A 72,089-nucleotide genomic window follows, 5' to 3' on the forward strand; every position below is an offset into this window, starting at 1 on the left:
TATATTTAACGAGTTTCGAGAAAAAACCATAATCTAAGGTGATTGCGCTTATACGGTATACCTAAAATAGTATTGAGTTTCATGGATGATCATGTGGGATTTTTTTTGGAGCTACTATGACGTAATATACGTATAATATTGTATATTTATGTAGATATAAATTTCGTTATCTAGCGTTAAAAACTCCTATTTTATTAAATTGTAATTTTAGTGTGTTGATTAACATTTTAAATTTTCTTTTAAAGAAAAACTGTGCACTATAGTCACTAAAATTTAAATAGAGAACATTTAGATGTAACCTGCACTCAAGATAAACCTATAGAACGGTTTTGCGAAAGAACCATACTGACCCTAAATAATGAGAACAAAAAGCGGTATGGAGCGCTACTTTAAGCATTTGAAGGAAAAGAAATTATTTAGAGTTCGACAGATTCTGTAGTTAATAAAAATAACGATGTTATTATCATTATCCAATGGAATTATTGAACACTTTAAATCAATTTGATTTAATCAACATGGTTTTTCGTACCATTGTCAATTGCTGTGCGTGAGCGCACCCGTGCTTAAATGTAACTTAAAAATTTTAAACCACCTAAACTTTGTAATGGTAGTGGACTGGTATATAGACACAAGTTGATTGATGACAACTTTCATCCTGGCGTTCTGACATTTTTCAAATCTTATTTTCATTCATATTACTTAGCCTCTACAAACTAAACCCTGGCAATGCCAGATAACAAAAGCTAATGTTAAATATGATCAAGCCCAACAGTAAAATCGATACATGTACTTCATTGCAGTTATTCTGTTATTAATTTTTTGTACTTCACACGAAAAATAAAATCACTCACCCCTCGTGGTAATTTTTGATTACAGGAGTGAAACTGTATTTTGATATTTAATTAATAAAGACTTTCACAGATGACGTTGAACTTTAATTTTTATATTCTAAAAGCTGTAATTAGTGTAGTTTCAAATATTGATGATTCGAAATATCAATTTTGACATTGTTCAAAACTTAATCAAAAATCTAAGCCCAATTTAACCCGTATAAAAATCTTATTCTTTTGAATAACAGAAAATGAATGAAGTCATCCGATCATTCCACAAGGACCGTAATGGTTTTTCTTGTTTTTTCATTTGTTAATGGTAATTTATTATAATCAGTGCCAACGAATAAAATATGTTTGCATCACATTATATTCCAAATTTTAATTTTAAATTTATACATTGGTATAAGTACTGATATATATACTGATAAATAATAACTGTTTTTATATTTTAAAATAGTGAAATATTTTCATTTTAAAGCGGTAGAAGTTAAGTTTTTACTTATTTTCTACGTTGAATCATGTAGGTTAGGTATATACAGTATAATGATTTAAATCATCAGGGTTCGTATTAAAAAAAAAAAACCAATATTTTAGACTTAAAATTCGTTTATTCCTTTTTATTATTATACATTATATTTGGTTATCTAGATAAGAAGTAAACCTATAAATTTCAACAGAATCAAATTCACACAAATATTTATTAGATAGAAAAATGATTTTATATAAATGATAAAAACAATTTTCGTCAATATAGGTATTTAAATTATCACAAATTTTGATTGTCGAAAGTTGAAGATATTTTGTGTATATAAATTAAAAAAAAATAATAATATGACTTTATTTAAAAATTATTAATTCATATTTTAAAGTTTATGTTCAGTAATATTTAAAAAATTATATATTTTCTGATTTTTAGTGCTACGTAAAATGGTATATTGCAGGGGTGGCCATTCGGTCGATCGCGACATCCTTTCGTATTTTCTTGAATTTTTATACTTTTTTCAGAAAACAAATAAAATATTTTTTTTTTTTGTAAATTTGTGTATATTTATATATCCCACAAATATAAAAATAAAATTATCAAATCAAATGCAAGCACTAATATCTCATTGAATGATTAAATTAATATGATAATAGTAGTAATAATAAAAGTAGTATTATAGTTATATAGTGGTAAATATTTTTAAGTTAAAAATAATAATTTGTAATCAAATATATTAAAATATGTATAGTGTGAAACTGTGAATTTATACTGCAAATAAAAAGTAATAATAGAAGTGTAACATGCATGTACATATAATGTATTTTTTTTTTTTTTTCAAATTTTTTTTTTTTTTTTGGTCGATCGCGACAACCTAGAAAAATTCGGAGGTCGATCGCAAGTCTATTAAAGTTCGCCACCTCTGGTATTTTGTATGATCAATACAATATGTGATAAAACACAACATTTCTTGTTTACCGTTAGAAATGCAAACGTATGAAAGTTGAAATCGGATTTTTTGTTTTCCTATTTCAAAGGAAATTGTTTATTTGTCCAGAATATATTAGGTTAGATAATTAAATATAATTACTGGGAGATTTTTTATCGCAATTTTCTTTCCTAAAACATATATTTTCAAGTCACCTGTCACTAAATCTGTCCAGACACAAATATTAATTATAATCGGTACACGATAAAGAAAGCATAATTAATTATATTATCTTTCATAAACATGCAATTTATGTACCAACAAGGTGACTCAATATTTACCCAACCGTGGCGCACATCGATCTTGTCATGTTTATTGTAAATTCGTATTTACCATTGTACTCGATGTATTGTTTGAATATAGGTGATTTCTTCTCGTACTATTATAACACTACCTGATTTGAACGTCATCTCAGATCCGAACTCATTTTTCTCACTACCGTGGATATTTGAATTTTCATGTTTGAATCCGGTACGATAATTGTTCTGGATAGGAACGTATTGTTAGTTGAATTTAATAATCCAATCCGAACAGACCAAATTACATCGTCATAATATTATGCTATACAATGCACATATATATGTGCTATAAATATTTATAGCTATATCATAATAATGTAATATGTGAACGATATTCAAGATTTAAATCGTAGTCTACGGGCAAATAATATTCAACCGTTATTAATACTACTTTCAACTACTTATTCATTGTTACAAAATACACATTATAATTATCAAAATACATATGGTCGGAATGTTTTTGTTCGAAACGCATAAATACATTCTACCGGGATTATGGGATCGCCAAACATATATTCATACGTACATATATATACATATAAATTTTGTGTCTTATTTGCTTTTTACGATAAGCATTCGATGTATTTACAGGCATTGCTGCGTGACAGAGATAACTAGTGTTACGTTGTTTTATAATAAGATTTTCGCGAACAAAAATTAGTCCTTTAGCTAATTCATTCTCAGCACAACCAGGAAATTATTCTATCAAAACGTGTACAATCAATTTCAAATGGTCGGTAGTAATTTACGTCACATAATGACTAAGATTATTCCTCGATTCCACTGAACCTTTAAATACGTATTATTACAGTCCCGTGCAGGATTTAAATCGGAAATAATGTTACTTGGTTAAAAAAAAATTTATATTAGACTCATAAAACAAGTTTAAGAATATTACATGTATATATATATTAATTCAAATATCCAACGTGATTAGCCTTGGACTACAGATCATTGACCGGCCGACTACAACGGATACGATCATTCGCCGCGATATTCGGTGTGCCTATGGACTCTCAAAATTCCCATAGGCTTCCGAAGCCCTATATGGGTCCGACGTGGCCTAAAATAGAAAACGATCTTTTCCAGGACCACAAACTTCCCACCCGTCTCTGATTATTTGATCTACGAGAACCTGGGTCGGTCGGCATATACATGAAAACTTATTTGAGTTATCCCTTGTATTCTAAAGAACCCTTTTCAACCCTGATTGACTGATTACATAGATGCAAAAATCTTAATATAAACTATAAATTTAACTATCATTAACAATTTATATATACTTTAATTTATTGAAACTTAAGAAGTAAGAAATTTTATTAATCTGAAAAAAAACAAATTACACAAAAACATTTTTTGAAAACTATAAAAATGTTTTTATTAAAAATTAAAATATTGAAACTTTTATTGCATTTGATTTAGGAACAATATAATATTTCCTAAAAAGATTTAGTATTTACTTTAAAAATGCATAAGAATCCTTTAAAAATAAAATAAAATGTAGTTTTCGTTTTTCATAATAAGCATATATAGAATTCTCAACTCTACGAATATCGTAGACTATTTTTTTCTTATAATGGGGTTGATACATATAATTTCACATACACATTTAAACTATAGATTTTATGAAGAATAAATAATGCAACATGTTTAAAAAAAAAACTGTATTAATATAATATTGATAAAAAAAGATTAGAAAAATCAAAAAATCATATTTTTCTTCCAATGTTTGTTTTGTACCTTTGATGATAATTTTTGTTAAATATTTGAGATGATGAAAACGTATTCATTGTATAACATATTTCCATCGGTCTTATTATGGGTCGGATAACTTGACATAAGTCTGTAATTGTAGTATTTTGCCATTGAACATCTGACTGAAATATTTTTGAACAGTTCATTGCACAGACCTATTTTAATGTATAGTCATGGGCGCGGATACAGAGTTGGGGAACTGCGGGTCAAGCCATTTCAAGAGGCCATTTATTAGGGATGAAACTGAATTAGAAATGAATACCTTGTAAAAAAAAAAAAAACAATATTCTCATAAAAATGTGTAAGTATATTTATATTACATTTTAGAATTAGTGATACCACCGTTAATGACTTATTTACGATTAATAAATATAATCTAATTTTATCAGCGCAACAAACGTACGGAATAAAATATGATTTACTTAACTTTCTACTAAAATGATATAATTTAAAATATAAATTATGAATTGAAAAATTTTAAATTTTGAATATACATGGCATTCATTTTTCAAGTAACTCCGATGGGTCAACTGTCCAAGAGTCCAAATCAAGGTCTAAAAAGAGAAAACAATTTTCAAGAGGCCAATTTTGTCAACAAATATTAACTGTGGGTCAGCTGACCCCCTGAACCCCCCTATATCCGCCCCTGTGTATAGTATACAAATAATAAAAATTATAAAATTCATTCATCCACAAATTGTTACTTTAGGTTCCATTTGAAAACAACAAAACATATTAGTTCCCTACGCTCATCAAATCTATAAATTTATCATGCTCTACACATTCCCTTATGTTTTGAATACATATGTATGTTACAGGTTAAAGACTGAGATTGTTGAAGTTTTTTCCTAAATTAAAACATGGCCATTTTAAAAATACTTTGTGGACATCCGACTTAAATAGTAATTATCATAAGACGTACCACACCTCCACAAAAATATAAAATAGGCATTAAACATAAACCCTATATAAATAAGCCCTTTCGTCAACTCTGGTTTGGAATAATGAAAACTAGAATTAACCACAAGCTTAAAAAGGTCAGTAAAAATGAGTTCTAACTAAAATGCATGTATTGGAATTCGTACTGCTTAAAATGCACATAACCACCGACGATCTATAAATATTTCTCAATAAATTTAACCGTACAATCATTAAATGAATTATGATAACTTCAACCACTTGTCTATCCAATTACTTAGATATGATATCATTGATTGAATATTCCTATATACCTAATAATCAAGGTCTAAATTTATATACAAAAAAAATTCATTAGAGAGAATCAAGTTTTAAACAATCGTATTTCTTTTCGTGTAGCCGGGGTCAGGGCAAGGATTTGTGCGATAGATATTAAAAAAACCTACGGAAGAAATCGCTGTTTATGTAGGAATGCAATTTTAAATTCTACGATAGTTTATCCTGTCAGAATAAATAATATAATAAATACATACAATAATTATCCTAATATATACTTATATTTTTAATTTTATCTAGTTAAAATTATTTTAACATATAAATATAAACATTACAGGTTTTCACTAGATAGTTTTAGTTTTTACCAATATATTTCAGACATAACTAATTCTAACTACACAAAAACAAGTTAAAACTAGTGTTAATGGTAAGGGTCTTAGTTAATTCTAGTTTTAACTAGTTAAAACCACAATTGACTAAAGGGATCTGTGGAAGAAAGTTTTGATGAATATTGGGTTTTAATAGTAACATAAACATATACATATATTTATAAATATATATATTTTATTTTATAATTAGTTTACATTTTATGCTTTGAAATAACTTAAAGTTAATTAATATAGAAATTGTCTCATAAATATTTAAAGTTACTATAAAAATATATATACATATCTGTACATTTTTAAACAGTATATTATTATATTTTTTGATGAAATATTAATCAATATTGAGCACTATGTTCAATATAAAAAAAAAAATTTAAAAATATTTATATTATAGAAAAATAATTGAGTTTCAACTCATCAAGGTTGATTCATGTCTGTCCCAAACTTATTTCCGAATTTGATTGAGTGGACATATTTTCATTGACGGGAAAGTTATGTCTTTTATATTTGACTAGGTATGTGTTTTCTATATAAATGATAGTTGGATTATACATCTAAACATTTATAAAAGTTTAGATATATAATCCAATTATCATTTATATAGAAAACACACTTATAAAAGTTAGTAATGTGGACACCGATGCCAATATCAAACAGAGAAACACCAAAACCCAAATGAATCTAAAATAATAATTTTGGATCATTATATTTATTTATAACAAGCTGAACCGTGCCCTGAGCATCAAACATTTTTACTTTTGATGAAATTATTTTGTTTGATTCTTAGTACTGAGTGTTTAGGATTTATTTTATTTCTTTTATATTATTTAGTTGACACGACAACGCTTTGCTATTGCTATATTTTCCATAGATATATATGATCCGGTGAACTTTGTATCACCTACAAATTATCCTTTTTTTCATATATATAGCTGTCCTCCGTGCACATCATTGTGCTTAAAAATCGTTGTACAGGTTAGATTGTTCTATTTTAATTATTTTTTTTTTAATTTTACTCTTTTTTTTTTAAAAAAAAAAAAAAATAACACAGTAATTTCGGAAGGTAATATAACCTACTTTGTGGGTCATTAGTGAATGTATATTATTAATGCAATCTTTTTTGAAATATTAACTTGATAAATTTGAATGTTTTATTTACGTATAATTATAATACAAATTATATAAAATAATTTTAAGCTAGTATATAATATACGTATATTCGTTAACTGATTAATATTTAATTAAATATGAATATAGTTCTATTCATCGAAGTACAGATAAAGAAAAATCATTATACAAATATAAATGTGATTTCATAGCTCCAAATTATATATATTTTATGTTAATAGTAAAGTTATTCTAATAAAGATCCAGGTGAGTCGTTTAAATGAAAATAATATTATTTAGATCAATAACTTTACTGACATTACTGTTGGTGATATATTTTTCATCACGAAGTACTGCATACATTGCGTAGTAATTTTTTCACAACATTTTCGGAACCATTTACTCTTAATATTTGTTAACGGTATTTGCTCTATATCTTGGATATGTTGTTTTTTTTAAATTTATATTTGACCGTAAGAAAAAGTTTTGTGACAATTTTTCAATTCGTATTTATGTAAATTGTCGAAGCGCACTATACTATGTGAATGCTCAAGAGAATTTTTATTTCTATAAAATATCTGTAGGTAATTGTCAATAAAACTGAAAAATTAATTAATTGCGATATGTCATGAAATATTTAAAAATATGGTTGATACAATCATTAGATATATCTGCGTTTTATATTTAATTGTACTCAACGTCTGTTTTTTTAATGCATTTGAAACAAGACCGAAATTTATGTACAACATTCGTTTACTATACCATATTTTCTGTAAAATATAATGATTACAATGAAATACGTGTAAATAAAATGTAAAATCTTTTTGTTAGTTCCTAGACACATAAATTATTTAAACTGCCAATTTTATTATTTACACAATCATAATCATTATTTATTTATTTATTTGCTTATTTACTACACAAAAGTGTAAAAATACTTTTAACTCTTTAACTAAGTTAGAGTCGAATGATTTAGATTAGATATCAATTAACGCATATTGGGTTAAAAAATTATATGCTATTTAACTAAAATAGCTTACAAACCTTCATGTACTCGTAAATGTTATGTTTATACTTAAGTATAGTGACAATCATACTTTATACACGTTATATATACCTATTAATACTCAAAAAGGTTATCATATTATAATATAAATATATTGATCGGGTACAAAATAAAATTATATACAATAAAAAATTAAATTTAGTATTTTTTTATTTTTGTTTAAATAGGAAAAGTGTTTTTTGTTCGCTGTTTACGTTAAAAATAAACATACATGGCCGACTTCTTTGCACACCGTAATGAGAAAATTTTTACCTACGTGATATTATAGTAATACCAGTGCCGTGCCTTAGGAGGGCGCGAGAGGCAGTGGTATTACTTGAGAAGCCACAAGAGGGGGGCATAAATATTTTGCATACATTTACAATTTGCATACATATCCCATTTATTGTTTCCTATTGCTTGATACATGAGAAGTAGTTTTAAGTTCTATAAATTTTATACCACAATAGCATAATATAAAAATATAGTTATCAATAAAAAAATTACAACAAAAATTATTTTTTATTCAAACTTAATTAACAGTTAAACTTCTATAGGAGCAACCATTTTTGTAAACAATAAATAGTTTTGACATAAAATTATCAACAAAACGATTTTTAGTAAACTATTTGCTCATCATATTTTTGGTTTTTACATGGCTCAGGGGAGGGGGTAAACTTATCCCTCCCCGCAAAATCGCCACTGGCGAGAGATGAGTGTACACCAGGCGCCAAAAGCTTATTCATAATCTAAATAACATTACTGAAAGTTAACCATATAATTTAATTCATAATATTCAATACGTTCAACGCCAGGGTCTCGACTCATAGACGACATCATTAATACTGTCCTGAAGCAGGACTCCTGATCGGCAGTGTTGGTAATTTATTTTTATTATCGCTATTTATTTTTCCCCCTAAATGACGTCTTCGATAATAAATAAACAATGATAAACCATTTATACTCTATTATCGTTGTTACTTGAAATTATTAATTTAATAACATTAATAATATAAACGAATTTCCACTTGAACGAGTTGTACGATTTTAATTTTAACCCATCTATAATAGTGTTCTCATCGGTGACGGCTCGAAGGAGGTATATATGAATCACGTGATTCACAGAAATATTAATGGATGGGTTAATTTGTCATATAAGTATAATTGGTTTAGGTTGTTATATATTTACTGTATATACCAATTAAATATCCATTAGTTATCCACTAAAAACCCATGAATTCACCTTTTGGAGAGCAGTGAACATTTTTTTAGAGTGGCTGTTGTAAAAATATTAAATGTGAGTCAAGAAAAAATTAAAGTTTAAGAATCCACTGGTTCAAATCATAGTTCATTAACGCAGAAGTTGCTAAGGTACGTCATTATTTTTCATCGGCTTTTATTTAAAGGTAGATAAGTTATTTTTTGGACAATCAAATACATTTGATTTATAAATAAATTATACCGATTTAGTATGATAGATTATTATCTATCATATTTATCTATATGTTTTGTTCTACCTTTAGAGTACGAGTTACATTACTTATATTGTTCTTTAGTTGATGATTATTTAATTTCTACACTTAATAAATATAAAATAAGGTATACAAAACCTACTATTCTTATGTAGTATCTTTATAGCCTATAGGTATAAAATTATTCGGTAGAGAAGTGGTGGCGCTAAAAGTTATTCTTGGCATCGGGCGCTAATTATGCTAGGCACGACATTGAGTGATACTACTACTGCGGGCCGATATATGATCACTGCCTATGAAAAATATTCGATTTCATTATGTTACGTGAATATATATATATAATATATACATATAATATTACGTATATACATTCTGTGAAAATAATCTGTACGTGAACTATATGCCTGTATGATTAAATTCCTGCTAATAAATTTAAAGTAATAAAAACTACCTAATAAGACGTCCCGGTGTCGATGTTAATAATTTATTTGAACTATATGCGTGATTCAATATTTGGATCAGGGCTTAAATCAAAATAATATATAATGTTTACCGTTATGGGACATTTAAACGTTATAAGCAATTGAACGTTTGATGTTATAAATAATTTAAACGTTTAAAAAAATTAATTAATCCCTTGTAACTACATGTTTATAACTTCTATTAAGGCTATAAATATAACATCACAAGATATACATTTGCAGCGCGTTATAAATTGTATGGTGTAGATTTAAGGTAGATTTAAGAACCATGGGCTGAATGTCCACTCCCCATACTATTTTATTCAATGTTATGCACTACAATTAACAAAATACATTAAACACAGCGAACATTGTAATCTTTAACAGATAACTTTTTCTATCAATTTCATAGTTCATAACAATTTTTTCCAATGAACTATTAAATTATTATTATTATTTTTTGTTTTGGAGTTATTTTAGAAGCATATACTTGTAAAATAATATTTTACATTAGGTAGACGCCGAAAATCGAAAATCTACTGATGGGTATACGTCATATAGCCTCGTACACGTACCAATACACTCCTGCCTTTAACGATATTTCCTTTTTGTAATTTTCATAACTCATAACTTATAAATAAAGCAATCATATTTGTTGTACAACAACAATAAAATGCACATACCACGTTAAATATGTATGTATTGTCAATTTATAACTTATGTATGGTGTACTCGTATTACTAATGTTTCATCGGTGGTGTTCACCAAAATTATTTACGACGAGGCATGCCATACGAGTTCCGCGCCAACAATATCCGACGTAATTTCAAAAAGCATATTTATAAATTATAATTGGTAATGCTTATTTGTATCTTATAAGTTGATAAATTTATTGCTGTTTTAAACATCCTTTTATATTTATTTTATTTAGACTACCTAGTAATTTAAATCAATTTTACAAAAATAACCATGTTCCTAATCTATTTTATTGATAGTTATAAATATTTTTCCATGGAATTTTCTTTTATTTTTTAATTGTTAATCGTTTTCTGTTTTGTTATCCGTTATCCGTTTTTAGGACACACTCGAGTTGGGTCCCAGATTTCAAAAACAGCATGAATTGGGTCCGGACGTATTTTATGGAGTACATGAGTTGAATCCCAGTATATTTTATAGAGTGCATGAGTTGGGTCCCGATATATTCTAACCTATTAGCGTTACCCAGGAGACACCACGAGGAGGTTGGCTAGAATGTCTCCCAAAAATGTTGTTTTTGTTACTTTAAGGTAACGGTCTAATGTAGAGATTATTAAAATATTAAAATTATTATTAAATATGATTAAATTTATATATTAAATATAAATATTATTAAACATATATATATTATATATAACAAATCTTTTACAAAATTTAAGCGGCTCAATTCTCCTCTAGTAAAACTAAGCATCATTTCTCATAACATTTTTTCTTTTTCTACTCTTTTGATTGGCTGTGTGACTGAGCATCAAAGTGATACGTAAATTCCACTTTGGATCCCAAGTAAAATTTCTATTAAAACAAAATGTTAGGATGAGCTGCACTGAAACTAGCATTTAATTTTGCATGAAAACTTTCGCAACTATTTGTGGTTGCTGCAAACTCGGCCCAAATGTTAGGAGGAAATGATGCATCTTGTTCAATATATGTTTTTAGAAGATAATCACAAAATTTATTGACGTTTGTATTAATTGGTTTGATAGTCATTAAGTCATCAATAAAACAATCAAACACCTCCTCTGGTTTCAAAAACAGTAAACCAAAAGTACACTTAAGATAGTCACTTATATCATTATCGGAACGTTTATACGCGTTTGATAGCCCAAGCTGTTAAATTTTTCGCCACCAACTTTGCGCTAAGTGAAATCTACAACCCTTAATAATAGTATTTGGCCAAACACACTTAACAGACGTATGAATTGACACCTCAAAATCGACATATATTTCGGTAGGTTGAAAATTCAGTTGAAGAGACGTGCAATAACTCACAATATACTGAAAAGCTTTTGTGTACGTTACTAATGTTTTGTTGGGTAATACCAAGAAAACCAATGGTACATACAATCCATTTCGAAATCCATGAATAGTAAAAAGTTGTAAAAAGTATTTCGTACAACTTTTAAACGTCTCGTCCATGTATACTTTAGTAACATCACACAAAGCTTTCAAATTCGTCTCAGTTGAAAAACTTATGATATTATCTACCAAATTATTACAGAATAAAAATTGTTCACCTCTGTAGTTATGTTCATTGTGGTTAAACAATTATGGGTGTCTTGTATGCTTTTAGGTAATTTAGGATATAGTACTTTACGAGCATGATGGACGTTGTTTTTTATTAATTTCAAATCATTAATGTCTATCGAAAATATATCGCTGTTTTTCAACTCAGATCTAATGATCTTTGAAAGTTGTGTAAAAATATCATCTTGTGCTTTTCTTTTAACCGAGTTACTTAACTTTTGTCTATTCAGAACCTTCTCATCACATTTTTGGTGATTATGCACGTTACATTTCTCTATTATATCTAAAGAGCAAGATAGTTTTAAAAAACACTTACAGGTATTAAGATAACACTTCAAACGTTGTACAACATTCCGCAACATTTTGTGGAAGCGAAATTTAAATCCGTCTTTAATGATAATTTTTTTACCTTTTTCGCTTGACATGAAATCCATAATTTAATTTTTATATATAATATAACAACAACAAAAAACAGGCTATACTTTTTATATTTTATTAGATGGACTTTTAGCCTTGACACGTGCCGGTATACTGACAAGTTACAATATGATTATAAGATTGTAAGATAAGATATTACCGATTATTATTAAGACTACTCTTATAGCCGGAAATTACCACGGACGCAATTCGATTATTATCGAATAACATCGCGGACCCAATTCGTGTTTATTTTAAGCAATCAAATAGCTCGGGACCCAACTCGCGTTTTCCCCGTTTTTACTCGTTTAGCATTTACCGATATGTTATCTGTTATCGATTTCAATCGTTTTTTGAATAGTTGAACGTTATAGGTACTCATAACGTTATAAGAACGTTTTAGTGCTCTGATTTGGATACGTTGAGTTTTATGAACCGACGACTGTTCTGTGCAATATTTATATTGAGTAAAAAGTACTAAACTTATTATTTATTGTATTTAAATTTACTTTTATTGATTAAAATATTCTGAATTAGTTAAATACAATCAGAAATATTAACCGACAGATAGTCTTACATCATATCAATTTATACTAATTTGTACGATTAGTTGCCAATTACATTGGATTTTAAACGAACATATTCAAACTAACTAGTTATCGAACATATGTTTAACATAATTACAGATCATTTTCATAATAATATATAATATTTCAAAAATATTAATTAAATTAATTCCTAAAATTAAATTTAATACTCCTCCAACAGTACCTGTAACAAAATAATATAACAACAATTAGTACCAGAGTATTTATAATTTTTAAACTCATTATAAATGCAAAACATCGAAAAAAAAATTATGTATCGCAGCATTATAAAAACGTAATTTATAAATCATACTGATCAGTATTTTATATATTTATATATTAATTATATACATATAATTCTAGTCTATTCTGGGTTCGAAAAATAAGTCCAATATTTTTATATTTACATGTTGCCATATCAGTTAGCTTGAATCAAATATTATAAATACAGGATTTACTATACATATTACTTACACCGTACTCCATAAACCCAAATAATGGTTGTTGGTTAACTTACTTTATTATTTATTTTCTCATTATTTAATAATACTAATACACTTATTACATATCATATATAACGTGATGGAACATTATAGGAAGGTTTTACCATATTTATTGTATTCAGATAATAGAAATCGAAAAATGTCGATTAAAGAATAAATAGTATTATCTTACAACATAAAACAGAAATAAATAAACTATTGCAAAAACAATTTTCCATAAGTAAATAATTTTAATAAAACCAAATTTCGAAAACATAATACTTAATAAAAACGCTTCAGAATAAAATAAATGTTTTATATATATCTTTAGAACGAGGATATTTCGATAGAGATATATCTATATATATACGAATTTTGAATAATGACAAATTATTGTTAATAATCATTAGAATAATTTTCTACTCGAACAAAATAGGTTATGCGACCAGCAACAACATACAATGCGCAATCATTATACTGTATTTATAACAAAATGTATACAAAATAAATATGGTTGTAAAATACGTTAAACCAAATAACCGTAGAACAATCATAAATCGCTACCTCATTGTATTTATATTATTATATCTAAATCAGCAGAAAATATAAAATTATATTTAAAATGGGCGATGGTAATTTGCACCACCAACAGCACATGTAATTTCCGCCACATCATATTTTCTCATAATGTAATTGGGCCTCATGCCTATATGTCTAACCACACCTATTCCATCAAATTATACTATAAGAAATTTATTAAATGTTATCACATATTTTATAACATAGATATATGGATTTGTATAGGTAAAAATCTATTTTGTTTCAGCTAATAATTACAATTATTTTTATTATTTTATCACAAATTTACAAATGTTAACTTTAATTATATTATAAATTATTACACACTTCTCAGAGTATAATATAAAATAAAATGGAAAACAGAATTAACATACTATAATGACTAAAATGACATAAAATAGCATTTATCTGCACTTAAAATTTGATAATGATAAAATTACAATCAGTCGTTATTAATTAATGTATAGGCATTTGAAAAAAGACGTATAATAATATATTATTCTATAAGTAAAATATATTATTTTTATAATATATTTAATATAATTATTTAGTAACTTTTTTTACATTTAATTTTATATCTGTAACTTAATGAAGATATTAATGTTTTCCTATCAATTATTTTTATAAATATACATTTTTGCAGGACAAGTTTTATTGGTACAGCGCCATCGTATTGTGCCATTAGTTGTCTGGTAAACTTAATTGTAGTTTTAACCTTCAAAATATAATAAATCTTTTTTTATCGTGCTTTTGATTAAACTTCATATATCCATTGCAATTTTAATATATCAAAACAAATGTATACGTGTGAACAATTAACTCCCGGTAAATATCGGGCTGACGCGACTTTCACATATCTACAGCGATATAATTTTCAATTATTAATCGGATTATCCGATCGATTAGATGAACCGATTTTGACAAATTTGTGTGGAAAATTACATAGTACTATTTTTTATTAATCGTGGTGCAGATTACATATATATAAATATATATTTATTTATTTTTTTGTCACTTTTTGCGCAAATTACATACGCCCTTTAAAATTATTAATAAGTACCACCAGTGAAATTTAAAATTTAAAATAAAATGCTAGTGTTAAACGAACATTTTTAAATTTAGATCACGACCAAGAGAAGAAAGCGTTTTATACCCTTTTAAACTCGACAGCAGAATATATTAACAGTCATTCTTCCAGCCCTTCCAACAAATTTATTGATGACTTTTGGCAGTTAGTTTGATGACTATCAAATCTTATTGACCTTAATTTCTACCAGGAGGTAGGGGAGGTACAATTGAAGTTTTGTTCTGCCAAGATAGTTGGAATATTTTTTGCTTGGCTTACCTTATTCTTCTCGGTCCAAATTTAATAAATACAACAGACATTTCCAGATTAGTGAGATTATATCATCAACTATACAATGGAATTGATTTAGCTACATTTCAAAAAGTTAAATTTGCGGATTCGTTCAAATTCTTCTGAATATAAGATTTTCGCAAATGAAAGTTTTTAAATAGGAGTCTATGGTTTCTAATCCCCTCTGTTCAGCGAATAAATTAAGGGTTTGTAAATATGATGTTCATGGACGGACAGATGTTGATAATTAAATAACGTTTTGGCCATAATAAGTTTTACAAGAATTAATGTACAAAAAAGTTAGTAAATACACATAGTTAAAAACACACTGTGCGCTTATAAATGATACATATCTGGTTTAAAGAAATATTTTGGATAACGTCTACTTTCTCTCGGTGATATTAATGCCCATATATTTAATTTTCTATGAAGATTAGTAGGTAACTTTATATAATATATGTTGTACCTTAATAATTATGCTATAATGACTTACTTATCAGTGACTTGAAACTCAAAATTGATGCGGTTTGGTAAGCTGTAAAATAAGGATATTTGAAAGTGAATTTAATCGAAGCACCCTTAGAACTGAAATAAAAAAATGAATATCAATAAAAGGAAATTTTGCATTAATACACTAGTAAATGCTAGTGGCTTATTTAAATATAATAAATTATATATTTTATTACGCGCCGCAGGAATGATTATTTGCGTTTACGTACTCGTTCTTTATTAAGTTAGTTATTTTTAAGTAATCCCACTTTTCAGTGTTAGAAGTAGCTGTTGTATCATATTAAATCATGGAACACGTTGATAAGCAATTACATTTCATTATCAATCCAGGATCTTGTGCTACTTCTGTACGGAAATATTTAACATAGATTCATAATGTTTTGATTTAAAATGAAAATACTAATTGCTCAATTATTTCGTTATTACCTATCCGTTTTAATTTTGTTTAAGCCCTAATTTTTTTAATTTCGTTTGACCAGGGTTATGACAATCGTAAGTCACTCGGTTCGAAAAATAAAATTAAAGTAATATGATTTAGCGTATTATAATATTTTTGTGAAACACAAAACTTAACACTCGATGTCATTCGAAACAATATCAACCATTTATGTACGTATTGGATACCGTACAGGTGCTCATTTAACGCAAAACATTAAAAAATTATCCATTTCACGTGTCTCAATATTTTTGACAATAGTACACACGTGCATTCCGAACTCGTGGATTTTGTGCACTATGCGTTCGTCGGTGACCTTTTATCAATTATATCCTTTCGAGAAATAAGACATAGATGTTTTAAAACCACATAATTGATTATACGTTTATATTTATCATAGTCAAGTTGAACCAGGACAAACAAAGGATAATATATCGAGTACTTGTCAAAAGTCAAAAAGTATCTGGAGTGTATATACGATTAGCAAATTAAATGGTCTTTTTTTTTTTTGGTCACTCGAAACACAAATTATTTTATAAAATGTATAATGTTACATTATTATCTTTAATAAATACTTATTTTTATTTACGCATAGCTTTTCTAACACAGTCCATCTTCGCTGGACCACATATTTTCATACCAGGTATCACTAAAACTGATCAGTTGCAAATGCATTATGAAAATGATTTACTACATAATAGGAAATTGAATTAATATTATAACACTAACAAGCCACCTCCATGTTGATACAATTACACGTGATTATAGTTTCATTTATTATACATTCCTTATAGCTATTTGTCTCGGTGTACTGATGGAATATTGATAATTTTCTCTCGTTTTGTAAATAAAATTTTCTAACTTTCAAAAATCTCCACTTTAAATCTAAATTGATTTTCTTCACTACTGGCGTGATTTGAATCTTTGTGCGCGTTTCCGGTATTTTTATATATCTAGTATCTAACAAATATTAATTAACTGGACTTGTTAATACAACCTTTTCATTAAAAAAAAAAAAAAATTATATACATAATAATAATATAAAATAAAAACGCTTATATTATACAAAATAATAAGTGTGCTTAATGAGAGAGTTTTCCTTATTATTAAATATACCTCTAAAAAACAAATTCCAACAGTCTATATAAATATTGAATACATTTATTTGTCCTGGGGCAACAAAAATCACTGTTTAAATTGCAATGCTAAAACATAGAAAGCTTTAACAACTATTATAATCAAATCAATCGAAAAAAAAACATTTTATAGAATAAAGTGAAACTCTAAAATTGATTGAAAAAAATATATGAAATTAATAACTAATATATTGATATTTGTAAATCAAATATTAAAAACATATTTAAAAGCTTCGCCTTTGATGGTATTTTTCGGTATACATTTCATTTGATGGCAACATATTTATCGAATAGCACTATCCCATCCACTATTCACGGGTTGAATATATTTACAAATATCACTCATAGATATATTTAGCCATAGCACGTCAGACTAAAAAATTTCTGAGCAGCTAACCGCCGAGTTCTAAAATTAAAATTACACATTAAATATAAGATTTTGTTACACCTACAAGTATACCTAATATATTTGTACTTTAAATGAAAATTGTATCACTCATCATCATTAAATTCTGAAACATTTCATATTCAAAATATTCAATCGAACGATGGAACAAATTTGAAGTGTAGGTATTTAAACTACATAATTTTGATCGATAGTTCTGAAGATTTTCTCTGAAAGTAATAATATAGATCAATTCAGAGATAACGGCAGCCGATGAAGCTGATCATATAAATTTATTACCCTGTGTAACAATAATAATAATAATCAGGCATGGTAAAATATAGACAATACGAATCATTCATTCGCCTTAAATGGTAAGGTCTGAACACAAAAATTAAAAAGTCAAAAAATTATTAAACCCTCGAACTCGATTTTCAATTCTTTAACAACTGTGATCTCAGTTTTTTTTTCAGGTCAATAATACATAATAACAAATATAAATTATATTATCATCGTTCAACATCGTGTCCATCGAAAACTCAAATTGAGCAAACTTTTTCCATTAAATGATAGGACGTGACGCGCCTATAGTGTAAGTGTAAAAATACGTTTCATAGGGGACAAAAACATTCCGGGTAAATTCATTGCTCTTTTGATTTTTGTTTTTAGAGAGAAGAACATCGTTATTTGTGACGTAGTGTTTTAATTTTTTTTACTATCAAATAGAATTCAAAGTTATTTTTATATTAACATTTGTAAGATTTTAAGTTTTTTTTTGGACATAAAATATTATTGAAACTAGTTTTCAAGAAAATAAAAACGCAACGTCATAGATAATAATATCTTTTTTAAACAAACATGAAAAAGTTTCTACTATGAATTCACACTGGATGATTTTTTCCACACAAAATAGTTTGTCTGCCTAATAATCGCAAAGAAATTATTATAATAATAATTTTAATAATTATAATTTTTAACATACGTACAATCTGTAGCCCGATTTGTCATCGAGCTACATAGCGTTACACACCGGGTTCAATTTTTTTGAGTATCCCGTCCAGTTAAGCAATTCCCTTTCCCCGTATTAGGTCATTTCGTTTTTGTGACTCACGGACCATAAGGAAATAAAAAAAATACTACTCAGCCTAATTTTTGTAAATCTATCGAATTAAAGTTAAAATATTAGTCGTGGCCGTCCCGTCAATATGGTTGTGAGTATAACATTATCTTTCAACCTTCTTACATAATATATTATATTAATTTATTGACCTTGGAATGATTACGGTATTCATTAGCAGGATACAGCATTTTATATTTGGTAATTTAATTGGATGTTATATTTTAAAACGTCAAGATGTTTTAAAGCCAGACGATAAATTGCGAGTAACAACTTTTTATTACCCCAGTAAAAGCTATTGTATAACCTATAATTTTTAAGCAAGTTTAATGAAATAATATATTGTTACATGGTTAAAATATTTCGAGTCGATTCGCAATTTTATTTTCGCAGATTGGTATACTTAATTATTGTTCTAAAATTCATTAGCCAATGTGTATAGTAATAATCATAATTACACTTGTTACTTACATAGATACCCTTGTCATTTCCGATGACACTTAATAACATTGTGATTTTTACAATTATTGCGCAATTGTATGTACACACATAATTCGATTCCGGAAAAATAAATTTTTATTTCAATGGAACTCACTAATAAGTTTCGTTTGTATTTTCATGTTTTTCCCAAACTGATTTTCGCAGTTGGTTTGATGAACATATTGTAATCGACGGAAAAGGTATTTTTTGAATTTCCGTTTCTGTATTTTCAATAAACATCTCAGTTGGACTATTTGTCCAGATGCTAAACAAAATTCTTATCACTGACAACGCGTACGATGCCATAAAAATAAATATAAATATCCAAAACGATCTAAAAGTTAATTGTTATTACGTTGATAATAGATTTAAATAAAATCTTTATGGTCTTATAGCATACACTTGTATATTATATATTATATCATATTATTGGTCCCCACTATGGTTTTTCTTTTTACGTGAACGTGTGAATTCTTTGATTGTGTAATGGAAAAAATACATTTTTTGGTTTTTTACATTCACCAATAATAAATACGATATAATAACACGTTTATATTAAATCATATAATACATCGATGTTGGTAATAACTTTTACATGTACTGCATATTATATTTATAAGTGTCTAAAAATAAATTTAAATAAATAAACAAAAATATGAAGGGTTTCTATTATTTTCAATTCGTACTGAAAAATTAGGTTTCCGTGTATACATCACCAGAAGTTTTACTGCCCTCCTTAAGTTCTTTTCAATCACATTTTACGAATAGCTGGGACATTTTTAAACTAATTCTTTTACTTCTGATTCTTTTAATTTTTACTCAGTCCAAAAAGAACCAAATGTTATTATTAAATAATATACAAACTTCTCTGGATGATCTTTGCTTAATCATAAAATACTACATACAATGCGAAGTAGTTTTTTCACAAAAATCACGAAACCAATCGCACCTAGTCATTTTACAATATTAATATTAATTCTTCCTATTTATTTTTTAAATATTTTATTTTTAATTATTTATGTAAGAACTGTATTATATTAATCGTTAAAAATTTATTCGTAATATTTTCAATCTACAACAACATTTGATTCAAAATATGTTTTATAAACGCAAAAACGAAATTAAAAAAAAAAAAAATAGTATAATAATTTATGAAAATCGATTTTAATAATGTATTTATTAGTCTTATTAAATTTGAACATTATGGTATGCAATATCATGTGAAAAACAATATGGTTACTTACCCCTAGAGAATAACTATATTTGTATTGTAACTGCATAGATAAAGAACTGAATTGTTTTGCTATCCGAAAATGGCCGGATAGTTGGCGTAATTATTGAATATATTTTTTTCAAACATTTATTTATATGGTATATTCTTCTATAATAACAGTACAAAACAATCTAATATTATATTGTCAAAATATTATGTAATTATCCATTTGTATTTATTTAACTGAATTGATGTAATAGCTGATAAAAGGAACAAAAAAAAAACACATATATATGCACAAGGTAAATTTAAAAATACAGAATTAATAACTGTACAGAATCAAATTATATTTATTTCCATTTCTTATTAAAATATATTAATTTTTTCAAACTTAAATAATTTCATCTTATGTATAAAAAAATTATTTTGGGTTGACAGATATTTCACTTCTGAAACTGTATTGGTTAAAATATAAAATAGATTTTAACATTATTCATGAATAATATGTTCATTACCCGTTTATCTACCTTAAAGTATGGATAAATAAATACAATACATTTATGATGCGCCATCATATTTTTTATTTATTCAAAAAATATATAGTTACAATTACGTATCACAATGATATAGGTAGACAATATTTTAAACCTAATGATATTATAACAATGTGGTGTTAATTCAATCACTATGGTACAAACATACTTGGTACTTATTGATAACAATATATTCTAAGAATATTTTACTTACCGAAGTTATATTTTATTATATCTACAAAAACAATCGATAATAAAATAGTACCCAAGTTAGTTTGAAATGATGATTTGTGATTTTGAAATGTTTTCCCCTAAAAGTAATACTTTACAATGGTACAATGGTACAATAAAGTATTGATTCGTTACTTTCACAAAAAAAGCAACTGCAAATTTCCCATCAGTTTTATTTAATTTTTTTTAATATTGATAAATATATTTTTCTATGTAATTATAATTAAATATTAATACTTGTAAAAATATTTCGGCTTATTATTCGCTATTGTAAAACTAGAAAAAATGTATTGTTATATTATAGAATATAATTTAACCACTAAATTTGAATGTATTATTATTAAAAACAAGTGTGTGGCCCATCACATCTTACACTCATATGATGTGGCCCAGTCTTCACAAAAGGTTGGACACCCCTGCTTTACATAATTATTTAACATGTAATAGTATATTTTCAAAGCGGACTACTGTTTGAACTTCGTCAGCTAATGTTGCTGGTATTGTATAATCAAAACTGTGATTTTTACCCTCATCCGAATTTGTTTCATTATTCCGAAATCTGTTGTAGTTTTAAAAAGTTTCGAAAAGTCTCCATTGCATTAGAACTCGATGTTAAAAACATAACGGGATTTTTGCATTAGTATGTTATAAGAAGATTTACAATTCAAAAAGATTAAATATAGTGCACGTGTATATACTACGAAGTTTGAAATAGTTTTAAAAATATATATGATTGAATAAAATAAGTAGAAATGCAATTTCAGCATAAAAAGTAGTAGTTTTCCTTACAAAAAACGTACTATATACCTAAAATATTAAACACTAATCAAATAGTTATTTTAAGATGGTGTTATGTATATGCAATTTCAATACAATATTATATTAAATTAATTTATTAGTTTAATAAATGTTGTTTATGTATGGAATTAGAATAGAATTAAGACAAACAAACATCTATGATATTATTTTTGTTCAATCAATAATATTAAAACGTTAAATGTTTACAAATAAATTTGGTTTAGCATAATATGTTAAACAAAAAAAAATATTGACATGCGTGTTTATGAGCTATGAAAAATGCAAATAACAGAGTATATTTACTAGAAATTATTTTTTTGTTTATTGGCTTTGTAAAGTTTAATTGCTGCATTTATTATTATTAATAATATAATTTATATATTATATATAAATATATATCTCATGTCATTATTAAATTAACTATTATTTTTTTAAACTTTTGATTATAGCTATCAAATGATAATTAACAAAAATTGCAACTTTAAGAATATTAGTATTCTATGAATTTATAATAATCGCAAAAAGCTTACGAATCGAATCAACAATAAAATATAATGCATCGATCATTGTTTTTTATAAACGGTTTTTATGAATAAATCGGGCTTATTATTATAGATGTGTTTAAAAGTAGAAAAGTGAACTTACTAGCACTCGCACATTTATTCTGGATTATGCCAAAAATCATTAATAAATCTTCATGTTCTTGTAATATCTATAAAAATGATTGTTAAACCACTTGTAACTATCTTATAACTATCTTATAATATCAACAGGCGTTTGCCAGCGTGTGACTTCAATGCAGTCATTAATATTCACAGTTTTATATATATACAGGCTATATAATCTGATTATAATAAGAATGATTTACCTATTATTTCTTGCAAATTCGCTCACACTAATTATTACTATATTTGATCGATTTAACTGTGTAAATTATTCTTATCTTTAATAGTTGACAATTTTGACGTGATAATCACACATGTTCCTGGATTTTAATATTGCATGAATGTATTATCAGTACATTTTTCATATATTTTTTTTTCAATTTTATAATAATGGTTTATTTTTATATTATAGTATATATAGAATTATAAAATGAATAGCGTAAAAATAAAATGTATAATAATCCTATTAATATTGATAAAAAGGTTGTATAAGCGGAAAATTACAAGAAGCCAAACAGAAAGTAACTGGATGAACAAAATATAGCATGAAAAAAAACTTATTGCAATAACAAAAACAAAAGAATTCAGTTTATATTCATGTTGTAACTGCGTATATAATATGTAAACAGGAGATTTAGTTTAAAAAAGTATGTACATTTTTAATTTTCAAGATTAAGATATATTCTATTAATTTATAGAAATTTATAAATGAGTTAACAACATAATATTTATAGATTTATTTGTAAATTATAATTATAAGTTTAAAACAATAGATGAACAATTAATTATTTACCATGTAATTAGACGATTGAATATAAATATGATAGTTTAATTAAAAATAGTTTTAGAACAAATAACTCATAGATACAATTATTTTAGTTGTAATTTTTACTTAAAACCATTTTGAGAAAGCATCGACTTAACCAAGAATGTGAAATTACCATATAAAGTTTTAACAATATTTTAAAAAAATCATAATGTGTTAAATTCGAACTGGTTAGACAGTGTTGGACATTTACTAGATTTTTTTTAAACGGCTTAAAAAAGTGAATTTTAAAGTTAAATCTATGTCGATTGCAATTTCAAAATCAATTAACGTTACTTTCTAATTAAAATATTCCAAAGTTTTTTAACAATAAATATCTAGGGTTAAAGATTTAAAATAAAAACAAATATTTGTGACTATATACATATACTATATTTTGAACGTTTAAAAAATTCATATTATCCGGAAAAAAAATAAAATGATGTAGTAAAATGCTTAAAAACAAATTCGTTCAATTTTCTAAAATATAAGAGAGAGAAGTCTAGAAATTATAATAAAGCAACAACGATGTAAGAATTCGACAAATGCTTACATTTCAATGAAAATTGCGTGATGAGATATTACAAATAATTTAGTTGGTTTACATCAACATACCCGCACATTGTTTTATTAGAGATACAGTAAATTGTTCATATGAAATTGGTCATCTAAAATTGGTCGCTTGATAAATTTGTTGTTTCGTAAATTGATCGTTTGGAAAATTAGTCGTTTTCAAAATAATATGTAGTATGTAATGTATACTAGTGTAGCACTAGTGCACTATACTGTGTATCACAGTCAACTGAAATTCATGCATATAGTATTATATACTATAGAGGAAACATATTGTTTTTATTACAGATAAATAATATCCAATAATATTTACTATCGTAATATAAGATGATCGTAAATATGCTGGTTTTATATTTGTGCACGCTGTTTTTAACTTATTACCGCAAACTGTATAATAATTATTGTCCATTTGAACCACAATTTAAAATATACTTTAAACATATATCTAAAACTAGTGGTTACCTTAGAAGAGCCACATTAGGAATCTGAACATTTTTCATGAGCCATTAAAAATCTAAGTACAAAATTTTCAACATATAATAGGACAATAGGTATTATTTTAAAATTGTATGTAATGAGAACATTATTAATTTTATTTATTATTTGCTATTGTTTTTAAACATTAAGAACATAATTAATATTACAAATATTATAAACATAGAATGTTGTTGTAATATGTGTTTTTATTTTTTATCTGAGGACCGGATAAAATTTGTTCACGGGCCGCTTTATGTTTTAAACCGTGATTTGAGCATACATAAAGTTCTTAAACTAGTGTTCTCGTTTTATGACGAAAATATACTTCGATCAATTTATCAAACGAACAATTAACCAAACGACAAATTTTAAACGATTGATGGACATAAATTCATTTTATTGATATTATTGAAATTATTACCAAATATAAATTTTTATAAAAAATCTGATTTTTTTTGTGTCTGGAAAATTAATACAACTGATTAATAAACTGTTTGGATTCAATTCTCAATCAAATTATGTACTGTGAGGCAGTGCCGCAACTACCGTGTGTGCAAGGTGTGCATTGCACATCGGCCCCCAAACCGTTATAGGCCCCATGCGAAGATCCAATCGATGTTTTATTATGGATTTGGTTGTAGACATTTTAACTGAAGTAAATTGATAAATATAAAAAACAGATTTATCATATTATTAAATATTTATAATCAAATAAAATACCCAACTATTAACTCGTTTTCAATGACCAAATGCAATACCATTGATTATAAATACTATTATATTACTAAGAGTTTTGGAGCAAATTTTTTATGTAAAAGTCTTATCACAGACAATATTATTCATGAATATTTTTTCGTTCAAAAATGAATAAAGCTTCACGCTGTCAAATATAACTAAATAATTTACAAATAATGTCGTTTGGAACTGTTTGTAGATTATGCGAAAACTATGATGTTTTATGCGTTACATCGAATAATAATAAATATGATTTCATTTTATAATTAGGATTTGAATACTGTTGATTATTGTATCTTTTTTTTTTAATATCATAGGCGATGCTATCATAGATATTATAGATTCTCAACTTAACATTTGTTTTAACAACACAACTACAATCTACTTATCTATATCATTCTAATTCATTCTTATAATTTGTAAGTTTTTAAATAGGTATAGGAAATTTGCATAGGATTCTCAGTACATTAAAATCCGTGCCTTAATTATGTTCAAACTTTGTATTTTTTATAATAAAGTAATTTTGATCAAAAAGTTTAATCAATATTGTGCCAATGTTCTCAAGTTAAACCTTCAAAAATACAATGTCAAGTGTTTAATATATATGTATGGATAAAGCTGCTTGTTTATTTTTGTATTCACGGACATAGAACAATACAGTACTTGGAGTGAAAAAAAAAGAAAAAACTCCACGAACAATGAATATTATAATATAAAAATACGGTATGTGTATCAATATTATTGTGTATTTCAGGGCGCTGTGTTTTGACATCACGAATAATTCGCTCTTTGAATAAAAATATTCATAATTTCGATCGATTTTGTATACCCGTTGTATCTCTACTGAATTCATTTTTGTAGTTGGTTCAACGGACATCACGTATGCATAGTGCATAATGTTATATACTATTGTATTAGAAATACAATTAAAAAGTTACGTCTATTGAATTTTTGTTTTCGTATTTTCAATAACAAATATTGATCAATTGACACAGTAGTCTAAATAACCTGTCACTAAGCTCAAATGGATAAAGTTGACGTCATTAAATAATGAATGATCCTTAAAACCGAAATATTTGTTGAGTTTTATTGGTGAAAAAAATAAAAAAATTACAATAAATCTGAGAAAAGTTCATATAATTTACGAGGAATCAAAAAGACACACAGAGATATTTATTTTTGTAAATATTCAATGTCATTTCTATATAAAGGAGATAAAAAAAAAACAGAATGTTTTATTTATAAATTTTATGGACGACTATAATATTCCTGAAAAAAGAGAGAGAGACTCTAATTCATAGATATCTTGAAATATTCTCATTATTTGCAGTGAAAAACTGATAAATAAATAATAAAGTGATTTAAATTTAACATGTCCAATTAGATGATATTGAATACATATATATTTTAAGATCATTGGAGATAATCGATGAATACACACATTATGTGAGAAACAATCCTAGATCGATAGTTTTAAACATTGTACGTGTGTGAAAACTATCCATTTAGATGGTATTGTAAGCTTATCATTGAAATATATTGATAATGTTATAGATTCGACTTTACATTAAGAAAATTTAGAACAATTGTGGGAATGTATTCGAAATATTACGTTTTAAATTTTAAAATTATGATTTTTTTTTCTCTATTCTTTAAATTATTGACGGATGGGAGCGGATCCTCGAAGTATTCAAAAAAAATTATTTTTCTTCCCTTAGGGGGAAATCAATATATAAATATGTACTTTCTGTACAATTTCAAAAGAAATCGTCGCGTTTTCTATCTTTTGTTATAGTGCGATGAATTAAATAATTTCTACTTCTAGAATAATCTAGTAAATAGTTTTAATGTTTTCAGAAGTAACACTGGAGTTATTCTGAGGATGTGTAATTTTATCAAGCTCATATGTCAAAAGCATCTAAAATATTAAATTATTACAGCACCAGTGATTCGCTTAAATTTTGAACTCCACCGCGCGTGTTGAAATATTTTAATCAAACGCGCGATGGATATTCCTGGAAAATGTGAATGGACTCAACTGATAGTGATTCGTGTACATTTTATTTTCATTTTCATCGTGTGCTGGTTATTTTAATGTAATAGTCTTAAGACGGTTGACAAATTTTTCCGAGACCGTAGGACTCCTATTATTAGTTTATACTGTGATAAATATTATATTCTTATATGAAAAGTCTTCGAAATTTTTATTTTTATATTTTTCTAAATTCCATAAACTTTTTACGGAACACGGTATTTTTCTGATTATTATATTTGTTATTATTTTTAACCAATTGTTAAAATGAATATTCTTGACGATTGCTAGAGAAGTAATAATACTTATTAATAGTGGATCCTAATTTTATATGAACAAATTTGATTATGGATTTAGACAAAAAAAAAATATTCCGCAGAAGTATATTCTTTGCTGCTTTTATTTAAATGATGAATATTTAAGAGTATTATCATAATAAAAACCCATTTACTAGAAATATGACTTAAAAGTAGGGGTCTCATTTTTGTACGTGAATATGAATGTACGTGTTTACGTTTACCGTGATCACGTGAATGAATCAAAATAAATCACGTATGGTTAATACACGGCAATTAACGAAAGCTTAATCACGTGAGCATGTATCTGAATCATATTCACGTGAATTGGCATTAATCAAAAATATGATTGTATAAAAAATAGTTATTTATAAAACAAAAAGAGTTTATTAATTTTGTTAATGATACTTACATGGTGGTCATATATTGCATTACAAAAACCGATTTTAGGTACTGTTTATTTTGTTGTATTTTATTTGAAAATGTATTTATAATTTTATTGATTAGCTTCGTGATCTTTTGATTGATCATTGAACTCTGTAGTACCACAGAATAAAAGTAGTGCCCATCGCGTGTGACTTATCTAGTTGTTGGATAAGTAGTGGTGTGCCGGGAAACCTTTATGTGTTCTTGGCATCCGGTTGTGAAAATAGAACTCACACACTGATACCATCATTTTGATTGAACGTTACAAGTTACAATTGTACAATATAAAATCGTAAACAATTATCATATATACGAATAAAAATTCCTTTATGTATGTAATGAAATCCCTTTTTCATGACTTTATCGATTTTTATACCAAAATCAAGAATTGTTGTGCTAAATACATTTTTGAGTGTAGGTGGGCATCACGTGAATGCAAGACCACTATTAAATTATAAAAAAATAATTAAAAATTATAAATAAGATGTCTTTTTCGTTCATTATTTTGTTTATCTATTTATTATAGTTTCTTAGATTAATATTTATTTATAAATAATTTATTATTACATAATCTATTTATTATAATATTTTAGATTATTATTTATTTATAAATTATTTATTATAATATTATCTATTTGCTTAAATTTGTTTCATGAAGTTTTATATATATTAATTAATATTAAATTATTTACGTCTTAATTTAAAACATTAGTTATTAATATTATTTACTAAACGTAAGTACCTAGACAGTTGTACTTAATAATAGGCCTAGTTTATCCATAGTCATTACATACGAGGACCGATGGCGACGAACGTGATAATGCTGATAATATACTAGTTTTATAACGATACTTTTTAATTATTTTCATCACACGATAAATTATACAACAAAAATCTTCTTCGACATTACAACGGGAAGTTCACGCATTCGTATTGAGATTGACATATTTAATTGATTGCATAACTGAGATATTTTTTTTTATTTTAAAATTGTTTTTCAATTGATTACAATGCGTAAATATATTGTTACACAATAATAAAGGAACGATAAAAATCATTAGCAATATACTTACGAGTATATTTGAATTATGCAGTTGTTAATAGATTGGCTAAGAAAATAAATTTTACTATCAACCTACGATATTCAATAATTAGCCCGTTAATTTTCTTGCGATGTTGTGAATTCAAAGCAATCTCATCGAGTATAATTTGATTTAAACGTATAGAATAATATAATTAATACACTAGATATAAATATTATAAACTCATATTCTGCTATAGATAGGTACGTTACGTGTGTACGCGTTCATCCGAAACAGAATATGATTAGATATCGAACATATGCATGACGAAGCTGCTAACAATTTTAATTATGACGTACAATATTTCAAAAATGCTAATTAAATTCAATCCTAAGAACAAACTAAATACTGATCCAACGAAACCTGTAACAAAATAACGAAAACCCAGATATTAATATCAGTTTAATATTTAAATCCATATTGGACTTGTGGTAGGTCGTGTGCACGTGAAATCTCAACATTATGGCAAACAATATAAAATAATATTGTCTGTTTGTGTGTTGTACAATTAGTGCATTAAGATTGATTGTTATAAGAATGTGACACAACAGTCTCCTTTATTTATCTATTTATTCATTAAAGATAAACGGGCATGAGCCCAGGTTACAATTATGGTGTATTGACAAAATAATACAAGATATATACCTATTTTAAGTGTAGAAAATAGAAACAAGTTTAATAAATAACAAAAACAAACAAAAGATAGAAACAGGTAATATAGTAACATAATTCTATTGAAGAAATGATGAATCCTCATTAGCTAATTTCATCTTAATTGGCTCGTTTTTTAAATAATTAGTAGGGCAATGTGGAATATAAAAAGTGTGTGAGTTGTGGGTGCACCTAACAGGAACATTAAAGTTAATTTTAGCAAGAAGGGAAGGCGATTCGAAAGATCCTGATAAGAGCTTATTAAGAAAAATAAGATTATAAGAACGGTGACGGTCCGCTAAGAAGGATAAGTTAAGAAGACAAAGAAGGGGAGAATAATCATGAGGAGCACAGTCTACATTCATAGTATGTTTCATAAAATATAGGAATTTACATTGAATCCGTTCGAGTTGTAAACAGGCATCCGCTGTTTGAAGATCCCAAACAACTGAGCCATATTCAAGGATTGGTCATACAAGTGCACAGTAGATGGTGAATTTAAAATCACTAGATATTCTTTTAACAAAACCTAATACCTTTAAAGCTGTGCAAGTAATTTTATCAATGTGAGCACAAGGACAGATAGAGATAGTAAAAGTAAAGCCAAGATCACAAATACTAGAATCAATAGGAATTAATTCAAAGTGTAAGAAAATGTAATAGGAGAGCAACTTCTCGTCAATATCATTGACCGGCTTTTATTAATATTTAATGTATGACCGAGAGTATCAGCCCATGCAGAGAAGCTATTAAGATCGTCCTGAAGCAATCATCGATAGAGCAAATTTTTAGGAAAATCTTCATATCATTCGCAAAACAGAGAAATTGGCTATGCTTGAGGGAAGAGCGAGCATTATTAATAAATAGAGAGAAAAGAAGTTGGGATAGATTTCCACCTTGAGGGACACCAGAGGTAGATAGAAATGTATAAGATTTTGTATTGAACATATTGACCCATTGCGATATATTAAATAAAAATGAACTGAACCAAGATAGGATAGGATCACCAAATCCTATAGCACGAAGTATAGAAATAAGAATCTCATGATTTACTGAATCAAACGCCTTAGCAAAGTCGGTATAGATGACATAAACTTGTGATCCTACTTTAAAAGAACCAAGTGTGTAATTGGAAAAGTAGAGGTTACAAATAACCGTAGATCTGCCTGAGCGAAAACCATGTTGTTCGTTGGCTAAAATTAAGTTTATCGAATAAGGCTGAATTGAATCAAAAACTAAGAACTCAAAAATTTTAGAAATATTTCCAAGAATTGAAATAGGTCTGTAATTGTTGACTAACGAGGGGCTACCTGATTTTAAAATGGATGTAATAGATCCGATTTTCCACATATCCGGAAAAGTACTCAAGAGATCTCCGAAATAACGACCAAAGGGGTATTCCATCGGGTCCTTTGGAAAAAACATATTTTAGACTATTAAGCTTGAGGAGGCCATCATTAGGGGTGAAGTAACAATTGTTAGGTAAGTCGAAAAATGGTATATTTAAAGGCTGGAAATCAGAATTAATTAATTTAGTAGAGTAAACTGAACAAAAATGTTTAGCAAACAAATTTGCAGTTTTCTCCTTACAAGAACTGTTGACACCATTTAAAGAAACTATGTTTGGAACAGCGTTATGAACACGATTCCTGCGTACAAAGTCCCAACATTTTTTGGGATTCAAGAATAAGGAATTTTTCAGACTGCTCAGCAAAGGTTTTATGACATTTTTTGGATATGTATTTATATTTTGCGTGAAGCAGGAAAAGGGCTATATAATCGACAGGGTCGAATGTGGATTTAAGTTTTGAATGAGCTTTATTTTTACGGAAAATTAAAGTTTTGAGATTTTTGGATCCCCAGTGAGGAAAACTGGATTGATATAAGTGGGTCAGAGGGATGAACATCAGGATTAATTTATGAAATGCATCAGTGAAGGTATTAATCGTGGTATTTAAGTCAAGGTTAGATAGAGTAGAGACCCAATCGTAGGAAGACAAAAATGATATGATACAATTGTAATTACCCTTTTTGAAGTTATGAAAAGAATGTGAGTTATTAAACACTGTAGGGGTACAGATATTAGGAAATGAAATATTAAGAGGAGGGCGATAAGAATCAGGTGGAACAAGTAGTTCAAGAGATTCATAAACAAGAACAGAACAACAAATAAGATCAAGAATGCAACCCTTAAAGTTTAAAATAGAATTCTTTTGATAGAACCCATTGAAGGTAAGAGATTCTAAACACAAAATACTCGAATAGGAGAAGATGAGGTAAGGCTATGTGAATCATTAGACCAAGAAATATCAGGTAAGTTGTAATATCCACAGAGTAAGAATGTGTGTTCAAGAAGATCTTGATAAACAGTTTAAAAGATGTACATAAAATTTTCGTATAAAATAGGTGGACTCAGAGGAGGGAAATAGGCAGCATTAATTATGAACTTAGATGGCCTAACTGAGAACAATACTAATAAGTGTGTAACGTTAATTTCACGAACAACAATTAATTTGGAAAATAAATCTTTTCGTATACCACTGAGTACTCCGCCACCCCTTAGACAATTACTAATGTTAGAACATCTATCATATCTATAAATATTATAATTGGTTAAAACAAGTTCACAATCAGCGGAAGAATCGGTCAACCAAGTTTCAGTTAATAAAAAAAAAAACAAAGTATTCCTGGAATACTTGAGTTACAACAAAGGAATAAGAGGCAGGCGAATCCAAGGATTCAAGCCTCATAACTTTATCTTTACGAAAATCAATTTCGTCCTTAAGAATGTTATTTTTAGCTTTGAGTTCAGCGAGTAGAGAGGGCAGTTTTACTATGTCATTCTTGAGTTCTTTAAATTGTGACTGTTTTTTTGAAAGAATCAGAAAATTCATTTCAAAGAGCTAATAATGCGGTCATGATGTCCTCATTGTAAGAAGAGCTGCTACCAGATGAAGAGGCAACTTTTGGAGAACCGACAGCCAGTAATTTAGTGCTACAAGTGGCTGGTTTATTTGTATTAGGCATGGCGCAGTAGAATACTACTAGCTTAACAGTAATGCAAAATAAGTTGTATATATAGCTAGAAAACAGAAGTTAAAGTAGTTCAGTAACCAGTATTAAGTCTCCAAGAGCCCAAGTAAGGCGGTAAATAAGTGTATTATTGATAATGTGAAATCACCGAAGTGATAACGGAGACAACAATTGTGTACTCATTAACCGTAGCCACAGCAAAAAAAGATGGCCAAAAATGGAAATCCTTAAGGAACTGGACGAAAACACAACGCACTTTCAATAGTTAATACCAAGAATGAAATAAATGCGGTAAAAAATGAAAAGGAAAAAAAACGTCAAAAAAATAAGTTTAATCTTATGATACAGTACATCGACTTGTTATCACTATTGGGTGATTTATTTTTATATAACTAATATAATTAATATTTATTATTATTATATAAAATAAAGAAAATTCTACTTCAAACCTTTTTTTTATTTACTCTTTAAATTTTCTCTCAATGATCGTCATTTCGCTGTTCTGTTATCGTTCCCATCTCTCTGTTCATTCAAAAGTACAAACCAGAGTTCCCCAAGGCACAATATCAACTCTTCTTCTTTTTAATAGATTTATATCATATCAGCTGACTTCTTTGTTTAACATCTTCGTTACAGAATACGTTGATAATAAAGAAGTTATCTCTGTTAATGAACACCCAACTATCGTATCAAACGCACTTCAACACATCCCTCTTAAATTGAAACTTAGTGTAAAAAGTGGAAAATAAAAATAAACGAAAGTAAATTCAGTCATATCACATTTAAATTAAAACAAGGCATTTTTCCTCGATTTATCTTCAATATTACAATTCCTACCTCACTAGGTATAAAACACCTTGGTTACACTTTGATAAAAAGTGACTTAGAGCTATTAAATTCATTCCGCTAAACATAAGGTTAAGTTCCTAATCCGTACCTTCAACTATTTTTAAACTGAAGATTAAAACTCTTACTCCACAATAAATTAAACCTATACAAATCCCTAAAAAAGTAGTTTAGACATATGGTGTCCAAATTCGAGAATCAAAAAAAAACAAATATTAAATAAAAAAATTCAAATTTTCAAAATACAATTTTACGTCTAATCACAATAGCATTTTTCTACGTTTTGTACTACGCCCTCCGTATATTCCTAAAACTATAAACAGTGCAAGGAACAGGCGCGGATCCAGAGTAATTATTAGGGAGGGGGGAATTTCATATTGTGAACATAATATAATATATAAAATTCAATAATTCTATAACATTTTAAGTATTACAATTTATCATAAATATTTCTTAACACTGTAAATAAATAAACTATCAACTAAAAGTTTAAAAAGAAATAAGTAGGTACATTGAAAAGATAACTTTTTACTTATGAACAATAAAAAAAATATTAAATATGAAATTAAATAAAAAATTATAGATTCTAATTTGCTTTTGTTTTTTGAAAACAAATACCACAGCTCATTTTCTAACCATCCAAACTAACTAACCAAAAATGTAATTGATCTAATGTCTGGAAATCCTTCCAAAAGTCTGAAAAAGAAATGGTGTCGTAATCTTCTTCTTGGCTAAGCCTTAATAAATAAATATTGGAGTATCGCCAGTGGGTGGCTTCTCCAACAAAATCCCTAAACCACTATAATTCACTTATTCTCACTTGTGCTTATCATACCTAACTGTATAGATTGTGTAAAAAAAAAAAATACTTTTGAATAGATATGTAATTGATTCTAATATTCAAGTGAACAACACAAGTGCACAATGATCATAAAATCATCCTCATGATTAAAATAATACAAGGGATGAGGACCGTAGTTTAGCATGCGATGTGATACTGTATAAATATTTAATATAAATATATAAAACTTTAGAATATTAAGAAAATTATTGTCAGAGTTTCAATATGTTAAGGTAATTTTTTCATCCGTTCTGTAATGGAGTATTAATTTTAATTAATGCATGTATTACAAATAAATTAATTTTTATGACTTTTTTAAGAAAAAATTTATAAAAATAAATTACGAACTTACAACTATGTTTTAGAAAAACTAAAAATGTCATAATATCTCCCAGTAATACACCTAGTATTGTATAACTTACTAATTAAAGAATCAGTGTTAAAAATCGATGCCGATCTATAAGCCGTGAAATATGGATTTTTAAAAACAAATTCAACCGAAGCCCCTCTTGAACTAAAAAAAATAAAAATAAATAATTAGACACCAATAATAAAATGTAATACAATATTTATTTGTAAAATATTATTGTAAGCTATCAATTATAACCATTGCATAACATAAATACAGTGAGGTCACGTTAATCTGAACACTGGTTAATCCGAATGGACTCGTGAATTACCACATCGCGATTTATTAATTATTATAAGTATATATACATGTGTTTAAAATAAAAAATAACTCAATATTTTAAATGAATATGTAAGTGATTAGTATTATAATATACATAATAATTATTTTAATTTTATTATTTGTCTTTTTAAATTATGTGTAGATAAAAGTAAATTTCAAAATTTAAATTGCAATAAAATTGATTATTTTTTTTATAAACTAAAATGTTTATTATTTTGAGTAAATAAATTATAATATTACACATAAATTGACCGAAAAGTGAGGGTATTACTTTAAGAAATATGTATGTTTATGTAGGTTCCTCTGCCTGACTAAGATTTTGTATTTTAACGGTCCCGTTTTTTATCAATTAAGCATAAGTAAAATTGATATATTATTTACATTTTAAATAATTTAGCTTACGGTTTTATAGATATAATAAGTATAATAATTTAGTTTGTGATTGTTTTTGTATATATAGGTAAAGTTAAACAATCATTGAAAATAAAATACAATGATACAAATCTGTAATATTGCTATTAAAAAAGTATTAAGAGTAAAATAATTAATTTTATGCCATTTAAGAAATCCTCTCGGAGTATCTTCTAAATCCAACCATTGTAGTTTATTATACGAGTAATTAGTTTATTATATTTTATTTAGTTTATTTAGTTTATTATAATTCATAAGCACAAGCACACATTAAAATTTGCTTTATTTAATCATTTACTTGTTCTTGACCAATTGAGTTGTTTTTAAATAATCCCAACTTTCAAAATTAGATGTTTGTAATATTTCATAATCGATATCAGAACATGTAGGCAAACAGTTGCACCTCATTTGCATTTTTTCCGTGTTCGTTATTTCTATATGGAAACACATATGATTATTTAAATTTCTATTTAACTCATGTATAAAATATTTTAATGCATGAACTTCATTCTAAGAAATTTTAACTACACAGTAATAACCGTTTAATGTAAATCTAAATAATGGTTACGTTCTTTTATATTTTTTATACCGTCCAATGAGATCATCTCGAATTTATTTTAGCTTATAAAATTGGAAATATAAGTCAATAAACATACGAATTAACGCAAGATATGTTATTTCAAAGACTTTCTATTACAGCTAGTAAAATTCAAGCAAAAATCGCTTTTAAACTGTTGTGCATGTTGGATAATCTAATAGTAATTGGTTTCACGTTAATAGTTCTGCAATTTTTCTTATATCCGGTAAAAACAAAAAAAAATATTTACTGCACACATTATTTCTCAGTGGTTATTAGCTTAATAATAGTCTAATTAAAGAATAATTATTATTGCTTAATTTATTTTACCATTCGTATGATCATTATAACTAGGCCTCAGAAGTTATAGGAGTTACATATTTTTCTATATTCTTTTAATTTATAGCAGACCAAGCTAGAAATCTAAGTTATACAAAGGTGAATTTAAAAATCAAGAATTAAAAATGCATACTTTGCATATTTGATCAATTTTAGGAAAATAGTACATATTTTATTGATTTTCATATGCACATTATGCATATTTAATAACTTACTAAAAAAAATTAATTTTCTTATTTCTTAATCTGTATAGGGTTAAACTTCTAACCTGAAGTTTAAAGATATTTTTTCCGACTTAAAAATCTTCTATCGAATAATCGTTGATCATTTGAAATTTAAAATTTTTATTAAGTATTGGTGATTCAATATAATAATCTAATGAATATTAAAAAACAGGTATTTCTTTTGTATTTAAATTAAAAAATACTTAAAAATATATTTTTTAATTATATCTTCAGTTTAATATAATATCAAAATGCTAACCAGTTTCTGTTAAAAATGTTTATATATATATATATATTATTATATATTAACAACATCAGAAGTATTTTTTTTTTTTGGAATTTCTAATATTTTTTTTTGCATATTTTACAATTTTTTCGTACATATTTGTATGAATATTTTTCATTTTTTGGTCCCACAATATGCAAACACTATTTATAACGATATCAAATAAAAAAATTACAAACGAAGTTTGTGCTTGATAAAAATGTATGAAAATTATACCTTTACCAAAATATACTAATTTTATACTTACGAAATCGTAATTTTTTAATTTAATATCGATTTGAACCAAAAATGTAAATTTACATCAAATGAATATGTCGAAAATTATATTCTTAAATTTAGAATTATATTCAATTATTCTTTTTGTTTTACCTTTTATATACTATTTATTTTCTAAAACTAATATGTTTTCTAATTTAGATTGACGGGGAGACAGTTATACAACCAATGGACGAAACTTTGGCCGGTGCAATTTATATTATGATTTTTTCGACAAAAAACGTGAATATGTAAGATTAATATTGCTAATTTAATATATGCTGTTTATATTTAAAATCCATTATAGATATTACGTATAGCTCTTATGATGCAATCTGTCTTCGGAGTACCACATATTTTCACGTCTGCTGTCATTAAAACTGATTGAATATAAAAAAATAAAAAAATTAAGTAAAAACTGTATTAAGAATCAAAAGGAACACGTTAAACATAAACATACAAGCCATGTTGAATGTAACGCAGCTGCACATTGTAATCGTCATATTAATCAAACATTCGTTATTACAGTTGGATTCGGTGTACAGTTTGAATATGGATAGCTTCCTCTCGTTGTGCATATAACATTTACGAACTTCTGGAGAACGCAACACTAAATCCGGACTTATCTTTCTTACCAATGGTGTGATTTGTACTTTTGTATATGTGTCTGATGCAATCAATAAGTAAGTTATGGTCGAATAAAACTCAGATGGATTGGATAATGCGATCTAAAAATCCAACAAAGATGTGTGTGTGTGTGTGTACATCAAATTATTTATCTGTACGTATTACAATAAATTGTCATAAATAATATATTTTATTTAAGTTCTAATGAAAACCAATCAATATAAACTCGAATCACAATATTTTTTTGTACAATTTTTTTTCTAATCCTCTATTAACCATAAACAAATGAGCAATCAAAAACCATATTTATAACAAACGTTTGATCCGGGCAAGATATCGTTAATGTTTTTGAAATTTAAATATTTTTATTTGTAATGCGATCTAAATATTTTACAGACTACAGTTTATTTTAATAACTATTTGATATCAAATAATAACGTAAACGAAACAGTTTTAAAAAAAAGTTCAATCATAGAAAAATATATTGAAATCAAAGAAAAACGTTTTAATTGTATTCAAATAATGTAATATTGATACATTTCAAATATTATTATTTCTTTATAACGAAACAAGTTCGATATTTCATATTGTAATATCATCACATAAAATCTATTGAATACATACTGAAAAATAACCATCTCTTAGATCAAGTTGAGGACAGCGCAAAAATTCATCTGTATTTGTATGCAAGTTTAATCTGAGACGATGATAGTAACTGACACCGCTAGTCCGAGAAGGAACGACATCAATGAGTAAATCTGTATCCGAATAACTTGAGTACCCATCGTCTAAATTCCATAATGTCTTTTCGGAATCAATGTACGAATTACTTTTCGAAAAAAATTTCAAATATCTAGAAGAAAAAAAATAACTCGTCATTAGGATATTATGAAACACGAATTAAATAGTACAATAACATGCTCAAGAATTAAGGAATTACATTTCTATGAGAATATAACATAGAAGAGTGTAAGTAGTGAGATTACGATTCCAAGGAAATAATTTGAGTTATTGGTAAGAGCTAAAAAAATTAATGATAAAACCGATATTCTATCTTAGGTATATTATGAAGGATCAAAGAAAACTATTATGATATTTATAGATTTTTATTAAACACTATTGTTTATTCATAAATGCATATATTATTGAAAAATATTCCTTAGCTAATTTCAAATCGTTACATAATATACTTATATAGTAATGCACATCATTAAAAAAAAAATTAACATCGAATTAGCAGCTAACTTGTTACATACAAATAATGAACTAACATATCTTGAAATGTTTTCAAGAAAATGTAATTCATTAATTTATTCATCATTCATATTTATATAATTAAATCGTAAAAAATATTTGATGATTTTACTTCTGATAATATTCATCGTGGAGTATCTGTTGTACTGGAATCATATTTATTTTATAACATATTCCCAACACGCTCATCACGGGTTGAACATAATTACAAACTCCTTCAAATGTATTATTTTGCCATAACAAATGTGTTTGAAATATTTCTGAACAGCTAGCTGCACAGTCCTAGATTAATTTTAGAAATCAAATAAACATCTTTCAATAAAGGTAATTTACTGATTGTGGCCCGTACAACACAGTAATTTAGACACAATGATATTTTTCCGACGTACTAAACTAATGCGACTTATATCTAATATATAGTAAAGTAATACAATAAGGGTTTTTGAAGCACATTTTGATTCACGGTCAAATTTGTTCATCAAAATAGAGTTTAAAATTTTAGACTTTAAAATCTTTCAATGTTAAACAAAAACATTTCAATATTTTAAATTAAAGCATTTTGAAAAAGTACTAGTTGAATTTAAGGCAAAGCTGAAAAAGTGATGAAGTCGAACTTAAGTGGGTTTCGCGGTGAATTCAATTTTATTTTCAAAATATATACCATATCATTGTATCAATCGAAACGCTGAACAAAGACAATATTATAACTATACGTCGGATTAATTATGGTGCACGTGTGTTGGGTAAATACAACACATTATGTTAAACTAAAATTAAAACTCACGTGCACAATGCTCTCAATCAAATCCTGATCGAGGTACTCGAATGATACATTTCCCGTGCTAGGAACATAGTTATATGCACCACAGATTAAAGACCGATACTGTTCTAAATGTTTCCTTAAAAAAAAAAGTTCATAAAGTTAATAAGTATTCAAAAATGCACGTATTATATTTTACGAATTAATCTTAACCGATTTTGTTTTAATATTACCTCAATGAAATATTTATGATGAGTATGTATGCTTACAATGTATACATGATCAGAAATTAAACACGGTCAAGAAGTACTAATGCGTTATACAATTAACGCTCGGGTGAGATTACAAAATTCAAGTCATCGAGTGCTATGTTTGTTATAAATAATACTTTTCTGAGTGAATGATGAATATTTCATCGAATTATGAAATGTACAATCATTGTGCTTGAAATATTCGTATAGAATATGTATGCTTATATGTATATTATGCGTTACTGGAAAAGTGTCTGAATCCAGCTTACCCATGCCAAAAATAAACTGGAAATGTAACGTTTATACAATGACTAGATAATCCATAGAATACCGAGTACCTCGTATAAAGGAATTATGTCAACTTGAAATAAAATTAAACACTATTTTATAAGTGTGGCAATGCAAAAAGCATTTATGAAATGTACCAATATTGTAATCAACGGTCATTTTATCGTACACGACACAGTAAATTTAGTAACTCCGAAATAAATTATAAAATAGTAAAACTTTAAGATAATTAAATGGTTAATAGTCGTAAATTAATAAGTAAATAAACCTGAAGTATTATTATATTTTTAAAAAAAATTTTTTCTTATTTAAAATAAATCAAATAAATCTAATACCTACGCAATTCAACCGAATATTGCGAATTCCATATAAAATCTAAAAAGGTTAAATCAAATCTTGAAAATCAAGCATTTAAAATGAAAACGTGATGGGATGAATAACTTAAACCAGCAAAATTAGGTATTTTAGATAGAATTCCTATAAACTATAACATAGACAAAGGTCTCGGAAATGGTCGAAATATTTCAAAAGGTTGTTATAGAAGTAAACGTAATATAATACATAGTTTGATCATCAGCCCAACGAGCAATTAACCTGAGTGACTGATGTCCAGAGAAACGCGGTACATGCGAGGACGTAGATACGTAACGCAGTACATAACAGACGGAACAAATAAAAATATGAATATATTTTTATAACAATAGTTAATAACTGCGTCGTACACCTTGTTTACGAATACTAACCACAAATAATAACAATAATTAAATTCACCAAATTCAACACCACTGTTCCCGATAAAAAAAAAAAAAATTATCCTGAGGATATCTGGTCACTCAGAAATTAAAGGTAACAAAATATCGGACGAACATGCCCTGTTTGCTGTAAGCAACAAAGAATCTCCAATAATTCAGATAATGTCGTCCTATATATTGACTTTGGTGCTACATTTCTACAAAGCTCATCACTAAAATGAACAATAATCAATTTTACTATATTATGTTTTGACACACACTAGGCGCAATTTAGTACTCGATTTAGCAACTTGTTTTAGTGATTCGGCCAAGTACCGATGTGACACCTGCTTAATGATCATTTACTGCACACATATATGTGCTGCTAACATGCAAGCCTAATATTATTATCTATACTGAACCCCTTATAGTGATGAACAACATATTAATAATTTGATACGATGTCAATATCGTTACAGGATTTTTATATCATTGTTGCTTTATATTGTATGATATATCGAAATATCAGAATTAAAATTGTATTTATATGTCTTAGCTATAAGATATGATAAATGTTATTGTATTGTATATACAAAATTCCATCGTGCCGAAAATCCACTAAAATGGCAGAAAAAAATTCAAATTTATGCACAGAAGTTTCAGTAAGTGAAAAATACATCTCACTAATTGCTACTAGAGACCCATATGAACGTCTATTAAGTGAGGCTGGCAATAAAGTTTCAATAAAAAAAAGTGGACTATCTGTGTATTGAGTTAAAAATTTTATCTTTTTAAACTCGCATTATAAATTCAATAGAACATCTGATCATACTTTGGTAAGAAATCTACATATTTTTTTATTTTTTATTGAAAACAATAGTGAAATAGTTATGAATTTATTTTCTAGGATACAGTTATTGAAGATTAAGATCAAGATTAAAAACATTAAATATATGAACACCTATTTTTAATAAAAATAGTTTTAATCTTGTATAAAATTTATATTATGATAATATTTATTTGTCTATTCGTAATTAGTTTTTTTTTATATACATTTAGTTAAGCAAAAAAAATTTTTGAATTAATTCAAAATTCAACTAACTATTAATTTTCATAATTATCTTAAATTGTTCTCATCAAGATTCAAAACATCATGTGCATAATTTGGCTTTTCAAATAACATAATTTGATGCAAAAAAAATTAAGCATAGACATTTTATGCCAACATTTTAGTTCAAGTTCAAGGTCAAATTAACCATTTGGCGGATTTTCTATTACTCAGCAATCAAGAAAATCAAAGTTTTAACATTTTCGTTAAGTTTATTACTAGGTAATATTTAAAATGTTTTTTTTTTCGATATATTCAATATGATATTGCTGTAGTACGATTTACGATAATGAGATGGGTAAAACACGATTGCGTATGTTTGTAAATGGGTAACAAAAAGGTGGGTAAGAAAAGTAAACAAACACGATTACATATAAAATTGTATACAACGTTGTCAAATATAGTAATTTCACTAATAATAGTAAACAAATTTAGAGATCAACAACAAAAAATCAAAAATCAAAAATATCAACAAAAAAAAAAAAAACCATAAACAAAAACAATAGAAATAAACAATTCACATAAACATAAACAATAAATATAACAGTTCTATAATAATTCATAAAAAAAAGTATTTATTAACTTTTTCAAGTTCACTCATACAGGCATGTGGTATACACCAATACCGGTATGAAAATTGGCATCAACGATTATAACTTCGTACGTAATTGTGTAGTTGAAAATCAGTTGGAATTGTACAGCATCGTGTAGCTTAAAAGGTAACGCTAATAACGAACGTACGCAATCATGTATTACTCAATGAGATATAATATCGAAAAAATCGGAAACGATATGGACACTCAAAAAAAAATTATCACCCATCATTAATAGCAACACAACGGTCTACAGGAATCTGTCAAGATTTTGTCAAATGCACATAGTAGTTGAAATATCAAACTAAATTATAATTTTGTATAAATAAATAATATTTTACACAGTAAAAATTGTCATTCATCGACTATAATTATTTAATAATACTATTTAATTCATTTTTTAGTCGTGATTTTATTGGCTTTGTATATAGCTGACGAGGAATTTTTAATTCGAAAACGGTTGTAATTTACAAAAATAATAATACTCCAGGCTAGGCTTTTATTTATTTAATAAAATAAATAGTTCATAAATGATATGTATTTTTATAATATTATAAAATCACTAATTTTTTTTAGAAAAATTTAATCTCCAAACACAAGAAATTTGAAAATACGCCTCTGCCTATACTCAACCCTTTTCCAGTAACATACTGATAAAATGTCTATTGTTAATTTCGTACGATTCAACGTAGAGTGATTAAAACGTAAATGTTCGATACAAATATTCATATGCTATATTCTTGAATCCTTTTACATATAATTAATACCTTACAGAACCAAATATATTTATTTATTCCTATTTCATTTACGTTTATTAATATTGTAAATAATGAAATCGTTGGACTTACCAGTATGAACTATTGGTGTTCTTATTACGGTTCCAAACCCATTTTCGAATTTGATTTGTCGAGCATACCATGATCGTCGGAAAAGGTATTTCCAGAATCGCAGTTTCCGTGTTGTCATTAAACATCACAGTTGGATTGTCAACCCAAAAGTTTTTTATGACATAATTTATTATGAAGAACGCAAGTCCTGCCATACAGAGAAAGACGAGTGTCCAAAACAATCTGTAAAAAAATAAAGAATTTGAAAGTTTTCGCTTATGTATATATATATAGTATAACACAGAGGTCAGCAAGTAATTTACATCGGAGTCCTAATGATTAAAATAATAAATCTATGAGGTCCAGTGAAAAAAATCTTTTTCAAATCTTTATATTTTAAAAATAGCAGTATAAAAATAAAAATAATTATTTGGTTATTACAATTAATTTGTATTAAAAATTACAATATTAGGAGTATGAAAATAAAAGATGACAGCGTCCAGAGTATTGCCTTCCGCGGTCTGAATCCAGACCACGGTCCGCCAGTTGTCGATCCCTAGTATATAATATAGTATTCGAAAATCATTTTAAAGTAAACCACTTAATCAACAATCTCTGCATTGTCTCCTTTGCAGGTAGTTTCGCATTTTCTCTAAACATTTTACACGTTGGGCTGCATTATTTTTATATTTCAGTCTGTCTCATTAAATCGTTATTTTTTTCGTTACTTTTTATGTCTGTCAACTTTTTCGATCCAATTGTTTCATGTTTTATGTCAATAAATGTTATCAAATGTATCGAGCTTTTAAGTAAGAAATGTAAACAAATCTCTTTATGTTTAACTAATGCTTTGGATAAAACAAACCCACAATTGAAATATTAATATATTCATTAAGAATTAAACTAAAAAAAATTAGTATGCATTCACACATGAATGATAGTAAAAATTTACATTCTGAAAATTTTGAAAACCTATGGACCAACTGCAATCAAATTAATCCTTTTTTGATTTTATATTATTATAAATCAAAATACAAATGCATCAGTTGGTCGGTAAAAATTAAGTATCTATATATCGTTATTAAATTTTAATTAAATTCACACACCAAATGTCACAGTCAATGCAATTAATATAAATTAAATTTCAGTTAATACTAATTTCATTAGCCTTTTCATTAAAACTATTGTAATTTATAGGCATACTTTATAGTATATAATTTATACGTGCGTATTATTAATCAATAATAACATGTAGTGCCGGATCTAGGAGGAGAGGAGAAGTGGGCATAGTTTTTTCAGGCGCAGTTTGTACGAAGCCGCTCTTAAACTTATGAAAAATAAAAAAAGTTAATAGCATATTAACATCCGTTACATCCGTGTGTAAATTATGTAAGAACATTGGATATTTATTAGCCAGGATGAAAAAATTCCTTAGATCCAACACTAATAACATGTTATATTTTGTTTTACCATATGAAAATTAATTTTATTATTTCAATAATTTGTATACTAAATGAAGCGAATTGTTACATATATTCTTACCTATCTAGTTATTTTTCACTTTAAAACGTAAACGTTTCAAAATATGATAAGACAATTAATTATAAATCCGTATATTAATGGATTTTTTTATATTTTTAAGGCGATGATTTTTTAGCTAAGAATGTATTTAAATTTCAAGGAATTTATATACTTAATTGTCCTATGCATAATTTATTTTTTAGGAAATTTTTCAACATTTTAAGGTATATCTTAGAAATTGTATGTAATTTTTAACTGTTTTCTCCAATAATTAATTATATTTTTAGTATTATATTAATACACTTTTTAAAATGTATGTAGACTATTACAATTTAATAATCTAACATAAAATCTGATTAATTTTCATCGATAACACAACAATACATTATACTATAAAGTGGTGTCGATTTGTGTAATAATAATTATAACACAAATCGACTGTGCTATTGAATGTAATTGATTTTGATAATCCAAGTAGTTGTAACAATTGTAAAGCCCTTATATAATATCATAAATATAATTTTGTTTGAGTTATATAAAATATTCTACAATCAATGGGTATTGTAGGCACGCATAAAGAATAATTCCATAGATAATAATGTTAGCTCTGTTAGCTAATAATGTCTTGAAAAAAGTGGTATTTAACCAGTGTTATTTTTTTAATCCATGTATAGTAAAATTTAAATATGTGTATTAACATAAATGTAGATACAATATATTTGTAACCATTATATCAGTTCATAAACTGTACATTAAATCAGTATATACGTACAACGTGGGTAGACATATAAATGCGTGTTGCGTAAATGCACAGGTTATAAAATCTACAAAAGACACAAAAAGTTGTTCAAAATAATGTATATAATTTCTAAAAAAAAAAAACCCCAATGGTTAATTCCTAAAGCAATCGATTTAATGTATCCGTGGGTCAGTAGTGAAAACCTTTGCGGTTTTTCACTGTTTTCGGAACGTTTTCAGTAAACGCAGATTTCGACCATGTTATTTTAATAATCATGACCTTTATTTGACAAAACACTTTGAACAAAAACAATCCAGCGCTCAAATATTTTAAAGTGTTCGTGTTGTAAAACGTACATTTTAGCTTGTAATCAATAAAAAATAAACTTTAGAAACGGCTATACTCCCAATTAATTATTGCTTCGCGGGGGGGATTAACAGATAGTAATGTTTATAAGAAATAATCGATAACTATCCTTATTTACCCCACAAGTAAATTTAATATACACTCATAAAAGGGCTTACATGAATTTTAGTCTTAGAAATCGTATTCAACATGTTCATTAGTTTTAGATTTTTCCCGTTTCAAACGTATATTTTTAATATTTTTTTAAACCTATATTAACATATATCCTACATACGTATATACATTGTACATAATATTTATCTTTTAGCAAATGTGTTTTGAATGCACAAAAAATAAATTTATAAATCTTGTTGAAGCTTATAGATTATGATAGTTTATAGTTTAATACTTAACTGACTTTTCTGCGGGTGATCTATGCTTCATAACCAAATATTGCATACAATGTGAAGTAGTTTTTTCACAAAACATTCGCAACCATTTGTGAATGGTCATTTTTAAAATTATAAAACTACAATACACAAGCGTTACGTAATCCACGTACAACGTACTGTTCATTGGGTACCAAAGCGATTACTTCTATTTTGTAATGTTAAATTTTGCTATCGGGTTAAATAAAAAATAAAATGCTTATCTCTCATGAGGGTTGATTTTAATTGAGCTTATTAAATTCAGTAGGTTATCATGATGGGTTTATACTCGCATTATATTACTCATGCGATGTTTTAGGTAAAATAAAATAAACTTAAGTAGTCTCCGGAGAGTTAAAATATTGATGTTTGTACTATAATTGTTCATAAAAATTAAATTTACATAACTCCATTTTATAGGACATCCACGGCGTGCCAATTGATTGTGCGAGCAAAATAACTAGCCATGTTGTATTAACATGTATTATCGCTGGACGGCTGAAATAAACATTCAAAATTATTTAATATTTCTAAAAATATTTCAACGTATATTAAAAAACACTAAAACATTCTCGTTAATGTGTATGCGTACATAATAAATAGTAAAATCCAAAACTAACGAATTATTTTTAAAAATATATTTTATATTCGATTTTCAGTATAATGTTTCATAACTATTCGCAATAATTATTTATATACTATCACAATAATGGGTCAAGAATTGAAAAAATAGGATTACTATAATCGATGATAAATATTTTTCTCCTTTTAATATCTAATTAATAGTATCTATGCGAAAATACATCGAGGGAAAATACTGATCAAAAAAATTGAGTAAGTAGTGGAGTATATTATAATTCTTAACAAAATATTTTTAATGATTTATTCATCAAATATTTTTATTGAATTTATAGCAGTCTTTATGGGCATCGCCTGAGTACGATCCCCTAATTATATCGTATTTTTTTTTTATAGCCCAATGCGTCCACAATATAATCTCTGATAATATACTATTCTGGTACCTATTATAACTTACCATTTGTAACTTAAACGGCACATACACAGTGAAACAGGTGTATAGACAAAATACAATATTTCTGTCGAATTTTGATTTTAAACGATGAAAACTGACGTGTTTAAATGAAGAAATTTGTCACACATGGGCAGATATGAGCAGTAGTAGTGTACGAACAACAAATACGTGTGAGAGTCTTCCACTAAACATTTAATTCGTGTTTTTGTGCACGTCACCCGGACATATATTTCTTTTTAAAAATTTAAAAAAAAAAAATACAAATAGACACAAAAATGTTGATACAAACCTCTAATAATATATCTAAAAAAATTATATCGGTAAATAGAAAAAATTTAAATTCTCTGAAAATATCATACAAATATATTTAACAAAACAAATTTTGAAATTTGACAATGTGAAAATCGTTGCATTAAAATTTCAACTAAAAATAAATAGGTAAATATTATAAAAATATAAATTTTAAGTAAAAATTAGTACACTCATCCAACATTTTAAAAACAAAATAGATAAATAGATAATTAAATAAATAATAATAAATCAAATATTCTGGGGTGTAAGCCAGTTCAAATTTTCGCAAACTTAGGCAACGGCAAACTTCTCATTAAATTAATATAAGATAAAATTAAAAGTTAACTATACAATTTAGAAAAAGTTTAGAAAAACCATATTTTTTTTTCAACTGAAAGAGATAAACAAATTGTCATTTTAATTTAAAATAATATATAGGTAAATATATACTTAGGTATATATATTACTACAATATTTTAAAATGATAATGAAGTAAATATACGGCATCGGCTGTGTACATTTTGAAAAAGTAAATAAGGCAATTTATCGAAAAATATTTTACTATATTCCTTCTAACTACTATATTCTTTCACATGCTCCACATATACATTTTAAGTATAAAAACAAATCTCCTGAACACCCGTCTCGTTAAATGATATCATATTCCTGTGTCATTATTAACCATATTTTCGCACACCATTTTTCTTTTCACAAGAAATTAGACAATAAAACAGAATATTTGCCCGAATACTTAATAAATCACAATGCTTATTTTCACCGACCTAAAAGTTGTTATTAAAAAAATATTTTTTGATGTCATACATTTTTGTAATTTAAAGTCCATAATGCTCAAGACACTTTAAAAAGAATTATTAAAAAAAAAAAAACTCATGTATGTCAATTGTTCATTTATTGTAATAATTTATTTATAAGCAGTACTTAATAAAAGTTTAGACGGTTAGAAAATATAATCAAATAATAAATTAATTAGTTGACTTTAATATAATTACTCGGAAATCCAAATATTCCGGATTTGTAGATATTTCGATGTGAAAAGACATGTACATGCGTACATCTTAAAGTAAATGTGTGAGTTGTAAGAAAAAATTAGATTCATTCAACTTTTCACCGAAGCAAATTAGATCTGAGATACGAATTTTCGCAACAAAAGTCATTTAATTTTGCACCACCAAAATACCCGAGCATAAAATTATTTGAAAACTTTATGTTACTTTTGTATAATAAAAGTAGTTATCAAAACGGTCTACAAGTGACAAGTTCTGTTTCACACAACGTCACTTTCAATAGATGTACTGTCAATATTAGCATTGGCCATTGAAATACTCTTCTGTCTTAGCCATAACGCAAATCAATCGAATGTAGAAAATGTATTTTAGTCTTTATAAATACTTTATAAGATCTATAGAAGATCAATGTTCTCGCACCTCACAGACAAATGGATACTGATCTAGTCATTGGAAAAATATATATTTTTACCCATTTTCTTCTACATCGTCTATCGGCCAACTATTTTCACCTATTCCCCTTGTAAGTGGTTTTTTTTTAAAAAATTGTTTTATACTACTATCAATAATTATACAAAACAAATTTCTACCGTATAATCTGGCCACTCCATAGGAGCAAAAACAATAGTAAAACCCTGTTTAAATAATGTTTTTAATCAACACGATGATAGTTTTACCGATGATAAAACGATGGTTCTACACTGTACTAGTTGAAGCCGTATCAAAGCGAACTCTGTAATATGTAATAATAAGGGCAAGAAAATCAAAAAAATGCCTAAAAAATATCAAAAAATACATCACTTATTAAATAAATTCAAATTATTATTAAAAAATGAGTAAAAAATGAAATTTTATTTATTTTACACTACAAAAAATAAAAATAAATTAAAATCAAAAATTAAATTACATATTTGAATTGAATTGCACTGAACGAATAGTATTTCTTTTAAGTTTTAGAATTTTTACAACCGATCGACGGTTGTCTGCCAATAAGTTTTTATATACTGAAAATGACCTCTCAATATTAACTGAAGTGAGTTTTTTTTATTATTAAAAATAAAGAAAAGTCTTCAGTGTATGCACACAGGCTTAGCCGATTCCATTACTCCAGTGCAACTCAATTACAAAACCAAAATATAAATTCTGTGCGTGTGTCGAAAAGTTTTCAGTATCTGTTCATCAATATTGTGATTATTTCACTTCTTTCAATATTATACTATTATTGCAATAATCATAAATGTCATGTTTATCGACATCCGAAGCTTTATGACAAATCGAGTAAATGCTATTTTATTTAGCTTTCAAGACTACTCTGTTTCACTGATCTTTTCTTAGACCTTATCAACTCCGAATACCTTAAACTTAAACAAGAAGAAATCTAAATCAATCCAATTAATTTTCTCACTCAAATCATATCTCAACAACACCGATCTACTCCTATAATAACTCACACAAGTTCTACTTCCTTTCCTGTCATATCGGGTTATACCATTTATATTCATTATTGGAAGAATAATTCTTCCAATAATGAATATAATAATTTATTTGTTTATAACATAATTATTATGATATAAACAAATAAATCAATTTTAAACATTAACATAATACGGAAGAAATTAGCACGTTGATTAAAACTACTATGCCCTGGAGTTGAACGGATATAGCTATTATATCAAATACTTTTATAAAATTGGAATATAATTATTATTTTCCTCGTATCGTAAAATGAATTGATAAATTTGAAAAAAAAAATTGATAACAGGTGTCGGACACGAGTGTTTTACCGAATTAACTTTATTCTAAAATCAAGCTCAAACACACGCTGTACAAACAATTTACATTATTATGCATTGACTAGACACTGTGTAACTAAAATACATATTGAGTTTTAAACAATGGTATATTCGCTCTCGTTCGGTTATTTAACAATAGGAACATGATGGGTTTAAATTACTGATAGAACGTGTTATATTTACGTTTGATTTCCAACACCATTTAATGAAAAATCTTTCAAAATCATTTCGGGAAACGATTAAATATTTCAATGGTAGGTAAAATGTCTAAAGTAATCGATGAACGATATATGTTTATTCGTAATATGTTAACCCGTCAAAAAATCATAGTACGCCTTATAAATCATACGTGAAAATGCATTACCGAATTATTGGTTCATATAGTTTATATATGTATAGTAATATAGACACTACATAATTATTGGAATCTTCCCAGATGAATTAAATAAATTAATTACTCGACAACTATGTAATCAACTTACGTGATATGGCATAGTTTTAAATACTTCGAAACTTAAAGCTCATTTTTGGTCTTGTAATTTTTTAGTTTTGGTACTTGTTTGTTTTTGCCCCGCCAGTTCATCAGTGGCGGGGAGATAAATTCTATACGGTGTTCTGGCTAGACGATGACAAACAAGTACCAAAGTCTTAACATTATTATAATTGTGATTTTACCGAAATATTTTAATATAATAAAATATAACATGGAATAATACTGTTTCAGATTTTCAGAAAAATACTATGCATGTTTTTTATACAAATTGTGAGACACTATATTGTTTTTTTTTTTTTTTTAACTTCAGAGGAAGAAAATATATAATGAAAAAACCTACTTAGAAAAATTGTATTATTTTAGTTTCACATCTCGGTCACTAAACACATATTTAATGAACGTTTAAGGCGTCTACAGTGGACGTGTAAAACTGAATTGTAAATATTTAATAAAGTTATTAAAAGCAACTAGGCGTTTTAAAGGTTGATTGGCATTGATAATATTGAATAACAACAATAAAATTCAGTGACATAATTCACTAATGGGTGAATTTAACTGATTGATAAAATGCAATGTATTGGATACTCCAGTTAGATAATTTTGAACTTGCCTTTGTCTGGATATTCCAGTTAGATCATTTTAAACTTACCTTTGTCTGGATATTTAATGAAATCTCGGAGAGTTGTATGAATAAATTATGTTACCACATTACCACGGCAACAACTACAGGACTTCTTGATTATGTTACTTCTTGCATACTTACGCATATGAAAAAGTTTAGGTACCATGTAGTATAATTTCGTGGTGGTGATAGCCAAAGAATCTAACGAAATCCCATATATATTGAAACCTACTGTTTTAACTCCGAAACTACAATCAGATTCATTAGGTTCTTTACCAAGAGAAGATCATAGGCGTCTTCAGACTTTAGTGACCGAGGAAACACAACAAATACATAAGACATATTTTTTTTTTTTTAGACATAATTAATAAAAATACATTTAAAATTCAAATAAAACACGTACATTGTACTACTGTACTATTTTGTACTGAAACTATCGGTAGATAATAAGTACGGATCGCATGACTTTGTTTGAGGAATTGTGCCGAGAGGGCTGGGGCCCACCCAGCCCCTCCCCTAAACAGGCCTATAGTGAAGATAGAAATTGTATTTTTATATAGGTTTTCTTTTCACAAGTCGATGCAAAATACAATTCATAAATACAAAAAAAAAAAAAAAAAATGCTTATGCAACTTTTATAGGGATCAGGTTTATTTTTGAAAATACGGGATATTTTAAATCATACCTTTATTTGTAATTATAATATACGTAGGTATTAATTAGTGGTTAGTAGTGAGGGAATAGTCTTTTAAAATTAAAACGTTGTAATTTAGCTATACTGCTATATAAAATTTAATTTTTAATTTTTAAATAATTTTCAGGGTTTTATACGTGAAATTTTTTTATTCATTTTTATTACTAAAATACGAAAAATATACTAAATACTAATATTATATAATAATAGAACATCTTAAAAGATAGTTTTTTTATATATTTTCAGAGTTTTATTATTAAAATAAAATAATTATCATTTGATTTAGATATTATAATTTATAATTACATTTTCGAAATAATTTAAAATAAGGTACATCCGAGATGGGTAGTTAAAAGGGATAAAAGTATTATTTTTTAATTTGTGTCGAGACACTGGGACCTTTTATCAAAATACGGGATAAACCCGTAAAATACGGGACGTATGAAATTCCTACACTTAAAAAACTATGAAAACAAAAGGTAAGAAAATTTCCAAGAATAAAAAATTAAGCATATTTTCAGAATTATGATTATGCAAATGTGTCGGGCCAAATGTGTCAATACCTTTAGGCTAATATAATATTATACAGATAAATATTATGAAGTGTTACGGAAGATAATGGTAAAATTAATTGTTAAACATATATAATTAATCAAATAATAATAATCCTTGGTTATGTAGTGAATACCAACTAAGTATAAATATGAAATATTGTTCCAACGCGTGAATTCGAAAATAAAAATGAACCAAATATTTACTTTACTATCTATTTGGTGAATAGGATACCATGGCCAAAGTGCCATCGCATTTTGGATTGGGAGTATATCGTAGATAGATAATAACATAAATACACCTACGCAAAAAAGTGGTATGTGATAATGACTCCATGTTCGAAGAAACAAAATTGGATAAAATAAACAGTTTTCGAAAACGATTACATAATTGCACGTATTATAGAATACTGCTAGGGCCATATTTCCCATTAGGCACGATAGGCAACTGCTTATGGCCTCCATTAATAGGGGGTCTTGGATTTTATGTGATCAATTTTTTTTTTTTTTTTAACTTTTACCAAATGGATAAAATATAAAATTCAAATAAAATTATTATTCCTTAATAACTTAATGTTAAAGTCCAATAGTCAATATCATTGGAAATAAAATAATATTTTTGTGTATATTGGAAACGTGGTACGGGCCACATCCCGTCCACAATGTATACAATTAAAATACAATGAAATTGTATACAAAAAGATTGATGGCAATGTATTCCGTCGTAGATAACGTAGACCCAAAACTTAAAAGCTTTAAGCCCAGAGGTATATATTCCGGTTTAACGTGGAATTTATCGCGTATCAAGCTATAATATATTGTCCACCGTGATTCATAATTTCGTTTACATTTAAACGAACGGTTATCGGATTTAAATAATTTTAACGTTTATTTTGGTTTTTTATATTTTGAAAGGATTTACGCCAATGTATCAAAAATAATGTCAATGTAGATTACACATGTTATATTATTCTATTTGCATATCAAAACATATTGAAAACACTATTGGCAGTTATCGTTGAAATTCGATGTATTATACAAAATAAAAAATATTCACTCCAATTGAAAAATAAAATGCCGTATGAACTAACGTTATTTAATTTTTTATAATGTACAGATGATTTTTAGGTAAACACGTATTTTATGAAAATTACAAGTTACACTATTTCCAGCAAAAATGTATATTTACAATAAATCTAATTCCTTATAATGTGAATATAGACGGTAAGGCAGTGAACATTGGTGTACAACGTGTTAATTATAGTTTAAATATAGTTTAATATTTTTTGGATTACCAATATAACAATTTAACAACATATTTTCATACTAAATAAGAATATAAATATTGCTCTTTAAAATCGTATCAAATTCGTTCAAGTCAGTTCAATAACAGTACTGATTAGCAATTTGATTCCGATAGTTTTTTTTTACAAGTGACTCTAAATGTTTAACTTCAATTACAACTTCAATGTTTTTATAAATTAAAATCTACCACATTTTTAAATTTTTTTATTGGAGATCTTATAAAGGGAGATCTTATAATAACTACCTATAGTAGGATGTTGTATCATTATTGAATGATAGAGTGATAATAATAATTTTTTGTATTTTTAAAAAAATATTATTAACGTATAAAAATAAATTATTTGTTTATAGGACGCTTTAAATCATAATAATACTAGAATTAAACCTTTATACTATTTTGAAATATCCCAAAAATTAAGTTGCATATAAAAATAATTGTAGGGACAATTACATATTAGAATTGTATCTTTTATAAACATACAAAAATATTAAATTAGACATAGGTTTAGTTGGTTAAGTTGTGTTGCATCGTTAAATTATTGAATCTTGATTGCAGAACCGCAATGCAAAACACTTAACAGAAAAATATTCGTAAGTCAATATATATATATATATATATATATATATATAGATTTTTTCACGAATGTAACGGATTGTTATTCTAACGAAGTAAAAAGATATGCATATAGATGGATGAATAAATCTAAGTTATATAAGCATAATGTATTACCCACAGACCGTCGTCACCATCTGTCGTTACGTAAGAACACTAATCCCTGCGTGCCCAAGAATAGTATAACAGTAACGATGCGATGTAGTGTATTATTTTTGGCGTGTGTCTTGATAACAATTTTTTTTTTTTATGTTTTTATTAAATAATAATATTAAATTTAAACTAATGAAAAAATATATACGTGTGCAAAATTGTATTAATATGTTGAAACAGCATTGACAAATGTAATAAGTCATCGTAGGTTTTCGATTTAAAGAAATATTATTTAATTAACTGATTCATAGATCTGCTCGAATTGGTATATGTTGATTCATTTGATGAAAATGTATATAAGCTGTCAGATTGATCAACATTTATTTATATTATTTTATTTTTATTTTTATTGCTTCAATCAAAAATATATTAAAGTTTGACAATTACGTTTTTTGAGAAAATATTGTTATTAAAAATTATTTGTACCGTTATTATTAACATTTAATTACTTAAAGATATACAGTTGTAACACATGTAAACTCTAGTAATTATTATTAGGATTGCAACAACAACAATATAATATAATCATATAAAAAATAATGTAAAAGCAGTAATTTTGTACAATCATATAATTATTATTCCATTTTACAATAGTGTATGCACAATGCATATATTTACATTGATGCATCGAGTCAATATTTGCTGTTTATAGCTGCTGTTTGTTTGTTTGTTTCTCTGAAAATAATATATGAATGATATTACAAAATCATTATTGACATCCTATTAATTAATATCTTAAATAGAAACAATTGTTGGAAATATAACAAGTATTGTACTAATAAAATACAAATAGCCACTTGTACGTGTAAAATAAATCTGATAAAATATTGGTCACATACAAAGTAGTCAATAAAAAATAAAAATACCAACGTTTAATTTAACCGGTTTTTATTTTATTTTTTCAAAAAAAGAATCATACAATTCAATTTTTAAGTACGTATTCGAATTGTTATAATGTTTTGATTTCTATCTGGAATTAAATAGCAAAATCCAAATGCTAAGATTTGTACGATTAATTATAGTTTTATTAATAAACTTGGTTTAACTTTTATTGAAAAATTTTAAACTTACTTTTTTCAAAGCTAAGCATTTTCTAAGGTTAATTTTTCTGAATATTTTGACAGGCAATTACTTCATTTTATAAAAATGTTGCACTTCTTTCTTAATTTGTAAAACAATAGTGTTATTTACTATCGGATAAGGATTTATTGCCACGTTTATTTCATACATATCATATTCATATCTTTCTACATTAAATTTTTTTTTTTTTTTTGTCAATTAAAATAAAATAACAAAAATGATAAATTTGATAAAAGTTAAGAAATCGAACAGACTTTTTTTTCTGTAAAATAAATCCTACAAATAGGTGTCTTTCGAAAAGTGTACGTAATGAATGAAATAAAAATGTAATGTTTGATTATTTTATTTATTTTTTTAAAACTTTTAGATTTAATAATAATAAAAAATGTTGTAACTTGATTTTTTTTTTTTTTTACAAACTCTTAACATATCTTTATATTATATTTTATTATTATTATTTATATTCATATCTTTATACTAAATATAAATTTTTCGTGGAGATAATTTATGCGGGAGTTCATTGCCTGTACGTATTTATTGTAAAACAAACACAATCGATGGTCATCATTTATTATTCTTATCAGCAATATATATACTGTAGCTTAAGCAATAAGAGAAAAAGAGCTAGAAAAAAATCGATAACCGGTGGCGCCGATGGTCAATAATTTTATTCGAAACGGTTTGGCGGAAACACTGCCTGTCGTACACGGTGTTGCAACTGTTGCTAGACTTGCGCTCGAAGGAAAAACATGACTACGATGATATAGGTACATGTTCGATGATCGGAGACGTTTATTTATATAACTGTTTGGCCGCCAGACTCGACAGACGAATAGACGAATGCGCTAACGAATAGGTTCGTTTGATGCAATTTATACGTGCATAACGTACAAGTTGTACCAGTGGCGTGCCGAATATAGGTCTAAATGAAGCTCAGTCATCAAGTTAAAAAGGGGTGGGTGGTTGTTAAATAATAATATGTAAATCACATAATTATCGTATATATTTAGGTAGAGAAATATTGATATACGAGTTCTGAATGAGATGAATTTAAATATGGGTGGGTGGGTGGTAAACTAGACTTTTCAATTGGCATCAAAAAATTTTTTTTCTCGGCACGCTACTGAGTTGTACCGCATCGTACGATAAATTCTGATTAGTATCGAGACATCACCCAAAGCCTCAGTTTGCTGTACATTTTTTTCCCTTCGGAACCCTTATTCTTGTAAAAACTGTACTAGTAACCTTAGTTTGTTCACCGTTTACATTGTTCTTACCGTTTATCCCCCGAACGCTGAAAGATCGAAGTATTTTTTGGCAACCTCGAGAGAGAGTGAGAGAGAGAAAAAGAAAACATACTACACGAGTTCTAAAAACAATTCCAAAGGATCGTCGTCCATCGAAATGTCTGTAATATGTTTATATTATAACTGACGTATAAAGTTATCGGTTTCTCGCGCCGTCGCCGAAAATCAATGTAAGGTGGGTGTAATAATAAAGGTCAATAGGACTTTAACTTTCTCATTAGGCGTTCATTATTTTAACGTCAAATAATTTTACAAAATATAATCATTAAAATTAAGTAGTCAGCTGGTGTTTACCTATTTAAAATAAGTTTTTCTACATTTTAATAAGTCCAAAAAAATGCAGTCAAAGTTATTTTTTCATCACAAATAATTTTAATAGCTTAAATAAAAAAACTGTTGGTACTTATTTTAACTACTATTATACTTTCTTTATGATTATATAATGTACCTTTACTGTCAGGATACTACAGGATTTTCAATAATGATTTTCCACTCACGCCTACTTCAGTGTAATGCAGTAACTGTATCATGCGTTCTACGAAAAAAATGTATATTTAGAAACAAGTTATGTAATCTATGTAATATATAGATACTACATGGTATGCAGTGTATATTGTCAATGGAATCACACCGCCTCTCTTTTTATTCGTTAGAATACAGATTACATATTTCAATTATTCAAAGATGAGGATCAAATTCTTCCCCGTCAAATATTTTTGTATAAAATGTCCTTATGCTACAAATTAAATCTAAAAAATTGAAATGGCCATTTTGTTGTTATAACATCTGCATTGTTTCTAACCGAAAGCATTGACTAGTATTATTATAGTCATCTCCTTAAGTCTTATCTCAATCACCGGTACCACGAACTAACCATTTAGGACAAACGACGAATGAAATAAGATCCCATACCCCTATATCGTTCGTTACAAATTAAAATCATTGGCATAAAAAATGTATCGGTACTTTTTTTCTTTCGGCTACATGGGTGTTCTTACGGGAAGGATATGTATGATGGATCCTCTCTATGACCTTTTTTTTTTAATTATTTTATGTTCACGTTCAACTGATATTTAGTAATTATCAATGTTCATAACTTCTAGCATTTGCATATATATTTTTAGAGATCTTAGAGATACTTATATGAGATGTACACTTGTTTAGGAAAACTTAGAATATAAATATGAAATTTTATGATGCATATTTTTACATACTTCAAAGTTTGGATAATATTTTTTCTTTTTTGTGCACCCTGGCCTTTTTTCTTAGTAACAAGAAGGATTTGATTTTATCGCGAAACTGCCGAGGGTAGATTTGTTGCTAATATAGTTGTTGGTATACATGAAGGAGGTTTGCCGAGTAAGCAGTGTTTGGTATATTTTTAGTGCGCATTTTAGCGCTTAAATATATTTATAAGATTGTATGATCGCGCTTATCACATCCTTTTTACGAGCTACAAGTTATGATCCCCGGTAATAATCGAGTATAAAATGAATAAATACTTTTTCGACTGGCTGTTACTTCACACACACGTTACACGCAACACGTTGTGATCCACCCCGTGCGCTGTTTGTACATAAGAAAGACGGGACGGGCGCAGAGGATTAGCTGGCCACTTACCTCATATTTTAATAACTGTTCGTATGCCCTTCCCCGACCATGGGAAACGGACTCGGGTTCGGTTAGCCCGGATTCGATTTTCCGGCGGGCCCCGTCGACGACAGGTGTCTGTCACGGTGTACCCGCGCCGCCGGGGCGAATTTCGACGGCGGTCGGACAAGCGCGCGGAAACGTGGCCGCGGGGAACGCGAACGCGTAAAACGAAAAAGTTCGCGAAACGTGGGGAGAGAGGGGGGGAGGGAACGGGTGCGCGTCGGAGCCCCGCGGTGCACGCGCGCCGGCCGACCGAAACGGCGCGATTTCCAAGACGCGTTCAGTACCGGACGACGCGGCTCGGCGGCGCACCACGGTCCAACCCGCTCACGGACGACACCCGCGTCTCCGCGAAACCGCCGTCCGGTGTTGTGCTCGTCGCGCGCTCGCCGACGACGGTCCGTGCCCACGCGTTTCCGTGCGCCACCGTGTAATCGCCACTGTTTTTTTTTTTCTATTATTATTATTATTGAAATCGTTTTACTCTTGTTCCGCGTCCGCGCTACGTACGTCCGTCCGTCCAGCACGCGAGCAGTCACGCAGTCGTTTCCCGAACGGTGAGTAACAATAGGATCCGTGGGCCGCGCGCGCGGGCCATTGATAAATTCCGCCGGTTCCGACGGCATGACTGTTGTTCGTTTTCGACGAACGACGCGGACAAACCGTCTCTATAAACGGTTCTTGACATTTGTTTCACTTTTGACGGTTTCGCTAAGATCCTATTCGATACGTTTTAGATCGGTGGAGTTATCGTTTATTTACAGGCACAGCAAATGCTTGCCGACGGGATATAAATAAAAAATGGTCAAAGAATGTCGTGATCGGTGAACTTCACCCTTTACGCCCATGTGCGCGGTATTGTATTGTACAACTGTAGCCAATAGTATAGGGCAACGGTTCTCAAACTGTGCAACTACGCAAAAGACTACATGGTGGTACGCGAATGGCCGGGTGGTGGCAGAACGGAAATTAAAAATTCAATATTTAACTCGTATATTAATTTAAAAATACTAATAAATTTGTATTAATAAATAAATAATAATTTTATTTTATTATTTTACTGCCTTTTTATTTAAAATAAATGTTTTTAACTATGTGCAGATTGTATTTTTCCATTTTTAATCATTAATGGTACGTAACTGATTGATAATATACTCAAGTGGCAAGCGAAAAAAAAAGTTTGAGAACCGCTGGTATAGGGCAACCCTGTCGTACTCTCTGCCCCTTGGACGGTTTTTCGTATCCCATTCGTCGGTCGACAAAAAACCGAATGACGCAGGGAAGTGCACTTACTCGTACTCACTCGAGCCGATACGGACACGTCGAGTGTGACTCTGTAGCACTTTTGCGATACGTGGGTGGTCGAGAAAGTAGCAAATCGAAATAGTACCGCTTTATTAAAAATACGAAACGTAAAATAATTAAATTTCGTCGGGCATGTGACCGACTCCGATCACGTTTTTAGAGGCCGCATTAATGAGTAATATTAAAATTATAAAGCATTTATCACACTTCGATCTTTTAATAGGTAGTCGTGTTTGAAACGTTGAATTCGAATAGCCATACACGTAGCATATTTTTTCTCTCTTTGTGTTCCCCGAACCTCGAATCCTTATATTGAATACCGACTGGCATTCGTATGGTGTATTTAAATCGGTAGACCGTTCGGGGTAGAGGAATGAGCAGCGCGATTTATATGCACGTGGACGTCATCTCAAAAATCGTTAACTAGATGATAGAACTAGATGAGTCAACGCTAGCCAACGTTCAAGAATATATATATACACATTTTTTTCTTCGTATTTAAAGCCGTCATTTTGGACGGTTATTATGTGTTATAATTTTAAAAGATTTTTTTTTTATTACGGTCGAGCGAAAAAAAAATATAAACATTTTTCTGTACATTTTCCGAACTCTTAACGCATGTGTAAGGTGTATAGGCGGTTAGCGGGATTTTTCCAATCTCCGTAATAGATAAAATCGAATTGGTTTAAATGCAACGGATTAATAATACTAAGAGAAAACATTGGTAGTAAGGTGTACGTACATAGACATTATTCCGATATCAAACGAATCCAAAACGATCTATGTTCATCACGGTACGTTCGTTGCACGACCTCGGTTACGTTTGAGAGGTGGGTGGTTTGTAATTTAAACGAATATATTAAAGAAACATAATACAAACCATTATCAACATTAATTATGATATGCAAGTACTCAGATTTTATTTTATGACAATTGATAATTGTTAGTGTTATTACGATATAACAATATAAATTATATTTTCCTAAAGATATTTATTCGTAATAATAAGGTAATACGATCAATATAATTCTTATTTAGTATTGGTTCAATAAATGTGATTTTTAATATAATACTAATTACATTTTGTAATTCCATTTCATACGTCCCTCAACAATAACATTATTAAGACATATCGATAAATATTATGTTTGTTGAATAATAATCTGTCGAAAATATAACTAATCAAATGTGATCTTTTTTGTTTATTTTCTGTATTTCAAACCGCAATAGAAGAAATAAATTGCAAACGATTATTGGTGAATTAAACATTATACTTATATATATTTTTTTCAATTCTTCGTTTAAATTAGAAAAAAATATTGAATACTTGAAAATCAAAAAAAAGGTCCAATTGTTTAAAATATTTTTTAGTTACCTATACTTCCTGATAATGAATAAATTAGATTCAGATTTTCGATTAGAAAGTTTGATCGTAAAAAAAAAAAAAAATAATAATGTATTCGGTCTTATTTGTATTTTAAATTAAGTTTTAACTAATGATTTACTTAAGAATTATCGTGCTGTTTAATGTTGTGTGTATTTTTACATTTGTTTTGTTTATAATATTCTCTTGGTGGACATGATGATTGATAGATGAATATATATTTTATCTTAGTTACTGTTATCTAGTAAATTTTCCCCTCAAAACTTTATATTATGTAAAAAATTATCAACAGGTGAATGTTTCTTTAAAGTTATATTTCATAAAAAACACGTGTTGCGTTGTTACGTTATAAATAACTTATTAAATCAAAATAATAGTATTATTTTACATTGTAAACATAATTGCATTACGTTAAGGTCAATTTCTTTAAAAATGACGTATAAATTTATTCAACTCAAAAAATAACTATACTCAAAAGTCATGTATATTTACGAAAACGACAATTAACCTTTAAATAAACAACCAAAAATTGGTTAAATTATAATACATTCATAATCGTATAAAGTTATTAGGAAAAACATATTGAATATATAAAGTTTGATTTGTTCCGTTTAAATTAAATAAGTTAAAAACTAGTCAAACTTCAAACCATTATAATTATAATACAATAAAATTGTTAAATACGATACAATAATTGATTACAATTTTAAAGTTAATTTACAGTAAAAGAATTATGAAAATGAAAATATAATAGTACGAATTTCTTAATTGTATTGAATTACTCTCTGGAATTATAATAATTTATGTAATTTTTTTTTGGCTTTTAATATAATATACTTAGTTGATAATTCTTCCTCTGTATGGTGTTTGGCTTTCAAGACCTTACCATTCAACACAATTGCGTCAAATTTCATCTTTCTAAAGCTATTACAAGTTTCTCCAAATTTTTCTCCTTCTACGTCCTCTTTTACCCTTTCTTTCGAACGTTATTCTTGGACGTCCCATTGATCTTTTTTCTTAAGGAACATTTTCTAGTAATTTTTTTAATATCACTGTTAAATTAGATTCATATGTTTTTCATGCCATGCGTGTCTTGACTATACAAGACGTTTATTGGTGATGTTTTCATCAATACTCGAGCTTTGATATTGTTATTATAGTTCTCTATTTTTTTTTTTTTTTTTGACTCTTCATTACCTATTGTTTACATCCTTAAAAATAATTTTAGTAATATTTGCTTGTTGAGTTGATCACGTTAAGAAAATAATTAAATAATTTAATTAAAATTAACGGTATGTTATGTACTTCATTTTAATATACTTTTATAATTAAATTTTTTCTGTATATTTTTATGTACGATATTCATTACTTTTTATTTAATTTATTTAAACTTTCGGCCATTTTGGGACAACAACCCTAAATATGTGTATGTGCTTAATATTCGATTACACAAAGAGTAACAATATTTGTGACCACGGAAAAGAAATCAATGAAAAGTTGACATACAACGGTAATACAAACTATGAGTCACCTGTCTTATAAATATAAATTACGTTATAATGTCATGGGTGAATATACCGTATACTCGTATGTCATAGCCAATCATATTATGACAACGTCTCACACCGATGGTTCGTTACCAACGGCGACTAGGCGCGCTGGGTTAATACTAGTACAGTTGATCATCGTTATCAAGTTGAATTGATGGAACATTTATTCTGCAGTGGATCTCGTTGATTAAGTTTTTTTCGGCGCTATGATTTAAAAAAAAAAAAATTAAAATTATCTACCTACACCCATTCCCACGAGAGAAAGGCGCCGTTTTCGCGCAGGTAAAATGAACTTTAAATACTCGCTTAATCGTCTAATCTACTTTACATAATCGCTGACCATAACCGACAATATCGCAACCTCTGTATGCCACGTGTAAATACATGATATCGGTCGACGACTCTACCCATGTAGTATTTAACAAAATTTTGATGGGCATAAACAGTGATGACCAATTTTGGTCGACAGCTACCTTTTTCTCGTGGGAACGGTTACCGTAATATCTACAATATAACCAACTAAACTAATTGTGACTAACCTAGTGTTATCTACCTATATAAAATATTTATTAGCCATACACAATATTCACATTATTTCGTATGATAAGCCTATGTTATTCATTTAAACGTGAAGGCATTGCGAAGAAAAGTTAAGTAATAGCCTATATTCACACGTTTAAATTTGATCGATAGAACAATAAATTTAACTCTTAACCTACGGCTAAGAAATTGATCGGTTCTATATTAAAGTAACTTCGTTACGTTACTCTTATATACAGATGGAGATTTATTATACAATATGAAATTTAGTATCTCTTGTATCTCGATATGGGCTGCAATAAGAAATTAAAGATAGTGAACTTTTCGCTAGTCTTTACATATAAATAATCAGAGTTATTTTTTGTCGGGTAACATAATAGTACATTTAACTATAAAAATTTGTTGTGTATAGTGTTAAGAAAATAATTAAATTTGTGCATTATAAAAATGTATTGATAATTTCTATAATACCTTTGAAAATTTATATTTTTATCTTACAAGTATTTAACAATATTTTAATTTACATATTATTTTTGGTGCTGCGATATGAATATAATTTGATTTTTATTATTTTGTATGAGCATTTAAGGATTTTTTTTTTTTTAACTGAATACACAAATAAAAAAAAATCCTTAAAAGCTCGTACAAAATAATAAAAATCAAATTATATTCATATCGTAGCACCAAAAATAATATGTTAATTAAAATGTTGTTAAATACTTGTGAAATAAAACTATACATTTTCAAAGGTCAAGAAATGAGCATATACTATTAAATGAGCATACACAAACTGAATATACAAATTGTGTATGCTCATTCAGTAGTAAATGTTTGAGTAATACCAGTGCTGGCAGGATAAATATTTTATGAGAAACACAGGAGTTAAATGGTTAGATAGGATTTCGTGTAAAACTAAGCGTGTACTAAGGAATTTAATAGTGTGATGTGCATATGATGCATATACGAGTACACGTATACATTGAAAGTTTTTATTCAAAAATAATAATCAACCTTGTGTTCTTTAAAAAGTAGAAAACTCAGAAAATGATCTTGTACTAAAATGTCAAGTCTCAATAATTAAAATGTTACGAAAAAGAAAATTATATATTTTTTAAATCTGTGGTCGTTTTAATGTTCATAAAAAATAAATTGTATTAATTGAAACCATCAAGATGTTTTATTATTGTTATAATAGAATTAACCTTGTAAGTAAATGTTTAGTTTTAAAGCTTCAATATATTATTTCGTTGTAAAGATAATATAATTGTTCTTGAAAACAATTAAGTAAGCTGTAATTTAGATTTTAAATGTTTATAAAAAAAAAAATTAAAAAAAATGTTTGTATATATTTTTGATTATTTTCTAAATCTGGTTTTATAATATGCAAATTAAATTGATTACGAATTTTGACTAATTATTTAGATCTTCAAATTCGAATCACATACAGCCGTTATAGAATAATATTATTAGTAATAATAATAATAATAATAATAATAATAATACACTGGAAATACAAAAGGGTAAGGAGCGTACATATTCTATGTACTATTATTTCTATTTATTCGTACGGTAATAAAATAGTGTTATTTCAGTCTTGAAATAGAAATAAACTAAATTTGTGCAAACAAATTATTTTGTTGCTTAATAAAAAAACCAGATTTTAGCCAAACTACTTTAAATGGACGGTAGATGCTCAAAACTCAAAACAAAGTGGCGTTGTGAAGTACGTGCGATGCAGTTCATTTGTAATATATATGTAATTATATGTTATATAGAAAATATTTAAATATTACTTTATAATAGAGTTATTGATAGTTAATGGGTTTAAAAAAAAAATTAAAAAATCTATTTCCTTCGGTTTTTTGAAAATTCTTAATTTTCATTCACTGATCACTCTTATTCAATTGTAGTTTTTTAGAAGCAGATAGCGTCATTTTTGAAATCATAGTATTATCCGTAAGATTCTCAGAATTATTTCAAAATGTTCATTAATTGAATGTGTTGTTCTGGTTCTTCAAGTGGCTTGATACTAAATCAATCGTTTACTAAAAACGAGAAAATACGAAACAGGCTACAGTCACTTTAGTTCCCGAAATATCCGATCGATCAGTCTGTAGTTGACGATTTAAAATGTAAGATAATTAAACCGAAATAAATATTATTATTATTATGCAGATTTATGTTAATCACAATAATTTCAATCTGAAAAAAATCGTAGGTACGTTATTTATATGCATCCGAATAATGAAATAAACAAATGGGCTCATTATTTTTTAACCATTAGAAATAATTACTGAAAAAAATTTACCGAACAATATAATCGACAGATAATCATTATATTATTTAAATTTTCTACTCACACTTTTACGAAACAGTCGGGCTCACTATTATGATTAAATTATTACAATAAACGTGTTCCGTTAAAAGTGATATAAATGTACAGCGCATAATGTCGTTAGGGTACATCAAAAGAAAAACGTTGTGCGTAAATCAAAACGAACATTTCTCTTACTTTTTTAATTACTTTCCTGAATGTGAATGTGATGACATTTAGTGTATATTGTGTACGTCACAACCAGAACGCATTTAAACGTAAATGTTTAAATAATACAGACATCACATGTTATCGAATCTTGCACGTGCATTTGTTTAGCAAACCCGTGTTGTGTAAGTCTATTCCCAAAGTCATTGTTAGTTAAATACACGCGGTTTTCAATGTTTTTCGTAAGAATTTTAAACGAAACGTTTGTTAATCCTAGTGCGATAAACGGATGTGTGATTAATATATTCTATTTGAAAATAATACAGTTTTCATTTTCAGCATATTAACTGCATTTGTACATATTTCACAAAATTTCGGTAGTAATCTGAAATATGGAAGTTTATCTTGTAATATGAATTATCTAAGTACGCGTAAAGAAAATTCCTTGGACTTCATAGGAAGAAGTTTTCATGTTTTATTAGAAAAACATTTGTATTGTGATTCCTATAAAAAGCCTGAGAAAAGAAAATAATTCAAATGTATTTAATAACATTTAGAAGATAATAATAAATATTTTTTCAATTTTGTAAAACACCTACCTAAGGTTTTTAAAAAATAATTTTAAATGGAATGATGAAGCCTTTTATTTTTATTGTTATTATTATTTTTGGTGAATAAATGTTACATCATTTTTAATTATGACCATTCATATTTTAAAAGTATTATTTTTATTCTGGTAATTTTTAAGTATTATTTTGATACTTTAATTAACATTGTATCATATTTAAATGAGGTATTGCCTGTAAATACAATAATTAAACATATTCTATAGAAAAAAACAATTTTAATCATTTTAATCTAAAAAGACTTCTGTCATCAGAATAGATAACACGATTACACAGAATATTTTTTAGATAGATATTACGTTATAAAATTGCAGAATAAATAATTTTACTTTTTATGAATTAATAAAAAAAGAATAAATAATAAAGAATTAATAGTAGTTTAAAACTGTAGACTGGTAGTCAAAGATCTATCAACATATATATTATACATTACTACACAAGTTAAGTACTTTAAATCTTGAAATTTTGTGAACCTCTTGCCAAAGCACTTTAAGCGTAAGTGTTGAAACTAGTAAGCGTTGAATTTGTTATGTGAGCGATTAAAAAACAGTTGGTAGAGATTGTTTTCTGAAAAATCTTAGTCTTAAATTTGTTACAAAGCCCTAAAGCCTTTAGCAGCATATCAAAATTAAATTTAAATAGTGTCTAAGATTCTAAAAGAGTTTTAAAAATATAAGTAACCAATTGTTCGACTTTTAACTCTATATACCATATTATACATAACATATGTAAAGCTTGGTACGAAATTAGGAATGTACTTATAATTATAATTAATTATTAAGTGTAATTACATTTAATTTTTTTAAACACGATGTTTTTTTTATTTTATTTAGTTTAGAAAATTTAGTCATTCATGAATTATACTATAAAATATATAATAAGTATATCAGTAACATAAATAAAATTTAAATTAAAAAATACTATCAAATTATAGCTAAATTGTATTTATATAGTGACTGATTGTCACTCACCTTAGGTATAGTTATTATGTATGTGAAGTTGGCTCCTCAACTATGTCCTATCGAATCCGAGCCTATCCCCAAATTAGTAACCTTTTAGTAAGTAATTGTAACCGATATCAAACAGTTTATACCCAAACTGTACCCGAGAAAATGCAATTTTCATTTCTCAAATTCTCCGATATTGCAGTACTTTAAAAGTTCGAAACCTCTTGTAATTTCTAAATAAATAAATAAACAAATAAATTAATTACTCAAAAATAATCATTATATGTGCATAATACTTACATATTCGTAGTAATACTGAACATAAAAGCAGTAAATTTAATAGAGATCTTACTTAAAATATTATACAGTATATTTTTAATTTTCAATCCTTATAGATAAGTACTATAGTAAACATTTTACGACTTTTTTACGGCATCATAAAGAGTGTGAACTGAAAGTTATCAATATTATATTAATTTATTATCGTTTGAAAGAAAAGTGATAAAAACTCAATTTAATAATAATTAAAATTTTAGTAAAATTCCTACAATTTAGCTATTGATGAAATAAAAAATGAAAGGTTCAAATAATGATCTTATAATTGAAAAAATATTAATTTTTTATTGATCGCCTGAAAAGTTCTGAAAAATGCAAATTTTACCTTCTAATTGAACGGCAATATTATCGCAAACTATTATGATTATTACAATAATGTACAATGTTATTTACATGAATTTGGTACAAAATATTGTTGAAAACAATTCGATCATAAAAATGTTTAAAATTAATAGAACTTTTTTGTTATTGTTTCCCCGTTTTATCATAATTTTAATAAAATTATTAAATAGTAAATGTTGTGCTTAGATAAGTTGTTGTGACTTGAACTGTATTCACTTATACGTAGACCTAATCTAATCTAACATAATATAATAGCTATTACTGCCAATAATAGAAGATATAATAAAACTAAAGAAGCATTCACTCTGAAGAATTAAGAATATCTTTACATTAAAAAAAATTTATGAATGAGCGTATGACGCTGGAAAGTTGCTCGTATATTACTTACCATTTAATTATGGCCCCTAATGAATTAAAAACTATTTTCGACCGATAACTAAATATAAAAATGTGTACATATACATTTTATAATATACTCCACAAAAAAAATAGAAGTATTGCAATTCACCACGTGATTAAAACAGTAGCTTTTTTCATAAGGCCAACAATTTTAGGCCAAAGTTAGTAAAGTTTACTATACCAACTTGTACAGTCAGGTTGAAGAGTATACTTGGTGATTCGTAATCCAAGGTGTAGGATGGGACTACAACACAACCTAAGAGATAAAAACAGATTGACGAAAGCACGGTATTTTTTTAGTAAGATTTGGCAATGACACATTTTAGCATAGGCGATTCTATGACAGACTACATAAAAGCCGGTGACTTGTTATCGTCTTATCGACCAAAACGCCGTAAAAATGTTGAAATGACAATTTATAAAAACATAATTAAATGTGTTATTTATACGTAATTGAAACAAAGCCGCTTTAAAAATTAAATTATACATGATGTTAGTGAGCCATCGATTTTATTTAAAAAACCTATACATTTGAATGAAATCTTGAGCATAAGCTATCAGCATATGAGTCATAAGCACATTCCATCTTTTGGAAAATTATTATAGCACAGTAAAAAAATATTATTATTGCATTGTTCATAATTTCAATTTTTACTTGTGTTAAATAGAAATTATATGTACCTATTACATATTAAGAAAAATATATATTTCAGATAAAAGGAAGTAAGTAACTAAGAAAATGTTTTATTGAGTCAGGGTAAATCTGATGAAGTGATAACCACAATAACACAATAACAAATGTTATCAAAAAAAAAAAAAAATGCTCCCTTTGAAGGTTAAACTTTTGACCTAGTGTTATTTTTTAAATGTTTCTTTTCGCTTGTAGTAATATTTTTAGTGAGTTAAATCACCGATATAAAATGTCATACTAATGTAATTTACTTCGAATAAAAATATTTAATTATTTACTTAATTCAAACATTGATATTTTGTGATACAATTTGGAAATACAAGCATTTTAGTTCTCTCTAAAAATTGTACACGTAAATATAAAAACATAAAGTTCATTATTCATTCGAATACCGTAGGAGATATTGAACTTCATTCCAAGGCTTGGTCGAATACGCATTTAAATGTCAGTATTTACAACATGCTCAAAAATCAATTTCTGATTATGTTTTTATTTATGGAAAATCTTCGGTTATCATTTTTTTTTTTTTATTAGGTTTAAAAACGAACTGGGTACATTTTGAAAATAATATTGTAAAGAAAATAAAAATTAAGACAATGTTTCCTAAAAAAAATTAATATAACTACAAATTACATAATTGTTCATATGAATAAATCCGCAACATCGATCATAAGCATTTATTGGTTAAAATTAAAAATTTATCTTTGATTATACAATACTTAAAGAATGAGTACAGCAACAAGAGCAATGATAAATTTGGTAAAGTTACCGAGAATTTTAAATCAATATATGTTCGGTATTTATACAAAAGTGCACTTTAATGTGTATTATTATTTTCATATATCATTCAGTATCTGCAGTGTATAGGATTTTAGCAACATTATTGTAAAAGTTATGCATTATAAGGCTAGACTTACGTTCAATGTATTTATACATACATATATATATGTGAGTGTGTGTGTGTGTGTTTTTACGAAATCTATTTGAGTTTGACTTGTTCACGTTTTAATTTTGTTGGATTTAGAAGGATAATATCAAAAGAAAAAATCAATCATAAATTTAATTCACAGTAAAATCAAATCGTATTAAATCGACCGTATAATTTCGACATAGAATGTATAAAATTAGTTTAAAACGAAATGTAAATTACGATGTTGAGCGCGTGTGAGACAATAACACAGAAATAACCAATTGCGGTACATTCAATATCCTTAAAAACGTTTGATATGTATCAAACGTCACGTTTCAATAATTTACTATGTATATTATGTATGTACACTGTACATTGTACAGCGATAGTACGTACTAGATTAATATATATTCCAAGTCTCTGTGCTTTTAGCGGTTCGGTGACATATTGAATGACAGCTTGGCTCTATAATATATATCATGGTTATTTCCATATTAATTTGTCTAAAATCTGTTTTTAATGGACATTTTAAAATTGTTATCAAAAAACCATTGTATTCCTTACCGATGAATTGATTTTTTTTCGTGGAAAAAATATTTAATAAATATATGCAAATCGATGATAATTGATTTTATTTTAGATGAATAATTCGAAAAGCGTCTACTCATCATCTGTGTAACATTAA

At 27.2% G+C, this 72,089-nt stretch overlaps 2 protein-coding genes and 1 pseudogene across 3 annotated transcripts in view; 1 reads left to right on the top strand and 2 right to left on the bottom strand.

The window, feature by feature from the left end:
- Positions 1 to 13,370: 13,370 nt before the first annotated feature.
- LOC112687169 lies at positions 13,371 to 20,093 on the bottom strand (annotated as a pseudogene).
- A 9,574-nt stretch (positions 20,094 to 29,667) lies between these two features.
- LOC112687155 (pickpocket protein 28-like) lies at positions 29,668 to 47,421 on the bottom strand. Its single transcript, XM_025559728.1, has 10 exons — positions 47,270 to 47,421; positions 44,268 to 44,489; positions 40,473 to 40,587; positions 39,801 to 39,970; positions 39,059 to 39,287; positions 38,268 to 38,535; positions 38,122 to 38,187; positions 36,425 to 36,560; positions 35,447 to 35,538; positions 29,668 to 30,016 (listed from the first exon to the last, which is right to left on the bottom strand). Exons 1-10 carry the CDS (start codon positions 47,362 to 47,364, stop codon positions 29,898 to 29,900), a joined length of 1,512 nt encoding a protein of 503 aa, XP_025415513.1. The 5' UTR covers positions 47,365 to 47,421; the 3' UTR covers positions 29,668 to 29,897.
- A 12,768-nt stretch (positions 47,422 to 60,189) lies between these two features.
- LOC112687146 (opsin Rh4-like) overlaps positions 60,190 to 72,089 on the top strand; it is a 67,887-nt gene continuing 55,987 nt past the window's right edge. For both annotated transcript variants that reach the window (XM_025559708.1, XM_025559710.1), the window contains exon 1: positions 60,190 to 60,449. The gene's annotated coding sequence lies outside the window, so the exon portion shown is untranslated. The remainder of the gene's footprint in view (positions 60,450 to 72,089) is intronic.

Source organism: Sipha flava, unplaced genomic scaffold, assembly GCF_003268045.1.
Source record: "Sipha flava isolate LNK unplaced genomic scaffold, YSA_version1 333_pilon_pilon, whole genome shotgun sequence".
Classification (NCBI taxonomy): domain Eukaryota; kingdom Metazoa; phylum Arthropoda; class Insecta; order Hemiptera; family Aphididae; genus Sipha; species Sipha flava.

Excerpts from the sequence above, each read along its gene's own strand:
- LOC112687155 (XM_025559728.1), bottom strand. The coding sequence starts at position 47,364 with ATGACCATTCACAAATGGTTGCGAATGTTTTGTGAAAAAACTACTTCA. Across the intron at positions 38,536-39,058 it reads TAAGAGATGGTTATTTTTCA|ATCGCATTATCCAATCCATC; the intron begins GTATGTATTCAA and ends TTGGATTTTTAG. Across the intron at positions 36,561-38,121 it reads TTGCATCATAAGAGCTATAC|AAATAACGAACACGGAAAAA; the intron begins GTAATATCTATA and ends GTTTCCATATAG.